The 60,948-nt window shown below is 52.4% G+C and overlaps 1 protein-coding gene across 2 annotated transcripts; it reads right to left on the reverse strand.

Annotated features, from left to right (window-relative positions):
• Positions 1 to 22,235: 22,235 nt before the first annotated feature.
• On the reverse strand, positions 22,236 to 57,724 carry bcat1 (branched chain amino-acid transaminase 1, cytosolic). 2 transcript variants are annotated; one of them, XM_031897534.1, is made up of 11 exons: positions 57,558 to 57,724; positions 42,688 to 42,762; positions 37,732 to 37,932; positions 36,131 to 36,241; positions 34,595 to 34,714; positions 33,193 to 33,356; positions 32,895 to 33,037; positions 31,023 to 31,108; positions 30,758 to 30,898; positions 28,507 to 28,581; positions 22,236 to 23,872 (listed from the first exon to the last, which is right to left on the reverse strand). In XM_031897534.1, exons 1-11 carry the CDS (start codon positions 57,561 to 57,563, stop codon positions 23,825 to 23,827), a joined length of 1,170 nt encoding a protein of 389 aa, XP_031753394.1. In that variant the 5' UTR covers positions 57,564 to 57,724; the 3' UTR covers positions 22,236 to 23,824.
• Between the last annotated feature and the right edge of the window lie 3,224 nt (positions 57,725 to 60,948).

Raw genomic sequence — 60,948 nt, forward strand, 5'->3', positions numbered from 1 at the left:
CCAGGAAATACACTCCCCCGTGCAAAGGAAGCAGAGACAGTCACACGGGTACCAGGAAATACACTCCCCCGTGCAAAGGAAGCAGAGACAGTCACATGGGTACCGGGAAATACACTCCCCCGTGCAAAGGAAGCAGAGACAGTCACATGGGGTACCAGGAAATACACTCCCCCGTGCAAAGGAAGCAGAGACAGTCACATGGGGTACCGGGAAATACACTCCCCCGTGCAAAGGAAGCAGAGACAGTCACATGGGTACCGGGAAATACACTCCCCCGTGCAAAGGAAGCAGAGACAGTCACATGGGTACCGGGAAATACACTCCCCCGTGCAAAGGAAGCAGAGACAGTCACATGGGTACCGGGAAATACACTCCCCCGTGCACAGGAAGCAGAGACAGTCACACGGGTACCAGGAAATACACTCCCCCGTGCAAAGGAAGCAGAGACAGTCACACGGGTACCAGGAAATACACTCCCCCGTGCAAAGGAAGCAGAGACAGTCACACGGGTACCGGGAAATACACTCCCCCGTGCAAAGGAAGCAGAGACAGTCACACGGGTACCAGGAAATACACTCCCCCGTGCAAAGGAAGCAGAGACAGTCACACGGGTACCAGGAAATACACTCCCCCGTGCAAAGGAAGCAGAGACAGTCACACGGGTACCAGGAAATACACTCCCCCGTGCAAAGGAAGCAGAGACAGTCACATGGGTACCGGGAAATACACTCCCCCGTGCAAAGGAAGCAGAGACAGTCACACGGGTACCGGGAAATACACTCCCCCGTGCAAAGGAAGCAGAGACAGTCACATGGGTACCGGGAAATACACTCCCCCGTGCACAGGAAGCAGAGAGTCTTTAGTAGGACAATACATTATCAGTTGGGATTTTGGTAGAAAGTGTAGAGCAGGGAACAGTGGGGCAGTTGGGGGTGACAGTTACAGTCGGGCCCCTCGGTGCCGGGTTTTTCTGACTGAAGCTAAAATATCTTCCTATTAATAAGGTTGTGGGAAAGTGAGTTCCTGGGGGGGGGGGGCAGATACAGAATTAGCCCTGAGATAGTTCAGATACAGCCCCCGGGGGGTTTAACCCCCTCATTATCTTCTCTCTTTCAATAAAGGTCTCATTGGTCGCTTTCCCTACGTGTCAGACTGCACTTTCCATGGAACAAACAGTATAAATATATCATCCTGTCGCCGTTACGTGGACTTTAGCGACGAGCAGTCGGATTCACAGAGAAAATCCACTTTTCACCATTGGCGAATTTTTCCTCGAAACCGCTGCAAAAAGTTGCAGAATGGGGAAAAAGTTGCATTCGCATAAAAAAAAGTTGCGGTTTTTGGCAAAATGGGTTTGCTGAATCCCAGAGCCCTGGCCCCAACCCAACTGAACCCCCATGGGATGAATTGGAACCCCAACTGTGAACCTGATCCCCCAACCTCAGTGTCCAATGCCCTTGTGGCTGAATGGCAGCAACTCCCAGCAACCCTTCCAACATCTAGTGGGAACCTTCCCAGAAGGGGAGGGGCAGTTATAGCAGCAAGGGGAGGGGCAACTGCATATTAACCCTCTTGAGTTGGGAATAAGATGTTGGAGGGCCAGTGGGGCCCCTGACTGATGTACAATATATGTGTGAGATACAGATCATTATCCCCAAGGTTTGGGGGTGCAGGAGTATAGGGGGGCCAGTGGGGTCCCTGACTGATGTACAATATATATGTGAGATACAGATCATTATCCCAAGGTTTGGGGGTGCAGGAGTATAGGGGGGCCAGTGGGGTCCCTGACTGATGTACAATATATGTGTGAGATACAGATCATTATCCCCAAGGTTTGGGGGTGCAGGAGTATAGGGGGGCCAGTGGGGTCCCTGACTGATGTACAATATATGTGTGAGATACAGATCATTATCCCCAAGGTTTGGGGGTGCAGGAGTATAGGGGGGCCAGTGGGGTCCCTGACTGATGTACAATATATGTGTGAGATACAGATCATTATCCCCAGGGTTTGGGGGTGCAGGGATATAGGGGGGCCAGTGGGGTCCCTGACTGATGTACAATATATGTGTGAGATACAGATCATTATCCCCAAGGTTTGGGGGTGCAGGAGTATAGGGGGGCCAGTGGGGTCCCTGACTGATGTACAATATACAGGGTTTGGGGGTGCAGGGGTATAGGGGGGCCAGTGGGGTCCCTGACTGATGTACAATATATGTGTGAGATACAGATCATTATCCCCAAGGTTTGGGGGTGCAGGAGTATAGGGGGGCCAGTGGGGTCCCTGACTGATGTACAATATATGTGTGAGATACAGATCATTATCCCCAAGGTTTGGGGGTGCAGGAGTATAGGGGGGCCAGTGGGGTCCCTGACTGATGTACAATATATGTGTGAGATACAGATCATTATCCCCAAGGTTTGGGGGTGCAGGAGTATAGGGGGGCCAGTGGGGTCCCTGACTGATGTACAATATATGTGTGAGATACAGATCATTATCCCCAAGGTTTGGGGGTGCAGGAGTATAGGGGGCCAGTGGGGTCCCTGACTGATGTACAATATATGTGTGAGATACAGATCATTATCCCCAAGGTTTGGGGGTGCAGGAGTATAGGGGGGCAGTGGGGCCCCTGACTGATGTACAATATATGTGTGAGATACAGATCATTATCCCCAAGGTTTGGGGGTGCAGGAGTATAGGGGGGCCAGTGGGGTCCCTGACTGATGTACAATATATGTGTGAGATACAGATCATTATCCCCAAGGTTTGGGGGTGCAGGAGTATAGGGGGGCCAGTGGGGTCCCTGACTGATGTACAATATATGTGTGAGATACAGATCATTATCCCCAAGGTTTGGGGGTGCAGGAGTATAGGGGGGCCAGTGGGGTCCCTGACTGATGTACAATATATGTGTGAGATACAGATCATTATCCCCAAGGTTTGGGGGTGCAGGAGTATAGGGGGGCCGGGGGTACCCCAGTATATATTGTCCCATACATTCTGCCCGCAGCAGTTTCGGATTGCGCCACCTTCGTGCGTTTCGGGGGGAGGTGGAAGGTCTCATGTTGTTCCAAGGCCAATAAGGAGGCGCCACAAATAAGCCTTGTTCTCCTTACTCCGCGCAGGGTGGGGGTTAGAGAGTACGTGCAGGTGGCTGCTGTTTTTCCAAAAAAGGGAGAAAAAAAAAAAAGTGACACCACAAAAATCCATGTATTAAAGTGATTTCTAATGAAAGAAGAAAGGGGGCGCGTGTCGGGGGGCCGGGGGGGGGGGGTCGCTGGAACGCGGGGCTGTTTGCTTTCTTTAATGGACTATTTATAGGGAGGCCGGGCGGCCGCACTAAAAGCCCCATTTTTCTGCCCCATAATGGAATTCCTTGTGACTGGATTCTCTGAACTCGATTCTGTTTATGTTTTTGTCAAATTTCCACCGCAAACCGTTCCAGCGCTTTTTGCCTTCAATGTACCGGGTGGGGTCACAGCGCCCCCTGCAGGAGAGCGGGGGGATTACAGGGAATGGAAATGTTACTATTGGGGTTCAACCGCCGGCACCGAACCCCAAAATAAAACAGAATTAAAAAAGGGGGGTTTAGATTCGCTCAGACCCCCCCCCCCCCAGCTCCGACAACAATGTGACCAATAAATGGAGCCTGAAGGGTCACTGGGCTAATGACTAGGACTGACCCCCAATATGAGGATGAGGGGGGCACAGGACACTGCCCATGTCTATTCAGTAATGTTTATTAGAAGTGGGGGTTCCCCAGCTGCCCCCCAATATAACTAAATCACCAGGCTCGGACTGGGGGATGCAGGGCCCAATGGGGCTGTCGCCCAATGCACCCACAAAAGACCCCCATTGTGGCCCCCCACCCCCCCAGGGGCCCCTGCCCAAGCCCCTCCCCCAAGTGTTTGTACTTTATTTTTACCTTTTGGAGGGGGAGCATTGGCCGGGTCCACTAGGGCCCCCCAAGTTTTTTCCCAGTGCCAACCCAGTGCAACCCTGTAAATTACTCACTGTTGCTTTGAAGTCGGGGAGGATAATAACCCCCCCCCCCCCCCCCAAGATTTAAATGAACCTCAGTGTATTATTAAATGGCTTTACTGCCCCTTTTCTCATCAACGCGAACGTCTCACAGTCACGATCCTATATCTGCAACTGGAGTTATACTCTAGCGCCATCTGCTGCTCCAATAACATAACTACAAATATAACATAAAGAGATACTTTGGGGTAACAGTCACCCCGCTATAGTTCCAGGGGTACCCAGGGCACAAATAAGCACTCACCCCAAATCCCCCCCTAACTGGCCTTCAGGCTGGGCCCCCTTAGCCCATAACAAGGTTACAGATATATAGAAACATTGGGGTAACAGTCACCCCGCTATAGTTCCAGGGGTACCCCTGGCACAAATAAGCACTCACCCCAAATCCCCCCCTAACTGACCTTCAGGCTGGGCCCCCTTAGCCCATAACAAGGTTACAGATATATAGAAACATTGGGGTAACAGTCACCCCGCTATAGTTCCGGGGGTACCCAGGGCACAAATAAGCACTCACCCCAAATCCCCCCCTAACTGGCCTTCAGGCTGGGCCCCCTTAGCCCATAACAAGGTTACAGATATATAGAAACATTGGGGTAACAGTCACCCCGCTATAGTTCCGGGGGTACCCAGGGCACAAATAAGCACTCACCCCAAATCCCCCCCCTAACTGGCCTTCAGGCTGGGCCCCCTTAGCCCATAACAAGGTTACAGATATATAGAAACATTGGGGTAACAGTCACCCCGCTATAGTTCCAGGGGTACCCAGGGCACAAATAAGCACTCACCCCAAATCCCCCCCTAACTGGCCTTCAGGCTGGGCCCCCTTAGCCCATAACAAGGTTACAGATATATAGAAACATTGGGGTAACAGTCACCCCGCTATAGTTCCAGGGGTACCCAGGGCACAAATAAGCACTCACCCCAAATCCCCCCCTAACTGGCCTTCAGGCTGGGCCCCCTTAGCCCATAACAAGGTTACAGATATATAGAAACATTGGGGTAACAGTCACCCCGCTATAGTTCCAGGGGTACCCAGGGCACAAATAAGCACTCACCCCAAATCCCCCCCCTAACTGGCCTTCAGGCTGGGCCCCCTTAGCCATAACAAGGTTACAGATATATAGAAACATTGGGGTAACAGTCACCCCGCTATAGTTCCAGGGGTACCCAGGGCACAAATAAGCACTCACCCCAAATCCCCCCCCTAACTGGCCTTCAGGCTGGGCCCCCTTAGCCCATAACAAGGTTACAGATATATAGAAACATTGGGGTAACAGTCACCCCGCTATAGTTCCAGGGGTACCCAGGGCACAAATAAGCACTCACCCCAAATCCCCCCCTAACTGGCCTTCAGGCTGGGCCCCCTTAGCCCATAACAAGGTTACAGATATATAGAAACATTGGGGTAACAGTCACCCCACTATAGTTCCAGGGGTACCCAGGGCACAAATAAGCACTCACCCCAAATCCCCCCCTAACTGGCCTTCAGGCTGGGCCCCCTTAGCCCATAACAAGGTTACAGATATATAGAAACATTGGGGTAACAGTCACCCCGCTATAGTTCCAGGGGTACCCAGGGCACAAATACCCACTCACCCCAAATCCCCCCCTAACTGGCCTTCAGGCTGGGCCCCCTTAGCCCATAACAAGGTTACAGATATATAGAAACATTGGGGTAACAGTCACCCCGCTATAGTTCCAGGGGTACCCAGGGCACAAATACCCACTCACCCCAAATCCCCCCCTAACTGGCCTTCAGGCTGGGCCCCCTTAGCCCATAACAAGGTTACAGATATATAGAAACATTGGGGTAACAGTCACCCCGCTATAGTTCCGGGGGTACCCAGGGCACAAATAAGCACTCACCCCAAATCTCCCCCTAACTGGCCTTCAGGCTGGGCCCCCTTAGCCCATAACAAGGTTACAGATATATAGAAACATTGGGGTAACAGTCACCCCGCTATAGTTCCGGGGGTACCCAGGGCACAAATAAGCACTCACCCCAAATCCCCCCCTAACTGGCCTTCAGGCTGGGCCCCCTTAGCCCATAACAAGGTTACAGATATATAGAAACATTGGGGTAACAGTCACCCCGCTATAGTTCCAGGGGTACCCAGGGCACAAATAAGCACTCACCCCAAATCCCCCCCTAACTGGCCTTCAGGCTGGGCCCCCTTAGCCCATAACAAGGTTACAGATATATAGAAACATTGGGGTAAACAGTCACCCCCGCTATAGTTCCAGGGGTACCCAGGGCACAAATACCCACTCACCCCCAAATCCCCCCCTAACTGGCCTTCAGGCTGGGCCCCCTTAGCCCATAACAAGGTTACAGATATATAGAAACATTGGGGTAACAGTCACCCCGCTATAGTTCCAGGGGTACCCAGGGCACAAATAAGCACTCACCCCAAATCCCCCCCTAACTGGCCTTCAGGCTGGGCCCCCTTAGCCCATAACAAGGTTACAGATATATAGAAACATTGGGGTAACAGTCACCCCGCTATAGTTCCAGGGGTACCCAGGGCACAAATAAGCACTCACCCCAAATCCCCCCCTAACTGGCCTTCAGGCTGGGCCCCCTTAGCCCATAACAAGGTTACAGATATATAGAAACATTGGGGTAACAGTCACCCCGCTATAGTTCCAGGGGTACCCAGGGCACAAATAAGCACTCACCCCAAATCCCCCCCTAACTGGCCTTCAGGCTGGGCCCCCTTAGCCCATAACAAGGTTACAGATATATAGAAACATTGGGGTAACAGTCACCCCGCTATAGTTCCAGGGGTACCCAGGGCACAAATAAGCACTCATCCCAAATCCCCCCCTAACTGGCCTTCAGGCTGGGCCCCCTTAGCCCATAACAAGGTTACAGATATATAGAAACATTGGGGTAACAGTCACCCCGCTATAGTTCCGGGGGTACCCAGGGCACAAATAAGCACTCACCCCAAATCCCCCCCTAACTGGCCTTCAGGCTGGGCCCCCTTAGCCCATAACAAGGTTACAGATATATAGAAACATTGGGGTAACAGTCACCCCGCTATAGTTCCAGGGGTACCCAGGGCACAAATAAGCACTCATCCCAAATCCCCCCTAACTGGCCTTCAGGCTGGGCCCCCTTAGCCCATAACAAGGTTACAGATATATAGAAACATTGGGGTAACAGTCACCCCGCTATAGTTCCAGGGGTACCCAGGGCACAAATAGGGCCCCAAATCCCCCCCTAACTGGCCTTCAGGCTGGGCCCCCTTAGCCCATAACAAGGTTACAGATATATAGAAACATTGGGGTAACAGTCACCCCGCTATAGTTCCAGGGGTACCCAGGGCACAAATAGGGCCCCAAATCCCCCCCTAACTGGCCTTCAGGCTGGGCCCCCTTAGCCCATAACAAGGTTACAGATATATAGAAACATTGGGGTAACAGTCACCCCGCTATAGTTCCAGGGGTACCCAGGGCACAAATAAGCACTCACCCCAAAATCCCCCCCCTAACTGGCCTTCAGGCTGGGCCCCCTTAGCCCATAACAAGGTTACAGATATATAGAAACATTGGGGTAACAGTCACCCCGCTATAGTTCCAGGGGTACCCAGGGCACAAATAAGCACTCACCCCAAATCCCCCCCTAACTGGCCTTCAGGCTGGGCCCCCTTAGCCCATAACAAGGTTACAGATATATAGAAACATTGGGGTAACAGTCACCCCGCTATAGTTCCGGGGGTACCCAGGGCCAAGGATAGGATTGAGCCGAATGCTCTCAGCGCCACTTGGCCCGGACATGATCCCCCATTAAAGCTTTATTGCCCCCCCCCCCGTGCGTATGGATCGCGCCATTAGAGGGAGAGATGATAAACACCGGTGCATTGTGGGTAAGTGCCGTGCAGTCAGTTCTAACCCAATTACTGTCCGGGCAGCGGGTTTGGTTTATGGTCGTGGGACGTGACTTGGATTTGGATTGTAAATTCTGGCGCTAATGGTCACTTTAAGCGTCGCCGTTGGTAACCCTTTCTGCGCCGGGCTGGGGGTGGCTGGGGGGGGCCGGGGGGGCAGGGGGTACAGGTTTGGGCCCATAAGGGAAGACTTTGGGGTCTCCCATTGCTGGGGGGGGGCAGGAGAGTTTCCCCCTATCACGTTCCTAGGAGGTAGTTGATATAGCAGCTGCTACTGGGAAAAGGCCTCCATCCAGATTAACCCTTACAGTAAGGAGAATAATGGGCAGTGGGAACGGGGGGAGAAAGTGGATCACATCCCTTGTAGAAATGGACCCTGTGACCCAAAGGCAGAGCGGCGGAATAATTGCCCCCGTCGGGGGGACAAGTTATGAATATGGATGTGGCCGCGGGGCCCCCGTCTGTCCAGATTGTTCCTTTATCCCCTGTAATTAAAGTGACTGGGTTTAATGGCGTCTCTCAGGCGCGGGGGGCCGTGATAGGCGGGGGGGCGGCACTCACTGACCTATCAGAGGCTGCTGAGTGATTGTTCTGAGGCCTTTGCCCCCCGCGCCTCTTGGCCGCCCGACCTTGTCCGCTCTCGGCAGTCGGAAAGGGGGTGATTATTGGGCTGATTGAGGTTTTGTTTAATGTTTTAATTTACAGAGGGATCAACGAGAGACTTCCCTGCCACTCGGCTCCTCCGGGGGGGGGTCTCGTATCCATTAATTCCGCAGAGATGAGACTTTCTGTATCCGAACTGAACCCACAAACAGCAGGTCAGCCCCACCCCCTGAATTATCCCTCACCCTCCCAGAATGCATTGCTCCTACATCCCGAGTCCAACGTCTCATAAAGGGGAATAATCCCTAAAAACTGACCAATCGCCCCCAGTACCCGTGTGACTGTCTCTGCTTCCTTTGCACGGGGGAGTGTATTTCCTGGTACCCATGTGACTGTCTCTGCTTCCTTTGCACGGGGGAGTGTATTTCCTGGTACCCATGTGACTGTCTCTGCTTCCTTTGCACGGGGGAGTGTATTTCCTGGTACCCATGTGACTGTCTCTGCTTCCTTTGCACGGGGAGTGTATTTCCTGGTACCCGTGTGACTGTCTCTGCTTCCTTTGCACCGGGAGTGTATTTCCCGGTACCCGTGTGACTGTCTCTGCTTCCTTTGCACGGGAGTGGTACCCATGTGACTGTCTCTGCTTCCTTTGCACGGGGAGTGTATTTCCCGGTACCCATGTGACTGTCTCTGCTTCCTTTGCACGGGGAGGGTATTTCCCGTACCCATGTGACTGTCTCTGCTTCCTTTGCACGGGGAGTGTATTTCCTGTACCCATGTGACTGTCTCTGCTTCCTTTGCACGGGGGAGTGTATTTCCTGGTACCCATGTGACTGTCTCTGCTTCCTTTGACTGTACCCATGGACTGTCTCTGCTTCCTTTGCACGGGGGAGTGTATTTCCGTACCCATGTGACTGTCTCTGCTTCCTTTGCACGGGGGAGTGTATTTCCCGGTACCCATGTGACTGTCTCTGCTTCCTTTGCACGGGGGGAGTGTATTTCCCGGTACCCCATGTGACTGTCTCTGCTTCCTTTGCACGGGGGAGTGTATTTCCCGGTACCCATGTGACTGTCTCTGCTTCCTTTGCCACGGGGGAGTGTATTTCCCGGTACCCGTGTGACTGTCTCTGCTTCCTTTGCACGGGGGAGTGTATTTCCCGGTACCCGTGTGACTGTCTCTGCTTCCTTTGCACGGGGAGTGTATTTCCCGGTACCCGTGTGACTGTCTCTGCTTCCTTTGCACGGGGGAGTGTATTTCCCGGTACCCATGTGACTGTCTCTGCTTCCTTTGCACGGGGGAGTGTATTTCCCGGTACCCGTGTGACTGTCTCTGCTTCCTTTGCACGGGGGAGTGTATTTCCGGACCCTGTGACTGTCTCTGCTTCCTTTGCACGGGGGAGTGTATTTCCCGTACCCATGTGACTTCTGCTTCCTTGCACGGGGGAGTGTCCCGGTACCCATGTGACTGTCTCTGCTTCCTTGCACGGGGGAGTGTATTTCCCGGTACGTGTGTGACTGTCTCTGCTTCCTTTGCACGGGAATTTCCCGGTACCCATGTGACTGTCTCTGCTTCCTTTGCACGGGGGAGTGTATTTCCCGGTACCCATGTGACTGTCTCTGCTTCCTTTGCACGGGGGAGTGTATTTCCCGGTACCCGTGTGACTGTCTCTGCTTCCTTTGCACGGGGGAGTGTATTTCCCGGTACCCGTGTGCAGAAATGGTTAAAGGAAGGACGATGCGCGAATCCCAATGAGGCCGTAGCGGCGCCGCTGTTCCCGGTGAAGCCAATTTTCTGGGTTTAATAAGGGAAAAGTGATTGGAATCAAAGCTCCTTGTTCTGACAAACAGACAGACAATGGCCGCGCAGTGGGAGGGGCCGGGGGGTAAATAGCGGGAAATGAAACATTGTGCCAAGGTAGAACGGTGCCGAGACGCAAGGGGAGTCTGACAAAGGGACAAAAAAATAACAGATGTGGAATCACGTTGGCAGCTCCACCTGATTGGCAGGTCCCACCGACTCACAGAGCGGCTTTGTCTGCGCCGAGACATCTGTGCCGAGAACGTAATGTGCACGTGTGTCTCGCTGCACTCTAATCACCGGCCCTTCTCCTCGTCCCAACTCCTTCCATTGTCTCTAACGACTCCCCGACTCCATAGCAACATCTGTGGAACCTTCCAGAATCCACTTAATGGGGGAGACAGAGATCAACTCACAGGGAGCTTTGGCCTCTCACAGATGCGCTCTAAACTGGGAAGGGTGGCACCTAGTAGCACCCACATGTGCCCGACTGTACTCTGCCTCCTCATTGCCCTACTGTCTCCATCTTGTCCTACTGTCTCCATCTTGTCCTACTGTCCCCATCTTGCCCTACTGTCTCCATCTTGCCCTACTGTCTCCATCTTGTCCTACTGTCTCCATCTTGCCCTACTGTCTCCATCTTGTCCTACTGTCCCCATCTTGTCCTACTGTCTCCATCTTGCCCTACTGTCTTCATCTTGCCCTACTGTCCCCATCTTGCCCTACTGTCTCCATCTTGTCCTACTGTCTCCATCTTGTCCTACTGTCTCCATCTTTGTCTCCATCTTGCCCTACTGTCTCCATCTTGTCCTTCCCCATCTTGTCCTACTGTCTCCATCTTGTCCTACTGTCCATCTTGTCCTACTGTCCCCATCTTGCCCTACTGTCTCCATCTTGCCCTACTGTCTCCATCTTGTCCTACTGTCTCCATCTTGCCCTACTGTCTCCATCTTGTCCTACTGTCTTCATCTTGCCCTACTGTCCCCATCTTGCCCTACTGTCCCCATCTTGTCCTACTGTCTCCATCTTGCCCTACTGTCTCCATCTTGGTCTACTGTATCCATCTTGCCCTACTGTCTCTAGTAGGGCAAGATGGATACAGTAAACCAAGATGGAAGCAGAAGGGTAAGATGGAGACAGTAGGGCAAGATGGAGACAGTAGGACAAGATGGGGACAGTAGGGCAAGATGGAAACAGAAGGGTAAGATGGGGACAGTAGGGCAAGATGGAGACAGTAGGGCAAGATGGGGACAGTAGGGCAAGATGGGGACAGTAGGGCAAGATGGAAACAGTAGGGCAGGATGGAGACAGTAGGGCAAGATGGAGACAGTAAGGAGAGATGGGGACAGTAGGGCAAGATGGGGACAGTAGGGCAAGATGGGGACAGTAGGGCAAGATGGAGACAGTAGGGCAAGATGGGGACAGTAGGACAAGATGGAGACAGTAGGGCAAGATGGATAAAATAGCATCTTGTCTCCATCTTGTCCTATTGTACTCCTGGTACCCATGTGACTGTCTCTGCTTCCTGTGCACGGGGGAGTGTATTTCCTGGTACCCATGTGACTGTCTCTGCTTCCTTTGCACGGGGGAGTGTATTTCCCGGTACCCATGTGACTGTCTCTGCTTCCTGTGCACGGGGGAGTGTATTTCCTGGTACCCATGTGACTGTCTCTGCTTCCTTTGCACGGGGGAGTGTATTTCCTGGTACCCATGTGACTGTCTCTGCTTCCTGTGTACGGGGGAGTGTATTTCCTGGTACCCGTGTGACTGTCTCTGCTTCCTGTGCACGGGGGAGTGTATTTCCCGGTACCTCGTGTGACTGTCTCTGCTTCCTTTGCACGGGGGAGTGTTTTCCCGGTACCCATGTGACTGTCTCTGCTTCCTTTGCACGGGGGAGTGTATTTCCGGTACCCCGTGTGACTGTCTCTGCTTCCTTTGCAACGGGGAGTGTATTTCCTGGTACCGTGTGACTGTCTCTGCTTCCTTTCAGCGGGGGAGTGGTATTTCCCGTGTACCCCATGTGACTGTCCCTCTGCTTCCTTTGCACGGGGGAGTGTCATTTCCCGGTAGCCCGTGTGACTGTCCTCTGCTTTCCCTTTGCACGGGGGAGTGTATTTCCTGGTACCCATTGTGACTGTCTCTGCTTCCTTTGCACGGGGGAGTGTATTTCCCGGTACCCCCCATCGTGGACTGTCTCTGCTTTCTGTGCACGGGGGAGTAGTATTTCCTGGTACCCCCCATGTGACTGTCCTCTTGCTTACCCTTTGCCATTGGGGGAGTGTATTTCCTTCCCTGGTACTTCCTTTCACGGGGAGGCTGGTACCCATGTGACTGTCTCTGCTTCCTTTGCATGGGGGAGTGTATTTCCTGGTACCCATGTGACTGTCTCTGCTTCCTTTGCACGGGGGGGTGTATTTCCCGGTACCCATGTGACTGTCTCTGCTTCCTTTGCATGGGGGAGTGTATTTCCTGGACCCATGTGACTGTCTCTGCTTCCTGTGCACGGGGGAGTGTATTTCCTGGTACCCATGTGACTGTCTCTGCTTCCTTTGCACGGGGGAGTGTATTTCCTGGTACCCGTGTGACTGTCTCTGCTTCCTTTGCACGGGGGAGTGTATTTCCTGTACCCGTGTGACTGTCTCTGCTTCCTTTGCACGGGGGAGTGTATTTCCCGGTACCCGTGTGACTGTCTCTGCTTCCTTTGCACGGGGGAGTGTATTCCCTGGTACCCATGTGACTGTCTCTGTTTCCTTTGCCGGGAGTGTATTTCCGTACCCGTGTGACTGTCTCTGCTTCCTGTGCACGGGGGGAGTGTATTTCCTTGTACCCATGTGACTGTCTCTGCTTCCTTTGCACGGGGGAGTGTATTTCCCGGTACCCATGTGACTGTCTCTGCTTCCTGTGCACGGGGAGTGTATTCCCGATACCCGTGTGACTGTCTCTGCTTCCTTTGCACGGGGGAGTGTATTTCCCGGTACCCATGTGACTGTCTCTGCTTCCTTTGCACGGGGAGTGTATTTCCCGATACCCGTGTGACTGTCTCTGCTTCCTTTGCACAGGGGAGTGTATTCCCTGGTACCCATGTGACTGTCTCTGCTTCCTTTGCACGGGGGAGTGTATTTCCTGGTACCCGTGTGACTGTCTCTGCTTCCTTTGCACACGGGAGTTGTATTCCCGGTACCCATGTGACTGTCTCTGCTTCCTTTGCACGGGGGAGTGTAAATTTCCCGGTACCCATGTGACTGTCTCTGCTTCCTGTGCACGGGGGAGTGTATTTCCCGTACCCGTGTGATTGTCTCTGCTTCCTGTGCACGGGGGAGTGTATTCCCTGACCCGTGTGACTGTCTCTGCTTCCTGTGCACGGGGGAGTGATTTCCTGGTACCCATGTGACTGTCTCTGCTTCCTTTGCACGGGAGTGTATTTCCTGGTACCCATGTGACTGTCTCTGCTTCCTTTGCACGGGGGAGTGTATTCCTGGCTACCCGTGTGACTGTCTCTGCTTCCTTTGCACGGGGAGTGTAATTTCCCGGTACCCGTGTGACTGTCTCTGCTTCCTTTGCACGGGGGAGTGTATTTCCCGGTACCCGTGTGACTGTCTCTGCTTCCTTTGCACGGGGGAGTGTATTTCCTGGTACCCATGTGACTGTCTCTGCTTCCTTTGCACGGGGGAGTGTATTTCCGGGTACCCTTGTGACTGTCTCTGCTTCCTGCACGGGAGCTGTATTCCCCGGTACCCGTGTGACTGTCTCTGCTTCCTGTGCACGGGGAGTGTATTTCCCGGTACCCGTGTGACTGTCTCTGCTTCCTGTGCACGGGGGAGTGTATTTCCTGGTACCCGTGTGACTGTCTCTGCTTCCTTTGCACGGGGGAGTGTATTCCTGGTACCCATGTGACTGTCTCTGCCTTCCTTGCACGGGGGAGTGTATTTCCCGGTACCCATGTGACTGTCTCTGCTTCCTTTGCACGGGGGAGTGTATTTCCACCCATTGACTGTCTCTGCTTCCTGTGCACGGGGGAGTGTATTTCCCGGTACCCGTGTGACTGTCTCTGCTTCCTGTGCACGGGGGAGTGTATTTCCCGGTACCCATGTGACTGTCTCTGCTTCCTTTGCACGGGGGAGTGTATTTCCTGGTACCCGTGTGACTGTCTCTGCTTCCTTTGCACGGGGAGTGTATTTCCCGGTACCCATGTGACATTCCTCTGCTTCCTTTGCACGGGGAGTGTATTTCCTGGTACCCATGTGACTGTCTCTGCTTCCTTTGCACGGGGGACGGTGTATTTCCCGGTACCCGTGTGACTGTCTCTGCTTCCTTTGCACGGGGAGTGTATTTCCTGGTACCCATGTGACTGTCTCTGCTTCCTTTGCACGGGGGAGTGTATTTCCCGGTACCCATGTGACTGTCTCTGCTTCCTGTGCACGCGGGGAGTGTATTTCCCGGTACCCGTGTGACTGTCTCTGCTTCCTGTGCACGGGGGAGTGTATTTCCCGGTACCCGTGTGACTGTCTCTGCTTCCTGTTGCACGGGGGAGTGTATTTCCTGGTACCCGTGTGACTGTCTCTGCTTCCTTTGCACGGGGGAGTGTATTTCCTCACGTACCCATGTGACTGTCTCTGCTTCCTGTGCACGGGGGAGTGTATTTCCCTGGTACCCATGTGACTGTCTCTGCTTCCTGTGCACGGGGGAGTGTATTTCCGGCTACCCGTGTGACTGTCTCTGCTTCCTTTGCACGGGGGAGTGTATTTCCTGGTACCCATGTGACTGTCTCTGCTTCCTTTGCACGGGGGAGTGTATTTCCCGGTACCCATGTGACTGTCTCTGCTTCCTTTGCACGGGGGAGTGTATTTCCCGGTACCCATGTGACTGTCTCTGCTTCCTGTGCACGGGGGAGTGAATTTCCCGGTACCCGTGTGACTGTCTCTGCTTCCTGTGCACGGGGGAGTGTATTTCCTGGTACCCATGTGACTGTCTCTGCTTCCTTTGCACGGGGGAGTGTATTTCCCTGGTACCCGTGTGACTGTCTCTGCCTCCTTTGCACGGGGGAGTGTATTTCCTGGTACCCATGTGACTGTCTCTGCTTCCTTTGCACGGGGGAGTGTATTTCCCGGTACCCATGTGACTGTCTCTGCTTCCTTTGCACGGCGGGAGTGTATTTCCCGGTACCCATGTGACTGTCTCTGCTTCCTGTGCACGGGGGGGAGTGTATTTCCCGGTACCCGTGTGACTGTCTCTGCTTCCTGTGCACGGGGGAGTGTATTTCCTGGTACCCATGTGACTGTCTCTGCTTCCTTTGCACGGGGGAGTGTATTTCCTGGTACCCGTGTGACTGTCTCTGCTTCCTTTGCACGGGGGAGTGTATTTCCCGGTACCCATGTGACTGTCTCTGCTTCCTTTGCACGGGGAGTGTATTTCCTGCGGTACCCATGTGACTGTCTCTGCTTCCTTTGCACCGGGGAGTGTATTTCCCGTACCCGTGTGACTGTCTCTGCTTCCTGTGCACGGGGGAGTGTATTTCCCGGTACCCGTGTGACTGTCTCTGCTTCCTTTGCACGGGGATGTATTTCCTGGTACCATGTGACTGTCTCTGCTTCCTTTGCACGGGGGAGTGTAATTTCCCGGTACCCATGTGACTGTCTCTGCTTCCTTGCACGGGGGAGTGTATTTCCGCGTACCCGTGTGACTGTCTCTGCTTCCTTTGCACGGGGAGTGTATTTCCTGGTACCCATGTGACTGTCTCTGCTTTCCTTTGCACGGGGGAGTGTATTTCCCGGTACCCATGTGACTGTCTCTGCTTCCTGTGCACGGAGTGTATTTCCCGGTACCCGTTGTGACTGTCTCTGCTTCCTGTGCACGGGGAGTGTATTTCCGGGTACCCGTGTGACTGTCTCTGCTTCCTGCTGCACGGGGAGTGTATTCCCGTCCCGTGTGACTGTCTCTGCTTCCTTTGCACGGGGGAGTGTATTTCCTGTACCCGCTGTGACTGTCTCTGCTTCCTTTGCACGGGGGAGTGTATTTCCTGCTACCCGTGTGACTGTCTCTGCTTCCTTTGCACGGGAGTGTATTCCCGGTACCCATGTGACTGTCTCTGCTTCCTTTGCACGGGGGAGTGTATTCCCTGGTACCCATGTGACTGTCTCTGTTTCCTTTGCACGGGAGTGTATTTCCCGGGGTACCCATGTGACTGTCTCTGCTTCCTTTGCACTGGGGAGTGTATTCCCTGGTACCCATGTGACTGTCTCTGTTTCTTTGCCACGGGGAGTGTATTTCCTTATACCCATGTGACTGTCTCTGCTTCCTTTGCACGGGGGAGTGTATTTCCCGGTACCCATGTGACTGTCTCTGCTTCCTTGCACGGGGGAGTGTATTTCCCGGTACCCATTGTGACTGTCTCTGCTTCCTCCTGCCACGGGGTAGTGTATTCCCGGTACCCATGTGACTGTCTCTGCTTCCTTTGCACGGGGGAGTGTATTTCCCGGTACCCATGTGACTGTCTCTGCTTCCTGTGCACGGGGAGTGTATTTCCATACCCGTGTGACTGTCTCTGCTTCCTTTGCACGGGGAGTGTATTTCCGGTACCCATGTGACTGTCTCTGCTTCCTTTGCACGGGGGAGTGTATTCCCTGGTACCCATGTGACTGTCTCTGTTGCCTTTGCACGGGGGAGTGTATTTCTTGGTACCCATGTGACTGTCTCTGCTTCCTTTGCACGGGGGAGTGTATTTCCTGCAGACCCGTGTGACTGTCTCTGTTTCCTTTGCACGGGGAGTGTATTTCCTGGTACCCGTGGCACTGTCTCTCCTTTCCTTTGCACGGGGAGTGTATTTCCTGTACCCGTGTGACTGTCTCTTTTCCTTGCACGGCGGGAGTTATTTCCTGTACCCGCTGTGACTGTCTCTCTTCCTTTGCACGGGGAGTGTATTTCCCGTACCCTGTGACTGCTTCTGTTTCCTTTGCACGCGGGGAGTAATTCCTGGACCCATGTGACTGTTTCTTTCCTGTGCACGCGGGTTATTCCCTCGGTACCCATGTGACTGTCTCTGTTCCTTTCACGTATATCTCTGTACCCATTGACTGTCTCTGCTTCCTTTCACGGGGAGTGTATTTCCTGGTACCCGTGTGACTGTCTCTGTTTCCTTTGCACGGGGGATTATTTCCTAGTACCCGTGTGAACTGTCTTCTGTTTCCTTTCCATGGGGGAGTAATCCTGGTTACCCATGTGACTGTTTCTGTTATGCCTTTGCCACGGGGAGGGTATATCCCTGCTTACCCATGTGACTGTCTCTGTTTCCTTTGCACGGGGATGTATTTCCTGTACCCATGTGACTGTCTCTGCTCCTTGCCACGGGCATGTATTTCCTCGAGTACCCGATGTGAACTGCTCTCTGTTTCGCTTTGCACGGGGGAGTGTATTTCTGGGGTACCCGTGGGACTGTCTCTGCTTCCTTTGCACGCCCCGGGGAGTATTTCCCCGTACCCATGTGACGTTCTCGTCTTCCTTTGCCACGGTACGCGGAGTGTCATTCCTGTACCCATTGACTCTTTCTGTTTCCTTTGACGCGGGGGTATCCCTGTACCCATGTGACTGTCTCTTTTCCGTTGCACGGCGGAGTGATTTCCTGCGTACCCATGTGCTGTCTCTGCTCCTTTGCCACGAGGAGTGTATTCCTAGGTACCCGCTGTGACTGTCTCTGCATCCTTCACGGGGAGTCTATCCCTGGTACCCATGGACTTGTCTCTTATGTTTCCTTTGCACGGGGATGTATTTCCTGTACCCGCTGTGACTGTCTCTGCTTCCTTTGCACGGGGGAGTAGCTATTTCCTGGGTACCCATGACTGTCTCTGCTTCCTGTGCCACGGTGCGGATGTATTTCCTGTACCCGTGTGACTGTCTCTGCTTCCTGCTGCACGGGGGAGCTATTTCCCGGGACCCATGTGACTGTCTCTGCCCTACCTGTGTACGGGGAGTATATTCCTGGTACCGTGTGACTGTCTCTACTTCCTGTAGCACGGGGAGTGTATTCCCGCTATACCCGTGTGACTGTCTCTGCTTCCTGTGCCTACTGGGAGTGATTTCCCGTACCCGTGTGACTTCTCTGCTTCCTGTGCACGGGAGAGTGTATTTTCCCGTACCCATGTGACTGTCTTCTGCTTCTTTGCACGAGGGAGTGTATTTCCAGCGTACCCGCTTGACTGTCTCCTGCTTCCTTTGCACGGGGGTAGTTATTTCCCGGTACCCGTGTGACTGTCTCGCTCCTGATTAAGGGGAGTGATATCCCTTGTACCAGTTTGACTGTCTCTGCTTCCTGGCACGGGGGAGTTATTTCCTGGTACCCATGTGAACTGTCTACTGCCTCCTTTGCACGGGGGAGTGTATTTCCCTACCGTGCTGACGTCTCTGCTTCCTTTCACGGAGGAGTTATTTTCCCTTGGTACCGTTCTGACTTCTCTGCTTCCTTGCCACGGGGGAGTGTATTCCTACCCCGTTGCACTGTCTCTGCTTCCTTTGCACGGGGGGAGTGTAATTACCCGGGTAACCGTATGTACTGTTCTCTGCCTTCCTTTTGCACGGGAGTGTATTTCCTCGGTACCCGTGTGACTTCTCTGCCTTCCTCCTGCACGGCGGAGTGTATTTCCCGGTACCCGTGTGACTGTCTCTGCCCTTCCTTTGCCACGCTGAGTGTATTTCCCGGTACCCGTGTGACTGTCTCTGCTTCCTTGCCACGGGGGAGTGCTTATTTCCCACGGCGTACCTGTGTGACTGTCTCGCTCCTTTGCACCGCGGGAGTGTATTTCCTGTACCCGTTGTGACTGTCTCTGCCCTTCCGTGCACGGGGAGTTATTTCCCGTACCCTGTGACTCTCTCTGCTTCCTTTCACGGCGGAGTGTATATTCCCGCGTACCCGTGTGACTGTCTCGCTTCCTTTGCACGGGGGAGTGTTATTTCCCGGTACCCGTGCTGACTGTCTCTGCTTCCTGTTGCCACGGGGAGTGTATTTCCGCGTACCCGTGCTGACTGTCTCTGCTTCCTTTGCACGGAGTGTATTTCCCGGTACCCGTGTGACTGTCTCTGCTTCCTTTGCAACGGGGGAGTGTTATTTCCCAGCGTACCCGTGTGACACGGTCTCTGCTTCGCTGTGCACGGGAGTTATTTCCCGGTACCCATGTGACTGTCTCTGCTTCCATGCACGGGGAGTGCTATTTCCCGGGTACCCGTGCTGACTGATCTCTGCTTCCTTTGCCACGGGGGAGTGTATTTCCCGGTACCGTGTACGTCTCTGCTTCCTGTGTTTATGGGGGAGTGTATTTCCCAGATTCCCGCGGTACCAGTGTGACTGTCTCTATGCTTCCTTGTGCACGGGAGTGTATTCCTGTCCCGTGTGACTTGTCTCTGCTCCTTTGCCACGGGGAGTGTATTTCACCGGCTACGCCGTGTGACTGTCATCTGCTTCCTTGCACGGGGGAGTGTATTCCCAAAAGGTACCTGTGTGACTGTCTCTGCTTCCATGTTGCACGGGCGAGTGTATTTCCCGCAGGTACCCGTGTGACGTCATCTCTTCCTTTTGCACGGGGGGACGTATTCCCGCTACCGTGTGACTGTCTCTGCTTCCTTTCCACGGGGAGTTATTCCTGGTACCCGTGCTGACTGTCCTGCCTTCCTGTGCACAGGGCGGAGTGTATTTCCCCGGTACCCGGTGACTGTTCTCTGCTTCCTCTGCACGGGGATTATTTCCCGCGTACCCGTGTGACTGTCGCTGCTTCCTTTGCACGGGGAGTGTATTTCCCGTACCGTTGACTGTCTCTGCCTTCCTGTGCACGGGGAGTGTACTTTCCCGTACCTACTGTGACTGTTCTTCTGACTTCCTTTGCACGGGGAGGTTTATTTTCCCAACGTACCGTGACGTACTCTGCCCTCCTTTGCACGGGTGAGTGTATTTCCGCGTACCTGGTGACTGTACTCTGCTCCTTTGCACCGGGAGCTTATTTCCTGGTACCCGTTGACTGTCTCTGTTCCTGTGCACGGGGGAGTTATTTCCCGTACCCGTGTGACTGTCTCTGCTTCCTTGCACGGGAGTGTATTTCCGGTACCCGTGTGACTGTCTCTGCCCTTCCTTCCACGGGGGAGTTATTTCCCGTACCCGTGTGACTGTCTCTGCTTCCTTTGCCCACGGGGAGTGTATTTTCCGGTACCGCTGTGACTGTCTCTGCCCTCCTTTGCACGGGGGAGTGTATTCCCGGTACCCCGTCGACTGTCTCTGCTTCTTTGACGGGGGAGTTATTTCCCGGTACCCGATGATGACTTCTCTGCCTTCCTGTGCACGGGGGATGTTATTCCCCGTACCCATGTGACTGTCTCTGGCCTTCCTTTGCACGGGCGGCGGCAGTTATTTCCCGTACCCGTGTGACTGTCTCTGCCTTCCTTGCACGGGGGAGTGTTTATTTCCCCAGGTACCCGTTGACTGCTCTCTGCCTTCCTTTGTATGGGGAGTTATTTTCCCGTACCAGTGTGACTGTCTCTCTTCCTGTACGGGAGTGTATTCCCGTACCCATGTGACTGTCCTGCTTCCTTTGCACGGGGATGATCCCGAGTACCCGTTGTGATGTCCTGTTCCTTTGACGGAGTGTATTTCCCGGTACCTGCCTGTGACTGTCTCTGCTTCCTGTGCACGGGGGAGTGTATTCCCGGGTACCCGGTGACTGTCTCTGCTTCCTTTGCACGGGCGGAGTGTATTTCCCGGTACCGTTGAATGTCTCTGCCCTTCCTTAGCACGCGGGGAGTTGTATTTCCTGCGTACCCGTGTGACTGTCTCTGCTTCCTGCTGCCCACGGGGGGAGTGTATTTCCCAGGTACCCGTGTGACTGTCTCTGCTTCCTTTGCACGGGGAGTGTATTTCCCGGTACCCGTGTGACGGTCTCTGCTTCCTTTGCACGGGGAGTGTATTTCCCGGTACCCGTGTGACTGTCTCTGCTCCTTTCACGTGCGCGGAGTTATTTCCTGGTACCGTGACTGTCTCTGCTTCCTGTACACGGGGGAGTGTATTCCCGGACCCGCGTGTACTGTCTCTGCTTCCTTTGCACGGGGGGGTTATTTCCCAGGGTACCCGTGTGACTGTCTCTGCTTCCTTTGCACGGTGGAGTGTATTTCCCAGTACCCTTGTGACTGTCTCGTTCCTTTGCACCGGGAGTGCTATTCCTGTACCCGTTGACTGTCTCTGCTTCCTTGGCACGGGGAGTGTATTTCCCGTACCCGTGCTGACTTCTCTGCCTTCCTTTGCACGGGGAGTGTATTTCCCGGTACCGTGTGACTGTCTCTGCTTCCTTTGCACGGGGAGTGTATTTCCCGGTACCCGTTGATGTCTCTGCTTCCTTCACGGGGATGTATTTCCCGGACCGTGTGACTGTCTCTGCTCTTATTGCACGCGGGGATTATTTCCTCGCGTACCCGTGTACTGTCTCTGCTTCCTTTGACCAACGGGGAGTGTATTTCCCTACCCATGGACTGTCTCTGCTTCCTTTGCACGGGGGAGTGTATTTCCCGCTACCCGTACTGTCCTGCTTCCTTGCACCCGGGTACCCGTGTGACTGTCTCTGCTTCCTTGCACGGGAGTGTATTTCCCGGTACCCGTGTGACTGTCTCTGCTTCCTTTGCACGGGGGAGTGTATTTCCCGGTACCCGTGTGACTGTCTCTGCTTCCTTTGCACGGGGGAGTGTATTTCCCGGTACCCGTGTGACTGTCTCTGCTTCCTGTGCACGGGGGAGTGTATTTCCCGGTACCCATGTGACTTTTTATTTTCATTCTGTCAAAAACCCAGCAGTACAGTTTTGCTTTATGGCAGACATGCTATGTGTGTGGATCTCATACCCAGGGTATCTTTATCAATGGAATAAAAGAGCCGGCACGTGATTGGCTGACATGAGTGCATATTTATTGGGATTTAAAGACAGACAGAAAGAAGTTCATATACTCGGAGTCACATGGGGAATCACTATTGTACAATCCCTGCGAGTCATTTCAGGTTGTGATTGGTTGAACAGCAGAAGCTCCTCCCCTTGCGCCAGAGGTAAGGAAAGCGCTGGGTCGGATCAGTGCAATACTGACCTGGGGGGGTCCCTGTTTTATATAATCCAGTCTGCAGCCCCCAAGGTGAAACTTAAACTCCCAGCATCCCTTGGCAGCCGCCTGGGAGTTATAGTACAACAACAGCTGGAAGTCCCTTGTGCTTCTGATTATTGCTCGGACCCAGTGCAGAGAGTAAGTCACAGGGGGGCCAGCGGGTGGCGCCGGTGAGTTGGGCGCCACTTGGAATTGAACCCGTAATTCCTACCCCTCCACTTTGGTACTCGGGGCTTTTCTATTGCAGGGGGGGTGGCAACAATGAGGCCCCTAATAAGTCAACACAAAAATACAACTCAGCAAAAAACAATGACGCACAACAGAGCAGCAAGTGTCACTTTGGTACAATGATGCGCTTAAACATGAACCAATCCCGCTTCCCCTGTGCAGGAACAACATTAAAGGGGATATAAACCCAAAAATGTGTAAATGTTGTCTCCGAGGTTCTGACTCTTGAACTAATGTAGCTTTGGATTCCTTTCAATTTGTTTGCATTTATATCCCCTTTAATTTCCCTCTGCGAGAGACGCTGCGATGGCGCCATCTAGTGGTGAATGTCGAGCGTTGCTTGTTCCGTCCAACAAAATAGCAGCTGCTTTCCCCAGGGAGACGCAAAAACCAGCCCCGGGGGGGGGGTAACAAGGCAATTATTTACCAATCTGGGGGGTTATGTCATAAAAGGCACTAAGTTTGCCCTGGAACAGTAACCCACAGCAACCAATCAGTAGGCAGAATTTACTGGTCACCGGTTTAAAAGCAAACATCTTATTGGTTGCTATGGGTTACTGGGCAAACTTAGTGCCTTTTATTACATACGGGGGCAAATGTCTATTCTGCCACCTTGTGCTTCTTCTACTGAACTGAGAGAACCAATCAGAGTTCAATGCAATACATCACACAGCCTAGGGGGGGGCAGCGTTCACATTTGGTTTTGGCCGAGTCTCCGCCCCCTGCTGCGCAGGTAAAGGTCTAGCCCCTCCCCCATTTCTCTGCCGAAGCCTCATTTATAACATAGAGAATGGATACAAAAATATATATATAAATATAAATGTACACACTCACGACACAAAAGGTTTGGGGGGTCCGGGGGGGGGAATTTCTCTTGTGGGCGGGGAAACTGAGCTACATTTTGGGGGGAATGGGTCATGTGACCAAGTAGGAATGTCTTCCATTGGCAGCCAGGGGGGTTTGTGGGAGTTGTAGTCCGAGTGCAGGAGTCACAGCTTTGATTCATTTCTATACACAGAACCATTTACATAGAAATCCTTATATTGCTAAATCGGGGGGTCACGGGACGTTGTGATTGTCACTACGATTCTACTCAGGGGTCTGATACGACTTGTGCTTCTTCTTTCCTTTGTTATAGGGGCGCTTGGCCTTTACGGGGAGGGAACTTCCACCATCCAATCACTGGGTGACCGACCGTACTGAAAAGCAAAAACACCCCCCGTTAGTAAAATTATATCCCCCCCCACTGTCACAGTGTAACCCCCATATCATATATGCACATAATGTAACTGTATAATATATAGGCACAGATATACCCCCCATCTTTCCCCCAGCCCCCCCCACTGTCACAGTGTAACCCCCATATCATATATGCACATAATGTAACTGTATAATATATAGGCACAGATATACCCCCCATCTTTCCCCCAGCCCCCCCCCCCCCACTGTCACAGTGTAACCCCCATATCATATATGCACATAATGTAACTGTATAATATATAGGCACAGATATACCCCCCATCTTTCCCCCAACCCCCCCCCCACTGTCACAGTGTAACCCCCATATCATATATGCACATAATGTAACTGTATAATATATAGGCACAGATATACCCCCATCTTCCCCAGCCCCCCCCCCCACTGTCACAGTGGTAACCCCCATATCATATATGCACCATATGTAACTGTATAATATATAGGCACAGATATACCCCCCATCTTTCCCAGCCCCCCCCCCCCACTGTCACAGTGTAACCCCCATATCATATATGCACATAATGTAACTGTATAATATATAGGCACAGATTATACCCCCCATCTTTCCCCCCAGCCCCCCCCCCCCACTGTCACAGTGTAACCCCCATATCATATATGCACATAATGTAACTGTATAATATATAGGCACAGATATACCCCCCATCTTTCCCCCGCCCCCCCCACTGTCACAGTGTAACCCCCATATCATATATGCACATAATGTAACTGTATAATATATAGGCACAGATTATACCCCCCATCTTTCCCCCAGCCCCCCCCCCCACTGTCACAGTGTAACCCCCATATCATATATGCACATAATGTAACTGTATAATATATAGGCACAGATATACCCCCCATCTTTCCCCACCCCCCCCCACTGTCACAGTGTAACCCCCATATCATATATGCACATAATGTAACTGTATAATATATAGGCACAGATATACCCCCCATCTTTCCCCCAGCCCCCCCCCGCCCCCCCACTGTCACAGTGTAACCCCCATATCATATATGCACATAATGTAACTGTATAATATATAGGCACAGATATACCCCCCATCTTTCCCCCAGCCCCCCCCCCCCCCACTGTCACAGTGTAACCCCCATATCATATATGCACATAATGTAACTGTATAATATATAGGCACAGATATACCCCCATCTTTCCCCCAGCCCCCCCCCCCACTGTCACAGTGTAACCCCCATATCATATATGCACATAATGTAACTGTATAATATATAGGCACAGATATACCCCCCATCTTTCCCCCAGCCCCCCCCCCCCACTGTCACAGTGTAACCCCCATATCATATATGCACATAATGTAACTGTATAATATATTAGGCACAGATATACCCCCCCATCTTTCCCCCAGCCCCCCCCCCCACTAGTCACAGTGTAACCCCCATATCATATATGCACATAATGTAACTGTATAATATATAGGCACAGATATACCCCCCATCTTTCCCCAGCCCCCCCCCCCCACTGTCACAGTGTAACCCCCATATCATATATTGCACATAATGTAACTGTATAATATATAGGCACAGATATACCCCCCATCTTTCCCCCAGCCCCCCCCCACTGTCACAGTGTAACCCCCATATCAATATATGCACATAATGTAACTGTATAATATATAGGCACAGATATACCCCCCATCTTTCCCCCCCCCCCCCACTGTCACAGTGTACCCCCATATCATATATGCACATAATGTAACTGTAATAATATATAGGCACAGATATACCCCCCATCTTTCCCCAGCCCCCCCCCCCCATGTCACAGTGGTAACCCCCATATCATATATGCACATAATGTAACTGTATAATATATAGGCAACAGATATACCCCCCATCTTCCCCCCCCCCCCACTGTCACAGTGTACCCCCATATCATATATGCACATAATGTAACTGTATAATATATAGGCACAGATATACCCCCATCTTTCCCCCCCCCCCCACTGTCCAAGTGTAACCCCCATATCATATATGCACATAATGTAACTGTATAATATATAGGCACAGATATACCCCCCATCTTTCCCCAGCCCCCCCCCCCCCCACTGTCACAGTGTAACCCCATATCATATATGCACATAATGTAACTGTATAATATATAGGGCACAGATATACCCCCCATCTTTCCCCCCCCCCCCACTGTCACAGTGTAACCCCCATATCATATATGCACATAATGTAACTGTATAATATATAGGCACAGATATAACCCCCCATCTTTCCCCCCCCCCCCCCACTGTCACAGTGTAACCCCCATATCATATATGCACATAATGTAACTGTATAATATATAGGCACAGATATACCCCCCATCTTCCCCCCCCCCCCCCCCCCACTGTCACAGTGTAACCCCCATATCATATATGCACATAATGTAACTGTATAATATATAGGCACAGATATACCCCCCATCTTTCCCCAGCCCCCCCCCCACTGTCACAGTGTAACCCCCATATCATATATGCACATAATGTAACTGTATAATATATAGGCACAGATATACCCCCCATCTTTCCCCCAGCCCCCCCCCCACTGTCACAGTGTAACCCCCATATCATATATGCACATAATGTAACTGTATAATATATAGGCACAGATATACCCCCCATCTTTCCCCCCCCCCCCCACTGTCACAGTGTAACCCCCATATCATATATGCACATAATGTAACTGTATAATATATAGGCACAGATATACCCCCCCATCTCTCCCCCAGCCCCCCCCCCCCACTGTCACAGTGTAACCCCCATATCATATATGCACATAATGTAACTGTATAATATATAGGCACAGGATATACCCCCCATCTTTCCCCAGCCCCCCCCCCACTGTCACAGTGTAACCCCCATATCATATATGCACATAATGTAACTGTATAATATATAGGCACAGATATACCCCCCATCTCTCCCCCAGCCCCCCCCCCCCACTGTCACAGTGTAACCCCCATATCATATATGCACATAATGTAACTGTATAATATATAGGCACAGATATACCCCCCATCTCTCCCCCAGCCCCCCCCCCACTGTCACAGTGTAACCCCATATCATATATGCACATAATGTAACTGTATAATATATAGGCACAGATATACCCCCCATCTTTCCCCCAGCCCCCCCCCCACTGTCACAGTGTAACCCCCATATCATATATGCACATAATGTAACTGTATAATATATAGGCACAGATATACCCCCCATCTCTCCCCCAGCCCCCCCCCCACTGTCACAGTGTAACCCCCATATCATATATGCACATAATGTAACTGTATAATATATAGGCACGGATATATCCCATCTTCCCACAGCCCCCCCCACTGTCACAGTGTAACCCCCATATCATATATGCACATAATGTAACTGTATAATATATAGGCACAGATATACCCCCCATCTCTCCCCCAGCCCCCCCCCCACTGTCACAGTGTAACCCCCATATCATATATGCACATAATGTAACTGTATAATATATAGGCACGGATATACCCCATTCTTTCCCACAGCCCCCCCCCCCCCACTGTCACAGTGTAACCCCCATATCATATATGCACATAATGTAACTGTATAATATATAGGCACAGATATACCCCACATCTCTTTATGCCCCCCCCCCCCACTGTCACAGTGTAACCCCCATATCATATATGCACATAATGTAACTGTATAATATATAGGCAGATATAGACGCCCCCATCTCCCCCACAGCTGACTTGATCCACAACCCCATGGATCATTCCCACACTACGTGTCACAGTGGTAAGTCCACCATATCAATAGTATGCACTAAACTGGTAGTATAATCTTAGGCACAGATTATACCCCCCATCTTTCCCCCCCCCCCTGTCACAGTGTAACCCCCATATCATATATGCACATAATGTAACTGTATAATATATAGGCACAGATATACCCCCCGCATCTCTCCCCCAGCCCGCCCCCCCACTGTCACAGTGTAACCCCCATATCATATATGCACATAATGTAACTGTATAATATATAGGCACAGAGATATACCCGTCCCCATCTTTCCCCCCCCCCACTGTCACAGTGTAACCCCCATATCATATATGCACATAATGTAACTGTATAATATATAGGCACGGATATACCCCCCATCATCCTTCCCCCCCCCCCCACTGTCACAGTGTAACCCCCATATCATAAATGCACATAATGTAACTGTATAATATATAGGCACAGATATACCCCCCATCTTTCCCCCCCCCCACTGTCACAGTGTAACCCCCATATCATATATGCACATAATGTAACTGTATAATATATAGGCACGGATATACCCTTCCCGCCAGCCCCTCCCCCCCCCCCTGTCACAGTGTAAACCCCCATATCATAAATGCACATAATGTAACTGTATAATATATAGGCACAGATATACCCCCATCTTTCCCCCAGCCCCCCCCCCCCCCACTGTCACAGTGTAACCCCCATATCATAAATGCAACATAATGTTAACTTCCCTTTGATTATTACCCCGGGGGGCAGTAATGGGGTTGGGGGGTACCCCAGGGCAGCTCGTTACACACCTGGATGTCAGTGAGCTCTTGCAGGAAGCGTTTCGCCATCTTGGGACCATTCTCCATGGTCGGGACGTGTAAATCCTAAAGAGAGAGAGAATGACAGTTGGGTTTTGCTGTTGCATAAAGGAGCCAACAGGCTGTCCTATAACTGCCCCCAGACCAACCTGTAGCCAATCAGAGCATTAGAACATTCCCAGGGCCAGACCAACCTGTAGCCAATCAGAGCATTAGAACATTCCCAGGGCCAGGCCAACCTGTAGCCAATCAGAGCATTAGAACATTCCCAGGGCCAGACCAACCTGTAGCCAATCAGAGCATTAGAACATTCCCAGGGCCAGACCAACCTGTAGCCAATCAGAGCATTAGAACATTCCCAGGGCCAGACCAACCTGTAGCCAATCAGAGCATTAGAACATTCCCAGGGCCAGACCAACCTGTAGCCAATCAGAGCATTAGAACATTCCCAGGGCCAGACCAACCTGTAGCCAATCAGAGCATTAGAACATCCCCAGGGCTAGACCAACCTGTAGCCAATCAGGGCATTAGAACATTCCCAGGGCCAGACCAAACCTGTAGCCAATCAGAGCATCTAGAACATTCCCAGGGCCTGACCTAACCTGTACCATCAGAGCATTAGAACATTCCCAGGGCCAGACCAACCTGTAGCCAATCAGAGCATTAGAACATTCCCAGGGCCAGACCACCTGTAGCCAATCATAAGCATTAGAACATTCCCAGGGCCAGACCAACCTGTAGCCAATCAGAGCATTAGAACATTTCCCAGGGCCAGACCAACCTGTTAGCCAATCAGAGCATTAGTAACATTGCCCAGGTGCCAGACCAACCTGTAGGCCAATCAGACGCATTAGCAACATTCCCAGGGCCGAGACCCAACCTGTAGCCCAATCAGGAGCATTAGGAACATTCCAGGGCCAGACCAAACCTCGTAGCCAATCAGGCATTAGAACATTCCCAGGGCCAGACCAAACCTGTAGGCCAATCAGTAGCATTTAGAACATTCCCAGGGCCAGACCCAACCTGTAGCCAATCAGAGCATTAGAACATTCCCAGGGCCAGACCAAGCTGTAGGCCAACAGAGCTTAGAACTTCCCAGGGCCAGACCAAAGCTGTAGCCAATCCAGAGCATTTGGAACATTCCCACGGGCCACACCACCTGTAGCCATTCAGAGGCATTAGAACATGCCCCAGGGCTAGACCAACCTGTAGCCAATCCAGGGCATTAGAAACATTCCCTTGCCATCCAACCGTGGTAGCCAATCAGAGCATTAGAACATTCCCAGGGCCTGACCAACCTGCAGCCAATCAGAGCATTAGAACATTCCCAGGGCCAGACCAACCTGTAGCCAATCAGAGCATTAGAACATCCCCAGGGCTAGACCAACCTGTAGCCAATCAGGGCATTAGAACATTCCCAGGGCCAGACCAACCTGTAGCCAATCAGAGCATTAGAACATTCCCAGGGCCAGACCAACCTGTAGCCCAATCAGAGCATTAGAACATTCCCAGGGCCAGACCCACCTGTAGCCAATCATAGCATTAGAACATTCCCAGGGCCAGACCAAGCTGTAGCCAATCAGAGCATTAGAACATTCCCAGGGCCAGACCAAGCTGTAGCCAATCAGAGCATTGGAACATTCCCAGGGCCAGACCAAGCTGTAGCCAATCAGAGCATTAGAACATTCCCAGGGCCAGACCAACCTGTAGCCAATCAGAGCATTAGAACATTCCCAGGGCCAGACCCACCTGTAGCCAATCAGAGCATTAGAACATTCCCAGGGCCAGACCAACCTGTAGCCAATCAGAGCATTAGAACATTCCCAGGGCCAGACCAACCTGTAGCCAATCAGAGCATTAGAACATTCCCAGGGCCAGACCCACCTGTAGCCAATCAGAGCATTAGAACATTCCCAGGGCCAGACCAACCTGTAGCCAATCAGAGCATTAGAACATTCCCAGGGCCAGACCAACCTGTAGCCAATCAGAGCATTAGATTATTCCCAGGGCCAGACCAACCTGTAGCCAATCAGAGCATTAGAACATTCCCAGGGCCAGACCAACCTGTAGCCAATCAGAGCATTAGAACATTCCCAGGGCCAGACCAACCTGTAGCCAATCAGAGCATTAGAACATTCCCAGGGCCAGACCAACCTGTAGCCAATCAGAGCATTAGAACATTCCCAGGGCCAGACCAGCCAGTAGCCAATCAGAGCATTAGGAGCTTTATTGCCCCACTTACCTTGTTCCTGTAGGAGACCCGGGATACGGGACAGACCACACAGGCGGTGCCAGCGCCAAACATTTCCCGAATTCGGTTTTCATTCAGCGCCGCGACCAGATCCTTCATGGTTAAATGGCGCTCAGACACCTTGAATTCCCCCTGCAGAATGACAGAAGGATTAGGGCGGCACTATGGCAGCTCCCACCCAATAAAGAGAAGGAATGCTCTCAGCCAATAAGGGTCCTGTCACACTGCCCCCCCCCCGGTTACACTTGGTACCGACCCACTTTCGCGCCAGATCCAGGATGCTGTGCCGCGTTACCCCGGGGAGGATGATGCCATCGAGGGGCGGGGTCACCAGTTCTTCCTCTGTCCAATGAGAATAATGTGTTACTTTGTTATTACATCACATATGGGGGCGGGGTGAGGGGGGGAAACAGGGGTTGGGGGGGGGTATTTCTAACCAAGTGTTTTGATTTAGGGCACAAATCATCCTTGGATCCTACAATGGGGCAATAAGGTGCTGGGGAGAGGGAAGGGCAAATAAGGACAAGCGGCTGAATTGTGCCCCCCCCAGGGGCAGAGAGGTTTGTGCTATTTATATTCTAATCTTATTATTCTGCTGGGATTATCCGCCCCCACCCACATACACTGCGCCAACTGCCCCATGTGGGGTACAAATACACCAAGGGCAGTGGGGGTGTGGGTGGGGGGGCCTGTGGCCCCTAATGTGCAGGGTAGGGGGGGCCTGTGGCCTCTAATGTGCAGGGTAGGGGGGCCTGGGGCCCCTAATGTGCAGGGTAGGGGGGCCTGGGGCCCCTAATGTGCAGGGTAGGGGGGCCTGGGGCCCCTAATGTGCAGGGTAGGGGGGCCTGGGGCCTATAATGTGCAGGGTAGGGGGGGCCTGTGGCCCCTAATGTGCAGGGTAGGGGGGCTGTGGCCTCTAATGTGCAGGGTAGGGGGGCCTGGGGCCCCTAATGTGCAGGGTAGGGTGGCCTGGGGCCTATAATGTGCAGGGTAGGGGGGGCCTGTGGCCCCTAATGTGCAGGGTAGGGGGGCTGTGGCCTCTAATGTGCAGGGTAGGGGGGCCTGGGGCCCCTAATGTGCAGGGTAGGGAGGGCTGTGGCCTCTAATGTGCAGGGTAGGGGGGCCTGGGGCCTCTAATGTGCAGGGTAGGGAGGGCTGTGGCCTCTAATGTGCAGGGTAGGGAGGGCTGTGGCCTCTAATGTGCAGGGTAGGGGGGCCTGGGGCCCCTAATGTGCAGGGTAGGGGGGCCTGGGGCCTCTAATGTGCAGGGTAGGGAGGGCTGTGGCCTCTAATGTGCAGGGTAGGGAGGGCTGTGGCCTCTAATGTGCAGGGTAGGGGGGCCTGGGGCCCCTAATGTGCAGGGTAGGGGGGCCTGGGGCCTCTAATGTGCAGGGTAGGGAGGGCTGTGGCCTCTAATGTGCAGGGCAGGGGGACCTGGGGCCCCTAATGTGCAGGGTAGGGGGGCCTGGGGCCCCTAATGTGCAGGGTAGGGGGGCCTGGGGCCCCTAATGTGCAGGGTAGGGGGGCCTGTGGCCTCTAATGTGCAGGGTAGGGGGGGCTGTGGCCTCTAATGTGCAGGGTAGGGGGGGCTGTGGCCTCTAATGTGCAGGGTAGGGGGGGCTGTGGCCTCTAATGTGCAGGGTAGGGGGGGCTTTGGCCTCTAATGTGCAGGGTAGGGGGGGCTGTGGCCTCTAATGTGCAGGGTAGGGGGGGCTGTGGCATCTAATGTGCAGGGTAGGGGGGGCTGTGGCCTCTAATGTGCAGGGTAGGGGGGCCTGTGGCTCCTAATGTGCAGGGTAGGGGGGGCTATGGCCTGGGTTGCACAGGGAGGTTGGACATTGCGGCCCATATAACTGGGTGCTGGGGGCCACATTCTGTAGGGTGGGGAGACCCTATGGCCTGTCGGGGTGCAGGGTGGGGGGCTCAGGGAAGTTGGAAAAGGGCCCATATAACTGGGTGCTGGGGGCCACATTCTGTAGGGTGGGGAGACCCTATGGCCTGTCGGGGTGCAGGGTGGGGGGCTCAGGAAAGGTTGGACACGGCCCATATAACTGGGTGCTGGGGGCCACATTCTGTAGGGTGGGGAGACCCTATGGCCTGTCGGGGTGCAGGGTGGGGGGGTTCCTACCTCCATTCTCATCTTTCCAGTAGATAAACAGATTCATGGTCCCCACTTCAGTGATCTGTTCCTGCTCCCCATAGAGCCACAGCACCTGCTGGCACCCAACTTCCATTGCCTCGTACTGGGCGAAGATGGTCGGCCCGTAATTCCTATCGGCCAATGAAAAGAGAGAGATTTACTGCAATGAAACCCTGAACGGCCCCTAGAGGGCACTGTGGGACTGAGCTGCAACTGCACCATAAAGGCCCAGTAAGGGACTGACCAATAAGATCCGAGCCCACTGGTTCCTTTGCCAGTCACTTACCCTCCTACTTTGCAGTCGCCAGTGCCCCCCATCCATGCCCTCACGTATTTCGGTTCCGCCCACAGCGAAACCGGATTGAATGATCCACTAGAAAAGTAGGGTCCGACTGGGCTGAGAATAACGTAGAGTAAAGCGTGGGAGGGTTTCCGGACCCCCAGTGTCGGCTGCAAAGGGACAGAATAGAACCTTCATATTAAGGCTATGAGGAAACTTAGGGGGCTGTTCCTGCTGAATTGTGCTTAGTACAGGGGAATCCCTATGTGCCATAGTTTTATGGTATCTCTCTGTACAGGCTATGGGCAAACTTAGGGGGCTGTTCCTGCTGAATTGTGCTTAGTACAGGGGAATCCCTATGTGCCATAGTTTTATGGTATCTCTCTGTACAGGCTATGAGCAAACTTAGGGGGCTGTTCCTGCTGAATTGTGCTTAGTACAGGGGAATCCCTATGTGCCATAGTGTTATGGTATCTCTCTGTACAGGCTATGAGCAAACTTAGGGGGCTGTTCCTGCTGAATTGTGCTTAGTACAGGGGAATCCCTATGTGCCATAGTTTTATGGTATCTCTCTGTACAGGCTATGGGCAAACTTAGGGGGCTGTTCCTGCTGAATTGTGCTTAGTACAGGGGAATCCCTATGTGCCATAGTTTTATGGTATCTCTCTGTACAGGCTATGAGCAAACTTAGGGGGCTGTTCCTGCTGAATTGTGCTTAGTACAGGGGAATCCCTGTGTGCCATAGTTTTATGGTATCTCTCTGTACAGGCTATGAGCAAACTTAGGGGGCTGTTCCTGCTGAATTGTGCTTAGTACAGGGGAATCCCTATGTGCCATAGTTTTATGGTATCTCTCTGTACAGGCTATGGGCAAACTTAGGGGGCTGTTCCTGCTGAATTGTGCTTAGTACAGGGGAATCCCTGTGTGCCATAGTTTTATGGTATCTCTCTGTACAGGCTATGGGCAAACTTAGGGGGCTGTTCCTGCTGAATTGTGCTTAGTACAGGGGAATCCCTATGCTGCCTGGCACGGGGCCTGGGCTGGGGGTGCAATTAGGCTGATAATTATAACAGCAGAGTTTATGGGATTGGGCCGTTCCTGCAGGGCGAGGGAAGCCTATAAACCGAGGGATCACAATAAAGAGAAATAATCGCAGTTCCTGCCTAATTGCAGCTCATAAAACCCGGAGTTGGGGGGGAGCCAGGGGAGCAAATAAATGAACGAATCACAATACGCAGCTCATACGGAGCTTCATAGTGTTTAAAGCTTCAATTGGCTCCTGTCTAACCGGCCTATTGGTTGGAGAAAGGAGATAGGGGCAGGGCTCCCACTACAGGTGGGACAGGGATCTGTGAGGTCAAACCCCCCAAACACACTGCCCCCAATGGGGCGACTGGCGCCCACTCACCTCGGTTCCAATAAACGTTGGGCGGATGTACAGACTGGCACTGCTCGAGTACGGAACCCACTCCCGATCCACTTCCACCAACCGCAGGATTAACTGGAGCAGCTCCTCCTTATCGAACCCCTGGGGGCAACACATCATATTCATATTGTCCTTCTAATTACCCCATATATCATACCAGTAGGGCAAGATGGAGACAGTAGGGCAAGATGGGGACAGTAGGGCAAGATGGAGACAGTAGGACAAGATGGAGACAGTAGGACAAGATGGAGACAGTAGGGCAAGATGGAGACAGTAGGACAAGATGGAGACAGTAGGACAAGATGGGGACAGTAGGACAAGATGGGGACAGTAGGGCAAGATGGAGACAGTAGGGCAAGATGGAGACAGTAGGACAAGATGGGGACAGTAGGGCAAGATGGAGACAGTAGGGCAAGATGGAGACAGTAGGGCAAGATGGAGACAGTAGGGCAAGATGGAGACAGTAGGGCAAGATGGGGACAGTAGGGCAAGATGGAGACAGTAGGGCAAGATGGAGACAGTAGGGCAAGATGGAGACAGTAGGGCAAGATGGGGACAGTAGGGCAAGATGGGGACAGTAGGGCAAGATGGAGACAGTAGGGCAAGATGGAGACAGTAGGGCAAGATGGGGACAGTAGGGCAAGATGGGGACAGTAGGGCAAGATGGAGACAGTAGGGCAAGATGGAGACAGTAGGGCAAGATGGAGACAGTAGGGCAAGATGGAGACAGTAGGGCAAGATGGGGACAGTAGGGCAAGATGGAGACAGTAGGGCAAGATGGAGACAGTAGGGCAAGATGGAGACAGTAGGGCAAGATGGGGACAGTAGGGCAAGATGGAGACAGTAGGGCAAGATGGAGACAGTAGGGCAAGATGGAGACAGTAGGGCAAGATGGAGACAGTAGGGCAAGATGGAGACAGTAGGGCAAGATGGGGACAGTAGGGCAAGATAGAGACAGTAGGGCAAGATGGGGACAGTAGGGCAAGATGGAGACAGTAGGGCAAGATGGAGACAGTAGGGCAAGATGGGGACAGTAGGGCAAGATGGAGACAGTAGGGCAAGATGGAGACAGTAGGGCAAGATGGAGACAGTAGGGCAAGATGGAGACAGTAGGGCAAGATGGGGACAGTAGGGCAAGATGGAGACAGTAGGGCAAGATGGAGACAGTAGGGCAAGATGGAGACAGTAGGGCAAGATGGGGACAGTAGGGCAAGATGGGGACAGTAGGGCAAGATGGAGACAGTAGGGCAAGATGGAGACAGTAGGGCAAGATGGAGACAGTAGGGCAAGATGGAGACAGTAGGGCAAGATGGGGACAGTAGGGCAAGATGGGTACAGTAGGGCAAGATGGAGACAGTAGGGCAAGATGGGGACAGTAGGGCAAGATGGACAGAGAACATCTTGATGCTCTAGATCAGTTGCACCAATTTAAGGAAACCTTCCAGTCCCTGTTAGGACCCCCCCCCCCCCCCCCTAGCACCAGAGGAATTGGGGGCAATAGAGATTAGAGGTACTTACAGGAAGGGTCATTCTCAGCGCCGACCGGTGCATTCGCTCCATATTGAGTTTCGGGCGGAACAAACGGATCTTCCCATCCTCCCCACGATAGGCCTTTAGCCCCTCGAACAGCTGAACACCAGGGCGGAGACAAAGGGCAATAAATCAGTATCAGTGTCTGGCAGAAACCCCGGTGCTTATTATTCACACACAACTGAAACATAAATACCCCACTCAGGGGCAATAAATCATTTTCTCTGAGTTCCCTGCAGATATGAATGGGATCCAGTTATTATTGGCCTCTGGCCCTGATCAGCCTAATCCTGCCAAGTGCTGGGGAGTCACAACAACCTTGTGCGGCTACGGCCAACATTCCTCAGATTCAAGGGGAAGTCACAACAAGTAGAGAGTCGTAACCCGGGCAATGAACTGTGCAGGGAAGGAAGATATTTCTGCTGCACGGGGGAGATGGGGACAGTAGGGCAAGATGGGGACAGTAGGGCAAGATGGGGACAGTAGGGCAAGATGGAGACAGTAGGACAACATGGGGGCAGTAGGACAAGATGGGGACAGTAGGGCAAGATGGAGACAGTAGGACAAGATGGGGACAGTAGGACAAGATGGAGACAGTAGGGCAAGATGGGGACAGTAGGACAAGATGGGGACAGTAGGGCAAGATGGGGACAGTAGGGCAAGATGGAGACAGTAGGACAACATGGGGGCAGTAGGACAAGATGGAGACAGTAGGGCAAGATGGGGACAGTAGGGCAAGATGGAGACAGTAGGACAAGATGGGGACAGTAGGGCAAGATGGGGACAGTAGGGCAAGATGGAGACAGTAGGACAAGATGGAGACAGTAGGGCAAGATGGGGACAGTAGGGCAAGATGGAGACAGTAGGGCAAGATGGGGACAGTAGGACAAGATGGAGACAGTAGGGCAAGATGGGGACAGTAGGGCAAGATGGAGACAGTAGGGCAAGATGGGGACAGTAGGACAAGATGGAGACAGTAGGGCAAGATGGGGACAGTAGGGCAAGATGGAGACAGTAGGACAAGATGGGGACAGTAGGGCAAGATGGAGACAGTAGGACAAGATGGGGACAGTAGGGCAAGATGGAGACAGTAGGACAAGATGGAGACAGTAGGACAACATGGGGGCAGTAGGGCAAGATGGACAGAGAGCATCGTAAAGGTTGCTAGGATAAGTTACAGCACCGCTGGTTGGAGACACAAGAGACAGCTACAATAGGATAGTGGGAGAGGTTCCTTTCCAGCACTGCTGTAATAACCCTAAGCTTAGTCATGTGAATCCGCGGCCGTTCCCACAGAAGCCGATAGTCCTGAGCCAATCACAGCGAGTCTCGCCACGTCCTGAGCGTCTGATGCCCAGAATGAGGGAGCGTTGGGCACTGCAGGGAGTTGCAGCAAAATGGTGCCAAGCGGAGCCCCAGGGCCACAAACTGGTTGTGACTTTAATTAAAACCGATTGGATCCAGATGGCTCCACCCTCATCCTCAACCCATAAATCTGCCGATGTCGGCGTTTCCCTTGGCAACTAGATGGGCGCTGCCCCCCATATGGGCATGGAGTTGGCACCTTATACTCTGTGATGGGGCCGTACCTGTATGGCATAGTGCAGCGCCGACACCGCAGGGTGCAGGGACAGGTTCTGGAAGGGCTTGATAACCGGGCGCTGCCACCCCGTCTCCTTCGACCAATCGATGCACAGCATGTGGTCCGTGAATGTGGCTCCGAAGACCAGGCTGTTCGGGTCGGGTTTCTCTTTGGAAGAGGAGGCCAAGTTTATAATGACGTCCGAGGCCTGAGGAGGAACACAAGTCACACAAGTCACACAAGTCACACAGGTCACACAAGTCACACAGGTCACACAGGTCACACAGGTCACACAAGTCACACAGGTCACACAGGTCACACAAGTCACACAGGTCACACAGGTCACACAGGTCACACAAGTCACACAGGTCACACAGGTCACACAAGTCACACAGGTCACACAGGTCACACAAGTCACACAGGTCACACAGGTCACACAGGTCACACAGGTCACACAGGTCACACAAGTCACACAAGTCACACAGGTCACACAGGTCACACAAGTCACACAGGTCACACAGGTCACACAAGTCACACAGGTCACACAGGTCACACAGGTCACACAAGTCACACAAGTCACACAGGTCACACAGGTCACACAAGTCACACAGGTCACACAGGTCACACAGGTCACACAGGTCACACAGGTCACACAAATCACACAGGTCACACAAGTCACACTATGCTCATTCCCTATCAATACATATAAATCTTATAGAACAGCCAGTTCTAAGCAACTTTTCAATTGGTCTTCATTATTTATTTGTTATGGTTTTGGAATTATCTTGCCTTCTTCAAATGGGGGTCACTGACCCCGGCAACCAAAAAAACTATTGCTTTGTGAGGCTACAATTTTATTGTTATTGTTACTTTTGTAACTTTCTTTTCTATTCAGCCCCTCCCCTATTCATATACCTGTCTCTCATCCAAACCACTCCCTGGTTGCTATGGTAACTTGGACCCTAGCAACCAAAAACTATTGCTCTGTGAGGCTCCAGTTTTATTGTTATTTTTACTTTTTATCCCTTATCTTTCTATTCAGCCCCTCCTCTATTCATATTCCCGTCTCTCATTGACACCACTCCCTGGTTGCTAAGGTAACTTAGACCCTAGCAACATAAAACTATTGCTCTGTGAGGCTCCAGTTTTATTGTTATTGTTACTTTTTATTCCTTATCTTTCTATTCAGTCCCTCCCCTATTTATATACGAGCCTCTCATCCAAACCACTCCTTGGTTGCTAAGGTAACTTGGACCCTAGCAACCAGATAGCTGCTGAAACCAAAAATAAAATAACTAGAAAGACGACAAATAATAAATAAAATGAAGACCAATTGCAAATTGTCTCAGAATATGACTCTCTACATCATACTAAAAGGTTAGGTGAGGATACAACAGGCTACTGAGTCACGTTCCTCGGCTGGAAGTGATTGGTGTAAGTGCCCCGGGTGGAGGCAGGGCTCCGCCCCCCACATGTGCCATAGGCCAATAAAGGCGGAGGGAGCTGTATCCTGCCCGGGGAATGATCCGCTTTACTCAGCACAAAGGACCCGGGAGACTGATACAGAATAAACAGGAAAATCCAATAAAACAGCCAGGGGCCCCGCACTGTCCCAGAGCAAACAGCTCCCTTTAAAGGGGAAGTCTGCCCAAAAAAGTGACAGTTTGAACAGGGATGGTGGGACCATTAATATGCATGATTTTCTTGGGGGGGGGGGGTCTGTGTTAAAGGGAAACTACACCCAAAACTGTAATATCTGTACTGTAATAAACTGTAATAAGTCTGTGTGACTACAACTCCCAGCATGCCCTCTTGGCCTGACAGTGGCTTCTGAGAATCTAATTGCTCATGGGGCAGTTTCCACAGTATAAGGTTCAATGGCACAACTGTTGGGCCCAGTCAGGCATAGGAACCAGAACCTGGGCCTTCTTGGGCTCCTCCCAACTAGGAAGTACAGGGCACTTGACTCCGCCCCTTTTTTAAGGTCAGCCAACCCCATAAAGCTGTGAGTATATGGTTCAATGGTACAACAGTGGGGCCCAGTCAGGCATAGGAACCAGAACCTGGGCCTTCTTGGGCTCCTCCCAACTAGGAAGTACAGGGCACTTGACTCCGCCCCTTTTTAAAGGTCAGCCAACCCCATAAAGCTGTGAGTATATGGTTCAATGGTACAACAGTGGGGCCCAGTCAGGCATAGGAACCAGAACCAGGGCCTTCTTGGGCTCCTCCCAACTAGGAAGTACAGGGCACTTGACTCCACCCCTTTTCTATGGTCAGCCAACCCCATAAAGCTGTGAGTATAAGGTTCAATGGCACAACTGTTGGGCCCAGTCAGGCATAGGAACCAGAACCTGGGCCTTCTTGGGCTCCTCCCAACTAGGAAGTACAGGGCACTTGACTCCACCCCTTTTTAAGGTCAGCCAACCCCATAAAGCTGTTTATAACCTGTAGCCCTTTGTGCAACAGAACAGCCGGCGAGGGGGGAAACGCATTATCCTAATAACATAATCCCCGGTGCAGTTTAATATGGACTTTACATGATGTTCTGCCAGAATCTATCGGGTTTCTGTGGCTCTGACCCTTCCCTGAATGTCAGAATAGGAACGAGGACAAACAGGCCTCCCAGTTCCAGCACTATGTGTATGAGTACAAATTAAAGGGCAAGTAAACACACAGTATCTGAAATCAAGTTTTACCTGGATGGAGTTAACGTTTAGTAGGATGTAGAGAGTGATATCCTGAGACAGTTTGCAATTGGTCTTCATTTTTTATTCTTTGTAGTTTTCAGTTCAGCAGCTCCCCAGTTTTGAGATTCAGCAGCTATCTGGTTGCTAGGGTCCAAGTTACCAGGAAGCAGTTTGAATGAGAGGAAGGAATATGAATAGGGGAGGGGCTGAATAGAAAGATAAGGAATAAAAAGTAACAATAACAATAAAACTGGAGCCTCACAGAGCAATAGGTTTTTGGTTGCTAGGGTCCAAGTTACCTTAGTAACCAGGGAGTGGTTTGGATGAGAGGCTGGTATATGAATAGGGGAGGGGCTGAATAGAAAGATAAGGAATAAAAAGTAACAATAACCATAAAACTGGAGCCTCACAGAGCAATAGGGTTTGGCTGCCGGGGTCAGTGACCCCCATTTGAAAGCTGCAAAGAGGCAGAAGAAGAAGGGAAATAATTCATAAACTATAACAAGTAAATAATGAAGACCAATTGCAAAGTTGCTTAGAATTGGCCATTCTATACTCAAAGTTAACTTAATAACTTATTTGTTAGTTTAGATAGTTAGATTATTTGCAGCTTTCAAATGGGGGTCACTGACCCCGGCAGCCAAAACCTATTGCTCTGTGAGGCTCCAGTTTTATGGTTATTGTTACTTTTTAATACTTATCTTTCTATTCAGCCCCTCTCCTATGCATATTCCTGTCTCTCATCCCAACCACTCCCTGGTTGCTAAGGTAACTTGGACCCTAGCAACCAAAAACCTATTGCTCTGTGAGGCTCCAGTTTTATTGTAATTGTTACTTTTTATTCTTTATCTTTCTATTCAGCCCCTCCCCTATTCATATACCAGCCTCTCATCCAAACCACTCCCTGGTTGCTAAGGTAACTTGGACCCTAGCAACCAAAAACCTATTGCTCTGTGAGGCTCCAGTTTTATTGTTATTGTTACTTTTTATTCCTTATCTTTCTATTCAGCCCCTCCCCTATTCATATCCCAGCCTCTCATCCAAACCACTCCCTGGTTGCTAAGGTAACTTGGACCCTAGCAACCAAAAACCTATTGCTCTGTGAGGCTCCAGTTTTATTGTTATTGTTACTTTTTATTCTTTATCTTTCTATTCAGCCCCTCCCCTATTCATATACCAGCCTCTCATCCAAACCACTCCCTGGTTGCTAAGGTAACTTGGACCCTAGCAACCAAAAACCTATTGCTCTGTGAGGCTCCAGTTTTATTGTTATTGTTACTTTTTATTCCTTATCTTTCTATTCAGCCCCTCCCCTATTCATATACCAGCCTCTCATCCAAACCACTCCCTGGTTGCTAAGGTAACTTGGACCCTAGCAACCAAAAACCTATTGCTCTGTGAGGCTCCAGTTTTATTGTTATTGTTACTTTTTATTCCTTATCTTTCTATTCAGCCCCTCCCCTATTCATATCCCAGCCTCTCATCCAAACCACTCCCTGGTTGCTAAGGTAACTTGGACCCTAGCAACCAAAAACCTATTGCTCTGTGAGGCTCCAGTTTTATTGTTATTGTTACTTTTTATTCCTTATCTTTCTATTCAGCCCCTCCCCTATTCATATCCCAGCCTCTCATCCAAACCACTCCCTGGTTGCTAAGGTAACTTGGACCCTAGCAACCAAAAACCTATTGCTCTGTGAGGCTCCAGTTTTATTGTTATTGTTACTTTTTATTCCTTAACTTGCACCCTAGCAACCAAATAACTGCTAAAACTCCAAACTGGAGAGCTGCTGAACAGAAAATCGAATAACTAAAAAACTACAAATAACAAAAAATAAAGACCAATTGCAATTTGTCTCAGAAACTACAAATAATAAAAAATGAAGACCAACTGCAAATTGTCTCAGAAACTACAAATAATAAAAAATAAAGACCAATTGCAATTTGTCTCAGAAACTACAAATAATAAAAAATGAAGACCAACTGCAAATTGTCTCAGAAACTACAAATAATAAAAAATAAAGACCAATTGCAATTTGTCTCAGAAACTACAAATAATAAAAAATGAAGACCAACTGCAAATTGTCTCAGAAACTACAAATAATAAAAAATGAAGACCAACTGCAAATTGTCTCAGAAACTACAGATAATAAAAAATGAAGACCAACTGCAAATTGTCTCAGAAACTACAGATAATAAAAAATGAAGACCAACTGCAATTTGTCTCATTCTCGCCCAGGTTACAAGTACCTGTGAATATGAAGGGGGGTGACGCTCACCTTAAATGAGTCCGATTGGGCCCCCGGATCGCCATTGGTGCAGCTGTTCCCGTTCTGGGTGCCTTTTTTGCTGTTCTGTAGGAAAAGGGAAAATAAATAGAGAATAAATAGAGAATAAATAGAGAATAAATAGAGAATAAAGCGCCAACGGAAAAAGCACGTGATCAGAGGAGACGTTTGTTCTGCGGGAGGTCAGATTACTGCAAACAATGGTGTTTAGTGTTCTGCCCGCGCTGCCAGGGTGTGACTGTACCCAGCGCCCTCTCCTTGTTTCACCTTCAGCCCCAGAGCTTCCTAAGCAGCCTGGCTGGCACGGCATTCTGGGAGTTGTAGTTTAGGAGCAGCTGGATATGTTATTGGTTATTATGGATGTGGCCTAATTTTCATGTGGATAGTTCCCCTTTACATTAACTGTTAGTATGTTATAGAATGGCCTATTCTTAGCAACCTTTCAATTGGTCTTCATTATTTATTTCTTATAGTTTTTGAATTATTTCCCTTCTTCTTCTGATATTTTCCAACTTTCAAATGGGGGTCACTGACCCCGGCAGCCAAACCCTATTGCTCTGTGAGGCTCCAGTTTTATTGTTATTGTTACTTTTTATCCCTTATCTTTCTATTCAGCCCCTCCCCTATTCATATTTCTGTATCTCATCCTAACCCCTCCCGGGTTGCTAAGGTAACTTGGACCCTAACAACCAAACCCTATTGCTCTGTGAGGCTCCAGTTTTATTGTTATTGTTACTTTTTATTCCTTATCTTTCTATTCAGCCCCTCCCCTATTCATATTCCAGTCTTTCATCCAAACCACTCCCTGGTTACTAAGGTAACTTGGACCCTAGCAACCAAACCCTATTGCTCTGTGAGGCTCCAGTTTTATTGTTATTGTTACTTTTTATTCCTTATCTTTTTATTCAGCCCCTCCCCTATTCATATTGCTGTCTCTCATCCAAACCACTCCCTGGTTGTTAAGGTCATTTGGACCCTAGCAACCAGCTAACTACTAAAATTCCAAACTGGAGAGCTGCTGAACAAAAAGGGAAATAATTAAATGAAATTAAAATGAAGACCAATTGCAAATATTACTCTCTACATCATGCTAAAAGCTAACCTAAAAGTGAACCACCCCTAACGTTTAGTAGGATGTAGAGACAATATGCAGTTGGTCTTCCTTTTTTATTATTTGCAGTTTTCTTATTTATTCAGCGTTTTTCCCCAGTATGAAATTTCAGCAGCTATCTGGTTGCTAGGATCCAATTTAACGTAGCAACCAGGCAGGTTGATTAGCGGAAAGACTCATAAGAAGATTGCAGATATAACGAAGACCAATTGAAAGGTTGCTAGGAATAAGCCATTGTATAATGTACTAAAGGTGAACCTGAAGGTGACCCCCCCTTTAATATAAATAAAGAGAATAGGTGGGGGCTGAGGACTTGCGTCACGGGGGGGTCATGTTCCATTAATTCTGAGTAAATAAGAGTTTGTTATCTCTCCAATGAAGCGTCGTGTTTGGGGCGAAACTGGATTGGGCGCGACGCTCCATTAACCCCCCCCCCCGTGCCTAATGGCCCGTTCCAGCTCGCCGGATCCCCCAGACGATTTTAATGATATAATCACATGTAATAATAATTATCTGCCCTCTGCGCCTTATTGATTGTGGGAGCGACGGAATGACTCCTGAAACAATGTAGCAGCAGTCGGATCTCCTCGAATTCTACGAATCGTCCGGCTATTGCTACATTGTTGGGAGTCGGAACCAGCTGTACGGGGAATAGATACAAACAGACACTGCTATTACTGACAATAACAAAAATAATAATAAGTTACATGTCAATGAGAGTGTGGAAGGAAAGGATATTGAGAAAATGATGCAATTTGGGTGGAGTTCCCCTTTAAATAACGTAACTGAACTGGATATTACTAAGCCCCCAGGCAAATAATGACTGCTAGGAACCCACTGAGGGACCCAGAGGTCTTGGTGAGCCTGGGGGTTCTAGTGAGCCTAGAATGGAAATCTGTGGGTTCTAGTGAGCCCAGACTAGCAATCTGTGGGTTCTGGAAAGGCCTGGACCGGCAATCTGTGGGTTCTGGAAGGGCCCTGACTTGGCAATCTGTGTGTTCTGGAAAGGCCTGGACCGGCAATCTGTGGGTTCTGGAAAGGCCTGGACTGGCAATCTGTGGGTTCTGGAAGGGCCCTGACTGGCAATCTGTGGGTTCTAGTGAGCCTAGACTGGCAATCTGTGGGTTCTGGAAAGGCCTGGACTGGCAATCTGGGGGTTCTAGTGAGCCTAGAATGGAAATCTGTGGGTTCTAGTGAGCCCAGACTAGCAATCTGTGGGTTCTGGAAAGGCCTGGACCGGCAATCTGTGGGTTCTGGAAGGGCCCTGACTGTACCCCCCCAGCTGTACCCCCCCCCAGCTGTACCCCCCCAGCTGTACTCCCCCCCAGCTGTACCCCCAGCTGTACCCCCCCCAGCTGTACTCCCCCCCAGCTGTACCCCCAGCTGTACCCCCCCCAGCTGTACCCCCCCAGCTGTACTCCCCCCCAGCTGTACCCCCCCCAGCTGTACCCCCCCCAGCTGTACTCCCCCCCAGCTGTACCCCCCCCAGCTGTACTCCCCCCAGCTGTACCCCCCCCAGCTGTACCCCCCCAGCTGTACTCCCCCCCAGCTGTACCCCCCCCCCCCCCCCGGCAGCTGAAGGATATAAGGGTGCCACAATAGAACATGCCCGGATCCTTATTATATATATAGGTCAGTATTATGCACATTCCCACCCCCAGCCCCTTATGTAAGGATTTCCACCCCCAACTGACTGTGCCATAGAAACAGATAAGGATTGTCTGCCCCTCATACTGCCCCCTCCTTATCGCTATTACCCCAAGCGGAGCGTATAAAGGGTTAAATTCCCCAGCAAATTAGGGGGGGTAAGAATAAAGTTTAATTATAAGGAGGGGGCGGGGCTAGGGCTGGCAATCTGGGGGCCGCATTATCTATAATTAGCACTGGGGGGGGGGAAGAGGTGTCGGGGGCAGATGTTGGAGCAGGTAGGGGTGCGGGGGGGTTCTGGGGGCGGAGGGGGGTATTTACCGAGTGCCCGGTGCCCGGTGCTGCCCGGTTCGCCATCAGGTCCCGGATTATTCCGATCCAACAGCTGAGAGGGGGCCGCACAGATGGGGGACCCCCCGCCCGATGTCACCTGCTTCCAACCCTCCGCAATCTGCCCCAGTTATTGCCCCACAGCGGCCGGAGCGGATCCTGCGATTATTTGTCCTTTTCTGTCCGAAATTCTCTGCGATGGAATACTCGCTCTGCGCATGCGTCAGTTTTACCAGCGGCTTCTGTGTGTCTGTCACTATCTGATGGGTGAGAGGGCATGCTGGGTAATAATAGGGTGAGAGTGCTGGGTAATAGGGTGAGAGGGCATGCTGGGTAATAATAGGGTGAGAGGGCATGCTGGGTAATAATAGGGTGAGAGGGCATGCTGGGTAATAGGGTGAGAGTGCTGGGTAATAGGGTGAGGGGGCATGCTGGGTAATAGGGAGAGAGAGCATGCTGGGTAATAGAATGAGAGGGCATGCTGGGTAATAGGGTGAGAGGGCATGCTGGGTAATAGAATGAGAGGGCATGCTGGGTAATAGGGTGAGAGGGCATGCTGGGTAATAGGGTGAGGGGGCATGCTGGGTAATAGGGAGAGAGGGCATGCTGGGTAATAGGGTGAGGGGGCATGCTGGGTAATAGGGAGAGAGGGCATGCTGGGTAATAGAATGAGAGGGCATGCTGGGTAATAGGGTGAGAGGGCATGCTGGGTAATAGGGTGCTGGGCTGGAGGGTGAGAGTGCATGCTGGGTAATAGGGTGAGAGGGCATGCTGGGTAATAGGGTGCTGGGCTGGAGGGTGAGAGTGCATGCTGGGTAATAGGGTGAGGGGGCATGCTGGGTAATAGGGGGCATGCTGGGTAATAGGGTGAGGGCATGCTGGGTAATAGGGTGCTGGGCTGGAGGGTGAGGGGGCATGCTGGGTAATAGGGAGAGAGGGCATGCTGGGTAATAGGGCTTGCTGGGTAATAGGGTGAGAGTGCTGGGTAATAGGGAGAGAAGGCATGCTGGGTAATAGAATGAGAGGGCATGCTGGGTAATAGGGTGAGAGGGCATGCTGGGTAATAGGGTGCTGGGCTGGAGGGTGAGAGTGCATGCTGGGTAATAGGGTGAGGGGGCATGCTGGGTAATAGGGGGCATGCTGGGTAATAGGGTGAGGGCATGCTGGGTAATAGGGTGCTGGGCTGGAGGGTGAGGGGGCATGCTGGGTAATAGGGTGAGGGCATGCTGGGTAATAGGGTGCTGGGCTGGAGGATGAGAGTGCATGCTGGGTAATAGGGGGCATGCTGGGTAATAGGGTGAGAGGGCATGCTGGGTAATAGGGGGCATGCTGGGTAATAGGGTGAGAGGGCATGCTGGGTAATAGGGTGCTGGGCTGGAGGGTGAGAGGTGCATGCTGGGTAATAGGGTGCTGGGCTGGAGGGTGAGAGTGCATGCTGGGTAATAGGGTGCTGGGCTGGAGGGTGAGAGGGCATGCTGGGTAATAATAGGGTGAGAGTGCATGCTGGGTAATAGGGTGCTGGGCTGGAGGGTGAGAGGGCATGCTGGGTAATAGGGAGCATGCTGGGTAATAGGGTGAGAGGGCATGCTGGGTAATAGGGTGCTGGGCTGGAGGGTGAGAGGGCATGCTGGGTAATAGGGTGCTGGGCTGGAGGGTGAGAGTGCATGCTGGGTAATAGGGTGCTGGGCTGGAGGGTGAGAGTGCATGCTGGGTAATAATAGGGTGAGAGGGCATGCTGGGTAATAGGGTGAGAGTGCTGGGTAATAGGGTGAGAGGGCATGCTGGGTAATAGGGCTTGCTGGGTAATAGGGTGAGAGTGCTGGGTAATAGGGTGAGGGGGCATGCTGGGTAATAGGGTGAGAGTGCTGGGTAATAGGGAGAGAGGGCAGGCTGGGTAATAGGGCTTGCTGGGTAATAGGGTGAGAGTGCTGGGTAATAGGGTGAGGGGGCATGCTGGGTAATAGGGGGCATGCTGGGTAATAGGGTGAGGGCATGCTGGGTAATAGGGTGCTGGGCTGGAGGGTGAGGGGGCATGCTGGGTAATAGGGTGAGGGCATGCTGGGTAATAGGGTGCTGGGCTGGAGGATGAGAGTGCATGCTGGGTAATAGGGGGCATGCTGGGTAATAGGGTGAGAGGGCATGCTGGGTAATAGGGGGCATGCTGGGTAATAGGGTGAGAGGGCATGCTGGGTAATAGGGTGCTGGGCTGGAGGGTGAGAGGTGCATGCTGGGTAACAGAGAAACTGGTCAGCCCGTGTCCCATTGTGCCCATAAACCAATTTACTAACAGATCTTCAGGAATTCAACTGGAGGGTGGTGCCAGGTACCCACTACCTTCCCATGACCCTCCTCCCTTTGTCTCTGTCTCCTCATTGCATTATGGGAATGGGCAGGAGACCCCAGGCGCTGTTACAGCAATATCAGCAGTTGGACAGCAGCCCCACAATAGGAGCCCAGGAGCAGCTTCCTGCTCAGCTATTGGGAAAATTCCCCACTTTCCTTAACCAATCGTCCAATGGGGCGAGTCGGCAGCCCCGGGGCATAAACGGAAACATGTTCCTGCCTCCGCCCAGGGTTTGTTGCTCCAGCAAAAATGATCTTGTCAATAAGGCGCTGCTTGCTGATTGGCTGGGAGCCCCTCACTGGGCAACATACAGCCGGCCACACCCACTTGTCCTTTGTGAACTCTCCTTCCCATTAATTAAGCAGGAATGTGATTGAGGGGTAGAAAATAACCCACGGAACCAGCTTGGGGGCAGTGAGACGGGTATTATATGAGCTCTGGGCCACAGGTCACATGGTATCATATAGCCCAGAGCCTTCCCGGGGGAGAAACCATGTCCTGGGCTCATCCAACCGACTGCCAGTCACTGATACCCTCCCGCTGACATCCAGTATAGCTGGTTCCACTGGGGCAGGGGCTGATGGGAATGTGATAGGGACCTTAGATTGTAAGCTCACTGGGGCAGGGACTGATGGGAATGGGATAGGGACCTTAGATTGTAAGCTCACTGGGGCAGGGACTGATGGGAATGGGATAGGGACCTTAGATTGTAAGCTCACTGGGGCAGGGACTGATGGGAATGTGATAGGGACCTTAGATTGTAAGCTCACTGGGGCAGGGGCTGATGGGAATGGGATAGGGACCTTAGATTGTAAGCTCACTGGGGCAGGGGCTGATGGGAATGGGATAGGGACCTTAGAGTGTAAGCTCACTGGGGCAGGGGCTGATGGGAATGGGATAGGGACCTTAGATTGTAAGCTCACTGGGGCAGGGACTGATGGGAATGGGATAGGGACCTTAGATTGTAAGCTCACTGGGGCAGGGGCTGATGGGAATGGGATAGGGACCTTAGATTGTAAGCTCACTGGGGCAGGGGCTGATGGGAATGGGATAGGGACCTTAGATTGTAAGCTCACTGGGGCAGGGACTGATGGGAATGAGATAGGGACCTTAGATTGTAAGCTCACTGGGGCAGGAACTGATGGGAATGGGATAGGGACCTTAGATTGTAAGCTCACTGGGGCAGGGGCTGATGGGAAAGGGATAGGGACCGTAGATTGTAAGCTCACTGGGGCAGGGACTGATGGGAATGGGATAGGGACATTAGATTGTAAGCTCACTGGGGCAGGGGCTGATGGGAATGGGATAGGGACCTTAGATTGTAAGCTCTCTGGGGCAGGGACTGATGGGAACGGGATAGGGACCTTAGATTGTAAGCTCTCTGGGGCAGGGACTGATGGGAATGGGATAGGGACCTTAGATTGTAAGCTCACTGGGGCAGGGACTGATGGGAATGGGATAGGGACCTTAGATTGTAAGCTCACTGGGGCAGGGGCTGATGGGAATGGGATAGGGACCTTAGATTGTAAGCTCACTGGGGCAGGGGCTGATGGGAATGGGATAGGGACCTTAGATTGTAAGCTCACTGGGGCAGGGACTGATGGGAATGAGATAGGGACCTTAGATTGTAAGCTCACTGGGGCAGGAACTGATGGGAATGGGATAGGGACCTTAGATTGTAAGCTCACTGGGGCAGGGGCTGATGGGAATGGGATAGGGACCTTAGATTGTAAGCTCACTGGGGCAGGGGCTGATGGGAAAGGGATAGGGACCGTAGATTGTAAGCTCACTGGGGCAGGGACTGATGGGAATGGGATAGGGACATTAGATTGTAAGCTCACTGGGGCAGGGGCTGATGGGAATGGGATAGGGACCTTAGATTGTAAGCTCACTGGGGCAGGGACTGATGGGAATGGGATAGGGACATTAGAGTGTAAGCTCACTGGGGCAGGGACTGATGGGAATGGGATAGGGACCTTAGATTGTAAGCTCACTGGGGCAGGGGCTGATGGGAATGGGATAGGGACCTTAGATTGTAAGCTCACTGGGGCAGGGGCTGATGGGAATGGGATAGGGACCTTAGATTGTAAGCTCACTGGGGCAGGGACTGATGGGAATGGGATAGGGACATTAGAGTGTAAGCTCACTGGGGCAGGGACTGATGGGAATGGGATAGGGACCTTAGATTGTAAGCTCACTGGGGCAGGGACTGATGGGAATGGGATAGGGACATTAGAGTGTAAGCTCACTGGGGCAGGGACTGATGGGAATGGGATAGGGACATTAGAGTGTAAGCTCACTGGGGCAGGGGCTGATGGGAATGGGATAGGGACCTTAGATTGTAAGCTCACTGGGGCAGGGACTGATGGGAATGGGATAGGGACATTAGATTGTAAGCTCACTGGGGCAGGGACTGATGGGAATGGGATAGGGACATTAGAGTGTAAGCTCACTGGGGCAGGGACTGATGGGAATGTGATAGGGGCCTTAGATTGTAAGCTCACTGGGGCAGGGACTGATGGGAATGGGATAGGGACCTTAGATTGTAAGCTCACTGGGGCAGGGACTGATGGGAATGGGATAGGGACCTTAGATTGTAAGCTCACTGGGGCAGGGACTGATGGGAATGGGATAGGGACCTTAGATTGTAAGCTCACTGGGGCAGGGGCTGATGGGAATGGGATAGGGATATTAGATTGTAAGCTCACTGGGGCAGGGACTGATGGGAATGGGATAGGGACCTTAGATTGTAAGCTCACTGGGGCAGGGGCTGATGGGAATGGGATAGGGATATTAGATTGTAAGCTCACTGGGGCAGGGACTGATGGGAATGGGATAGGGACCTTAGATTGTAAGCTCACTGGGGCAGGGGCTGATGGGGATGGGATAGGGACCTTAGATTGTAAGCTCACTGGGGCAGGGACTGATGGGAATGGGATAGGGACCTTAGATTGTAAGCTCACTGGGGCAGGGACTGATGGGAATGGGATAGGGACCTTAGATTGTAAGCTCACTGGGGCAGGGACTGATGGGAATGTGATAGGGACCTTAGATTGTAAGCTCACTGGGGCAGGGGCTGATGGGAATGGGATAGGGACCTTAGATTGTAAGCTCACTGGGGCAGGGGCTGAGTAACAATAATAATTGAGCGCTTGCCCTTTAACTTCCCGTGGGGCTGAGATACAGCGGAACTTGGCCGGTTGCCACTCGGCTGCTCATCGTTTCCGCTGTATAAACCCACAATAAATATAAAAGCCACTGGGACTCTGGGTCGGTACCGGGTCACCGTGAAGCAGAACCCAAGTACAACTGTCACGTTGCTACATTGTTTCAGGAGTCAGAACCACAGGACAGAAAGTTACTGCTTTTCCCAATGGGCCGGAAGGAACCACAATGTAACAGGGGGGGGGTCGGTGCTTCCCCTTTAATGTGACCCCCCCGCGTCTCTCAGAAGCCAAAATGAGCCACTTGCGGTTACCCCGGGGGGAAGTTGTACAACAACGTGACTCATTGGCTCAGAGATAAATGGATTCACATTATTGCATCTCAAATTGTAGTTGGGGGGGGTCACTTCACTCTGATTGGACGAAATGTTTGCTGCCCAGAATAGCTCCAAGCAATGACTTGTGATTGGCCAGTTGGGCATCTACATTGCACTAAGAGTTAATATTACTAACCCTCTACTATCCCCCTTGTCCTTGTACCTATCCAGTGTATCTGCCAGCCCTTTATTAATTTAATTGCAGAGTCTGAGGCTCAGGCAGTGGGTGGGACTAGGCCACTCTGCTGCAGCTACAGGGGGAGGGGCAGGGAGTCTGAGGCTCAGGCAGTGGGTGGGACTAGGCCACTCTGCTGCAGCTACAGGGGGAGGGGCAGGGAGTCTGCGGCTCAGGCAGTGGGTGGGGCTAGAATACTGTGCTGCAGCTACAGGGGGAGGGGCAGGGAGTCTGAGGCTCAGGCAGTGGGTGGGACTAGGCTACTCTGCTGCAGATACAGGGGGAGGGGCAAGGAGTCTGCGGCTCAGGCAGTGGGTGGGGCTAGGCTACTCTGCTGCAGCTACAGGGGGAGGGGCAAGGAGTCTGCGGCTCAGGCAGGGGGTGGGACTAGGCTACTCTGCTGCAGCTACAGGGGGAGGGGCAAGGAGTCTGCGGCTCAGGCAGTGGGTGGGGCTAGGCTACTCTGCTGCAGCTACAGGGGGAGGGGCAGGGAGTCTGCGGCTCAGGCAGTGGGCGGGGCAAGGCTACTCTGCTGCAGCTACAGGGGGAGGGGCAGGGAGTCTGCGGCTCAGGCAGTGGGCGGGGCAAGGCTACTCTGCTGCAGCTACAGGGGGAGGGGCAGTGAGTCTGCGGCTCAGGCAGTGGGTGGGCTACTCTGCTGCAGCTACAGGGGGAGGGGCAAGGAGTCTGCGGCTCAGGCAGTGGGCGGGGCTAGGCTACTCTGCTGCAGCTACAGGAGGGTAGGTATAAATCTGCTGCACAAATACCTGCAGGGGGCTATAACTACCCCCCCCCCCCCCCCCCCCAGACACACACACAGGTCTGGCAAAGGCTCCTGGGAACTCACAGCCCTGGGCAAAAATGTGCAATGGCAGCGAGAGGAGAGTGGGGGGGGGGGGGGGGGGACAGCTGCACATTCCCCATGTCCCTCAGGGCCACAGTTTGGGGGAGGGGGGGAGGGGACCTATTAGCTCTTCACCCTTGGCCTTGAACTGGGGGGCGGGGTCAGGGCACTGGTAACAGATCCCCCTGGGGGGCTCACAGCTCCCTGTTGCACTGAGACCATTAACATTCCTGGGAGCGATCTACTAAATGGCAGTTACTCCCCAGCCAGGTGCTGCCGCCCCTCCCCCAGCCCGAGAGGGAAAGGCACCTCTAACTAACAGCCCTGCAATTGGTCTTTGTTATCCTTCTGTCAATAGGCCAGCTGGCTCAGCTTTCCCTCCAATGACAACCCTGCAATTGGTCTTTATTACATTTCTGTAGGTTTTGCTTGCCCTTTAATGAGCCTCCTGAGTCGATAGGCCAGCTGGCTCAGCTTTCCCTCCAATGACAACCCTGCAATTGGTCTTTATTACATTTCTGTGGGTTTTGCTTGCCCTTTAATGAGCCTCCTGAGTCGATAGGCCAGCTGGCTCAGCTTTCCCTCCAATGACAGCCCTGCAATTGGTCTTTATTACATTTCTGTGGGTTTTGCTTGCCCTTTAATGAGCCTCCTGAGTCGATAGGCCAGCTGGCTCAGCTTTCCCTCCAATGACAGCCCTGCAATTGGTCTTTATTACATTTCTGTGGGTTTTGCTTGTCCTTTAATGAGCCTCCTGAGTCGATAGGCCAGCTGGCTCAGCTTTCCCTCCAATGACAGCCCTGCAATTGGTCTTTATTACATTTCTGTGGGTTTTGCTTGCCCTTTAATGAGCCTCCTGAGTCGATAGGCCAGCTGGCTCAGCTTTTCCGCATTCCTTTCTATTGTTCCCAGAATTGATGGAAAGAAAATAGAAAACAGAAATCTCAGTGGCGACTGGAAGGGAAGGCTCTGGCGGTGCCAAGGCAAACAGGCCCAGATGGTGAAACTGGCGTCCAACCACGGGCGCGCCCAGGCATTGGGCAACACCACCGAGCCACATGGAGGCTGTTAACCCTTGAGGGAGTTGGAGGCTGAGGGGGGGGGGGCTGAATTTGGATACAGTTTGTGTTCCAGCAACTAAAGGGCAAGTTCTGCTGCAGTCAATGATGGGCACCTGTGGGTCTGACTGGCACCTGTGGGTCTGACTGGCACCTGTGGGTCTGACTGGCACCGGTGGGTCTGACTGGCACCTGTGGGTCTGACTGGCACCTGTGGGTCTGACCGGCAGGGCTTTCTGATAAGCTGCTGAGATGCCACTCAATAACCCTTATATGCAGGGCCAGGGCATAGCTGGGTACAGTAACAGTGCCAGGGTAGAGCTGGGTACAGTAACAGTGCCAGGGCATAGCTGGGTACAGTAACAGTGCCAGGGCATAGCTGGGTACAGTAACAGTGCCAGGGCATAGCTGGGTACAGTAACGGTGCCAGGGTATAGCTGGGTACAGTAAAGGTGCCAGGGTAGAGCTGGGTACAGTAACAGTGCCAGGGTATAGCTGGGTACAGTAATAGTGCCAGGGCATAGCTGGGTACAGTAACGGTGCCAGGGTATAGCTGGGTCCAGTAACAATGCCAGGGTATAGCTGGGTACAGTAACGGTGCCAGGGTATAGCTGGGTACAGTAACGGTGCCAGGGTATAGCTGGGTCCAGTAACAATGCCAGGGTATAGCTGGGTACAGTATCAGTGCCAGGGCATAGCTGGGTACAGTAACGGTGCCAGGGCATAGCTGGGTACAGTAACGGTGCCAGGGTATAGCTGGGTCCAGTAACAATGCCAGGGTATAGCTGGGTACAGTAACGGTGCCAGGGCATAGCTGGGTACAGTAACGGTGCCAGGGCATAGCTGGGTCCAGTAACAATGCCAGGGTATAGCTGGGTACAGTAACGGTGCCAGGGTATAGCTGGGTACAGTAACGGTGCCAGGGTATAGCTGGGTCCAGTAACAATGCCAGGGTATAGCTGGGTACAGTATCAGTGCCAGGGCATAGCTGGGTACAGTAACGGTGCCAGGGTATAGCTGGGTACAGTAACAATGCCAGGGTATAGCTGGGTACAGTAACAGTGCCAGGGCATAGCTGGGTACAGTAACGGTGCCAGGGTATAGCTGGGTACAGTAACGGTGCCAGTGTATAGCTGGGTACAGTAACGGTGCCAGGGCATAGCTGGGTACAGTAACAGTGCCAGGGCATTGCTGGGTACAGTAACAGTGCCAGGGCATAGCTGGGTACAGTAACAGTGCCAGGGCATAGCTGGGTACAGTAACAGTGCCAGGGCATAGCTGGGTACAGTAACAGTGCCAGGGTATAGCTGGGTACAGTAACAGTGCCAGGGCATAGCTGGGTACAGTAACAGTGCCAGGGCATAGCTGGGTACAGTAACAGTGCCAGGGCATAGCTGGGTACAGTAATAGTGCCAGGGCATAGCTGGGTACAGTAATGCGGAAAAGCTGAGCCAGCTGGCCTATCGACTCAGGAGGCTCTTTAAAGGGGAAGCAAAACCCAGAGAAACGTCACAAAGACCAATTGCAGGGTTGTCATTGGAGGGAAAGCTGAGCCAGCTGGCCTATTGACTCAGGAGAAGCACATGGGTAAAGAACTCTCTTTAAAGGGGAAGCAAAACCTACAGAAGGATAACAAAGACCAATTGCAGGGCTGTTAGTTAGAGGTGCCTTTCCCTCTCAGGCTGGGGGAGGGGCGGCAGCACCTGGCTGGGGAGTAACTGCCATTTAGTAGATCGCTCCCAGGAATGTTAATGGTCTCAGTGCAACAGGACGGTGCCAGGGCATAGCTGGGTACAGTAACGGTGCCAGGGCATAGCTGGGTACAGTAACGGTGCCAGGGCATAGCTGGGTACAGCAACAGTGCCAGGGCATAGCTGGGTACAGCAACAGTGCCAGGGCATAGCTGGGTACAGTAACGGTGCCAGGGCATAGCTGGGTACAGCAACAGTGCCAGGGCATAGCTGGGTACAGCAACAGTGCCAGGGCATAGCTGGGTACAGCAACAGTACCAGGGCATAGCTGGGTACAGTAACGGTGCCAGGGCATAGCTGGGTACAGTAACAGTGCCAGGGCATAGCTGAGTACAGTAACAGTGCCAGGGTATAGCTGGGTACAGTAACAGTGCCAGGGCATAGCTGGGTACAGTAACAGTGCCAGGGCATAGCTGGGTACAGTAACACTGCCAGTGTATAGCTGGGTACAGTACCGGTGCCAGGGCATAGCTGGGTACAGTACCGGTGCCAAGGCATAGCTGGGTACAGTAACGGTGCCAGGGTATAGCTGGGTACAGTAACAGTGCCAGGGTATAGCTGGGTACAGTAACAGTGCCAGGGCATAGCTGGGTACAGTAACACTGCCAGTGTATAGCTGGGTACAGTACCAGTGCCAGGGCATAGCTGGGTACAGTACCGGTGCCAAGGCATAGCTGGGTACAGTAACGGTGCCAGGGCATAGCTGGGTACAGTAACGGTGCCAGGGCATAGTTGGGTACAGTACCGGTGCCAGGGCATAGCTGGGTACAGTACGGTGCCAGGGCATATCTGGGTACAGTAACGGTGCCAGGGCATAGCTGGGTACAGTAACGGTGCCAGGGCATAGCTGGGTACAGTAACGGTGCCATGGTATAGCTGGGTACAGTACCAGTGCCAGGGTATAGCTGGGTACAGCAACAGTGCCAGGGCATAGCTGGGTACAGTAACAGTGCCAGGGCATAGCTGGGTACAGTAACAGTGCCAGGGTATAGCTGGGTACAGTAACAGTGCCAGGGTATAGCTGGGTACAGTAACAGTGCCAGGGTATAGCTGGGTACAGTAACAGTGCCAGGGCATAGCTGGGTACAGCAACAGTGCCAGGGCATATCTGGGAACGGTAACAGTGCCAGGGTATAGCTGGGTACAGTGCCAGTGTGTACCTTGCTGGGTGCAGTGCTAATGCCAGTGCCTAGGTTGGCACACTGGGCTGAGGAATATTCTCAAGGAGAAACAAATTTATATCATGATGTAGCCCGAGTCTCCTGATAACCCAGCTCTGCGCCTGGTACCCTGGCAACTGGCACAGCACCTGGCACCCACTGACAGAGGGCTCCCTCCCACCGGGCACAGCACCTGGCACCCACTGACAGAGGGCTCCCACCGGGCACAGCACCTGGCACCCACTGACAGAGGGCTCCCACCGGGCACAGCACCTGGCACCCACTGACAGAGGGCTCCCACCGGGCACAGCACCTGGCACCACTCACAGAGGGTTCCCTCCCAGCGGGCACAGCACCTGGCACCCACTCACAGAGGGTTCCCTCCCAGCGGGCACAGCACCTGGCACCCACTGACAGAGAGTTCCCTCCCAGCGGGCACAGCACCTGGCATCCACTCACAGAGGGCTCCCACCGGGCACAGCACCTGGCACCCACTGACAGAGGGCTCCCTAACAGCAGACACAGACCTGGCACCCAGTGACGGAGGGCACAGACCTGGCACCCAGTGACGGAGGGCACAGACCAGGCACCCAATGACGGAGGGCACAGACCTGGCACCCAATGACGGAGGGCACAGCACCTGGCACCCACTGACAGAGGGTTCCCTCCCAGCGGGCACAGCACCTGGCATCCACTCACAGAGGGCTCCCACCGGGCACAGCACCTGGCACCCACTGACAGAGGGCTCCCTAACAGCAGACACAGACCTGGCACCCAGTGACGGAGGGCACAGACCTGGCACCCAATGACGGAGGGCACAGACCTGGCACCCGGAGGGCCCCCCCATAGCCCCAAACACGTGTAAGACCCCGCAAGGAGCACAAAGAACCCGTTACTCACCTCCATGTGCAGCTCAGTCTGGGGGGGGGCTGATCTCCTGACTGTGCAAGGTGGGGGGTGATCAGTGCGGGTCTGACAGGGGCCGGGGATGTTGCTGGGAGTAACTGGGACCCAGGAGAAAGCGCAGGACACGTTGCAGCGACTTCAGGATCCGACTGAACCGCCCCCCCCCCCTTTTCCTCCTTGTAAGGGAGATTACATCAGCCGGGGGTGTGCCCTCCCCTGCCCAGTGTGCCCTCCCCTGCCCAGTGTGCCCTCCCCTGCCCAGTGCAGCCCCCAAACCCACAGCCCGGTCTGCCCTGTCCCCCCAAATCCGGCTACACTTGTACCCCAAAGCCTCAGTCCGCTCTGTGGCCCCCAAACCCTCTGTAGGTTCTGAGCCCAGAACGCTCGGTATGAGCTGAGCCCCCCCAAACCCTCTGTAGGTTCTGAGCCCAGAACGCTCGGTATGAGCTGAGCCCCCCCAAACCCTCAGTAGGTTCTGAGCCCAGAACGCTCGGTATGAGCTGAGCCCCCCCAAACCCTCTGTAGGTTCCGAGCCCAGAACGCTCGGTATGAGCTGAGCCCCCCCAAACCCTCTGTAGGTTCTGAGCCCAGAACGCTCGGTATGAGCTGAGCCCCCCCAAACCCTCTGTAGGTTCCGAGCCCAGAACGCTCGGTATGAGCTGAGCCCCCCCAAACCCTCAGTAGGTTCTGAGCCCAGAACGCTCGGTATGAGCTGAGCCCCCCCAAACTACTGTGTATATTGCGCACCCCTAGTGCTCCTCTCGCTGTTGGACCGGCTCTGTTGGGTTATATGTCCCAGTAAATCAGGGGAGATACAGTGGACTCATTCCAGCAGAACCGGGTGCAAAGTGACCAATTGCATTGGACTAACCGGATAGAATGTAACTAGCGCTCAAGAACCGGATTCAATGTAACTAGCCCACTAGAACCGGATACAATGTAACTAGCCCACTAGAACCGGATCCAATGTAACTAGCCCACTAGAACCCGATCCAATGTAACTAGCCCACTAGAACCCGATCCAATGTAACTAGCCAACTAGAACCCGATCCAATGTAACTAGCCCACTTGAACGGGATACAATGTAACTAGCCCACTAGAACCGGATCCAATGTAACTAGCCCACTTGAACGGGATACAATGTAACTAGCCCACTAGAACCGGATCCAATGTAACTAGCCCACTTGAACGGGATACAATGTAACTAGCCCACTAGAACCGGATCCAATGTAACTAGCCCACTAGAACCCGATCCAATGTAACTAGCCCACTAGAACCCGATCCAATGTAACTAGCCCACTAGAACCCGATCCAATGTAACTAGCCAACTAGAACCCGATCCAATGTAACTAGCCCACTAGAACCCGATCCAATGTAACTAGCCCACTAGAACCCGATCCAATGTAACTAGCCAACTAGAACCCGATCCAATGTAACTAGCCAACTAGAACCCGATCCAATGTAACTAGCCCACTAGAACCCGATCCAATGTAACTAGCCCACTAGAACCCGATCCAATGTAACTAGCCCACTAGAACCCGATCCAATGTAACTAGCCCACTAGAACCCGATCCAATGTAACTAGCCAACTAGAACCCGATCCAATGTAACTAGCCCACTAGAACGGGATACAATGTAACTAGCCCACTAGAACCGGATCCAATGTAACTAGCCCACTAGAACCGGATAGAATGTAACTAGCCCACTAGAACCGGATAGAATGTAACTAGCCCACTAGAACCGGATAGAATGTAACTAGCCCACTAGAACCCGATCCAATGTAACTAGCCCACTAGAACCGGATAGAATGTAACTAGCCCACTAGAACCCGATCCAATGTAACTAGCCCTCTAGAACCGGATAGAATGTAACTAGCCCAATAGAACCGGATCCAATGTAACTAGCCCACTAGAACCCGATCCAATGTAACTAGCCCTCTAGAAGCGGATAGAATGTAACTAGCCCAATAGAACCAGATAGAATGTAACTAGCCCACTAGAACCGGATAGAATGTAACTAGCCCTCTAGAACCGGATAGAATGTAACTAGCCCAATAGAACCGGATAGAATGTAATTAGCCCAATAGAACCGGATAGAATGTAATTAGAACTGGATACGTCTCGATCAATGTAACAGTCGGAACCGTCCCTGTCCAATCAAATCGTTCCATTCCCATCGCTGCCGAATCTTCCGCGACCCAGAATTGCGCTGCCCCGACCCAGACAGTCCCCCCTGCCTCACCCCATGGCCTATGTACCCCCACTCCTTGCAGGTAACATTATTGCCCCCCATTTATAAGGAGCTGGGGGGCCCCTGGGTTATTCATTCAGTGTTTCTGGGGCCCATAGAATCGGTACCCTGAGTGATTCCGGCAATGTTACAGAGCCCCTACTTTGTGCAGGAGTCATAACCTTTCAGGTTGCTATGGGCTGAGACCCCAGCAACCCTACAGCGGTCTGAATGCCAGGCTGGGGGGGAGAAAGCGGGGAAACACAGATATCCCAGGGGGCAGAACCACAGGGAAGGAGACCCATTTGGGTGCTGGGGGGGTTCCGAAGTACAAGGGGGGGTCTATATATACTAATAATTGTCAGATATTTCAGGCTGTAGTTAAACTATAACTCCCAGTATGTGAAGCTGCTGGCGCTATTTGTTTGCTCTGCAGGAGGAGGCGGAGCTTGCGGGGTTATTATGGGATGCTGGGATTGGAGGGCTCGGTACCTGCTCTCTGTGAGGCCCAATGTCAGGTTTATCGCTCAGCGCTAATTGCTGTGCAAATAAAGAGGCAGGTGGTGGTGGGAGGGGCAAGGTTAGGCACCCAGGCCCCCCCCCCCCCCCCCCCATCAGCTGCTGGGCAACCAACAGGCACTGGTCCCCAAGCAGTGCTCCCCCTAGTGGACATTTATTTATATATATATCCCCAGCCAGGCGTCCCCCAAACTGTAAGTAAATGCCACGCAAAGATGCCACCTAGTGGGCATTATATTTAGTATCCCTGTGCCCAGTGGGGTATTAGCTGCCAGCTCAGCCCCTACAGACTAAAGGCCGAGCAACCTGGGGGCCACAGGGCGAATGAATGGGCAATGTAGGAGGGGCCTCTGTATTGTATTGTGCCCCCCAGTACCCAGAGACACAAACAGCCCCCCCAGCCCAATAAATAGTGACTGTCTGTGGCACCTTACAGCCCCCCTGGCATTCCCAGTACCCAGAGGCACAAACAGCCCCCCCCCCAGCCCAATAAATAGTGACTGTCTGTGGCACCTTACAGCCCCCCTGGCATTCCCAGTACCCAGAGGCACAAACAGCCCCCCCCCAGCCCAATAAATAGTGACTGTCTGTGGCACCTTACAGCCCCCCTGGCATTCCCAGTACCCAGAGGCACAAA

This window comes from Xenopus tropicalis, chromosome 3 (assembly GCF_000004195.4).
Source record: "Xenopus tropicalis strain Nigerian chromosome 3, UCB_Xtro_10.0, whole genome shotgun sequence".
Classification (NCBI taxonomy): Eukaryota; Metazoa; Chordata; class Amphibia; order Anura; family Pipidae; genus Xenopus; species Xenopus tropicalis.

Coding starts and splice junctions, on each gene's coding strand:
- bcat1 (XM_031897534.1), bottom strand. Junction 36,242..37,731: donor CGCTGCACTATGCCATACAG/GTACGGCCCCAT, acceptor CCTGGTGTTCAG/CTGTTCGAGGGGCTAAAGGC. Junction 33,357..34,594: donor CAACGTTTATTGGAACCGAG/GTGAGTGGGCGC, acceptor GTCCCTTTGCAG/CCGACACTGGGGGTCCGGAA.